The sequence below is a fragment of the Abrus precatorius genome, unplaced genomic scaffold (assembly GCF_003935025.1).
Source record: "Abrus precatorius isolate BTA unplaced genomic scaffold, Abrus_2018 Scaffold7, whole genome shotgun sequence".
Taxonomy (NCBI): Eukaryota; Viridiplantae; Streptophyta; class Magnoliopsida; order Fabales; family Fabaceae; genus Abrus; species Abrus precatorius.
Genome location: NW_020874417.1, coordinates 28858054 through 28923536, shown reverse-complemented (window position 1 = coordinate 28923536; position 65483 = coordinate 28858054). Strand labels below are relative to the sequence as shown.

Here is a 65483-nt window from a genome sequence, read left to right as displayed (position 1 = left end):
CCTATTCAATTATTAATTCAATCGAATAACTAATTGAAGTAGATCACGAATTAAATCAAATTATCATTTAACCTAACCTGAATTAATTATCAAATTAGAATAGTAATTGAATCCTAATTTGAATTCTAACTATAGAAAAGTTAATCATGATCGCAATACACAAATATGAAATTAGAGAAAAAGAGAATAAACTCAAAGCAATTTGGCTTAGAACTCAAATCAAATTTACAGCGTTTGAATTTTGTAACGTTCCAAATTTTGTAACAATAAGATTTTGATATATTAATGTAAGTGTATGTGAATTGTTATATGTTTGTGTGTTTGAGATATATGATGATGTGGATATATACATTTGACTGTGTGATGATGATAATACGTGTGTAGGAGTATATGTGAGTTGATTGGGAATGTTTGACTGATAGCTAAGTTGGAGTGATTGAGAGAATAGTTTATGTATGGGTTGCAGGGAGATTCTCGCTATAGCAAGAAGGCCGTGGGTGAGAAGCATGATTCTGTTGCATTCTCGCTGCAGCGAGAAGGCAACAAAGGAAGGTGTATTTCTGGATGCAATCTCGTTGTAGCGAGATTCTGCAGAAATACACTGTAGTGAGAGAGGGTGTCGCTGCAGCGAGGGATGTCTCACTGTAGTGAAAATATTGTGATTAGAAGGGTATTTGAGGGGTTTAGGGTTTGAAAAATTTATTTTCCATTCCTCTTTGAAATCTCTTCGATTCTCTCAACTATCAATCTTTTTCCACCTATTAAATTGCCTTGAAAGCCGTTTGGGGAGTAAGATTGAAGGTTCGAATTGTGTTTGGAACGCTTGGAGGTAAGTTCTAAGAGTTAGGGTTTTGGTTTTCATTCCTCTTTTGTGTTCTTTCAATTCCTCATGGAGTTTTTCATATGTTTAGGACGAAATTCGTGTGGGGAGCACATTTTTGTTGATTGGTGTTATGGGTCTTCGATTTGAGGTAAGGGAGGACTCTATCCTATCTTATTTTGCTTGGAAATCCATTTATTTGCTATATATTTTATTGTAGTTGAAATAGGACATAGGAACATGTGTGTTTTGATAGATTTTCGCGCTGGACATAACTTATTAAACGTCGGTTGATATTATGTGTGAGGAAATGATTTGATTGTGATTGGGTTGTAATAGGAACCTTGTGTGGAATGTAAATATGATTGATGTTTTGTATAATGCATGATGAATTGACTTGATTGTGGTAAAATTAGGATAGAAATGGTGTGGTTGGATATAATGTGGTTGAACATGGGTCGACATGCCCTTGATTGAGAATGTGAGTGTTAACATGACATCGATTGATGGCGAATAATTTAAATGGTTGAAAATATATGTGAATAGCATGTTAGATATGTTTGTGATGATGTTTGGAATGACTGGACACTTGAATGGTTTAGCGATACACTGAGAGTGTGGAAGATAGGGGTGGTAGAGATACCTTAGGGAAGAGAGGGTGGTGGTGACACCAACAGTGAGCGTGGGTGCACCTTTGCTTAGGGGCTCAATACCGCACATGTTGTATCCGTGGAGCGGGAGCTATCCGACAACCATCCATCATGTGAACTGAATAAGTCTCTGAGGTTGAGGGCATCAGAAAAACTGTAATCACAGTGCCACAGTGAGCTTGACTATGTGTAGTAAGTGCACGTGTGTGTGGATTGTTTGATGGTGCAGTAAGCACACCTGTATGTGAGTTAGAATGGAATGTTGGTAGTGTTATTTTACATTTGGTTGATGCATATTTTGGAATTAGGTTAGTAAATGGGTGAAATATGTGAGATGAGTTTTTGTGCTTGTGTATGATAGTGTAGAGTACTCATCCTTACATTTATTTTTCAGGTAAGCAAGATAATTAGCTCCAGGCTCAGTGAAAGGATGGATGAAACTGCTATAGGACTTAGAAAGTTATTTTTGAAAACTTAGATGTATTTGAAATTAGTCCTGTAACAATCATTTGATATAAATTTGTAATTCATCTTTATTTTGAAATGCTTTATTGAAATTATGCATTGAGAACTATCTGAATGTAAATTTTTATTATTCTCATTTTATTGTGAAATTTATTTATTTTAGAAATTAAATTAAGGTGTTACAGATTGAGCAGATTGAACGGGAAGTTTAGCCTTCCATCGAAGCACTTAACCCACGCGAGAATAAAAAAAGAACAAGAGAATTCGAAAAAGAGTAAAAACAATGATTTTTATTTTGGTTAAATCTAAAAAACTCAAAGTGTCTAATCGCACCTAAGTCAAAACCTTATTAATCTATTTATAGGGTCTGATTAGGGCAAACTAAATGGTCAATATTTTGGCCTTAATTATAACTATAAGTCCAAATACAACTATCTAATAATAAAGGATCTAAATGTAATCTCATAATAATATTCAGTAAATCTGTCTCAACTTCAAAAAATCATAAAAAATTAAATACAAATCTAGCGATCCATATATGCATTTTTAAGCCCTAGATGTGTAGAATCCAATGTAACTAAAATCAGTCAAAAAAGATATCTGTAAAAAAAGTATTGGTTGAAAGAGTAGTAAGAGGTTAAAATAACCAAAAATATAAAATTAAAACATTTATTTGTAATAAACTCAATTTATTCGAAAAAGTAGAAAATGATAAAACTATAAAAAAAATATATTAAAAGTATTTATAAATCAAAATAAAACCATAAATATAAATCTAAAATATGTTTCATCAAAGTCCTATTCCATAGCGCATTATATAAATTGTGATAATTTTTCTTTAATGCATTGGAGGTTCTTTGCCACAATGACTACTGAGAGAGAACCAACAAGCTTTCCAGAAGCAGCAAAAGATGGTAGATGACATTTAGCCATGAAACAAGATATACAAGCACTCGAAGACAATCAAACTTGGGTCGTGTGTCATTTACCAAATGGCAAGCAGGCATTGGGATGCAAGTGAATCTATAAGATTAAGTACCATTCAGATGGAACCATAGAGTGTTTTAAAGCTCAATTAGTCATACTTGGAAATCATCAAGTTAGGAGTTGATTATATAGAGACATTTGCCCTAATAGCAAAGATGGTTACCATTTGAATTATCTCGGCAATAGCTGCAACAAAAGGGTGGGAACTGCATCAAATGAATGTACATAATGCATTTCTTCATGGAAAGCTGCAAGAAGAAATTTTTATAAGACTATCCCCTGGTTTTCGAACTTCTCAACCAAAAATGGTATGTAAGCTTCAAACTTCTCAACCAAAAATAGTATGTAAGCTTCACAAGTCCTTGTATGGATTGAAGCAAGCTCCAAGATGTTGGTCTGCCAAACTCTCTTCTGCTCTCAAAGGGTATGATTTTCATCAATCATACTCTGATTATTCATTGTTTACATTTTATGAGAAAGAGGTGCAATTCATAGTTTTGGTCTATATTGATGATTTAATCATATGTGGAAACAATCATGAAGTTGTCCAACGGTTTAAAAACTACTTGAGAAAATAATTTCATATGAAAGACTTCAAAAAATTAAAGTATTTCTTGAGGGTAGAAGTCACCATATCACCTACTGCATCTTTCTCTATCAAAGGAAGTATGCTTTGGACATAATTAGTGAAGTTGGTCTACCAGGAGCAATGCCCATGTCTACACTTATGGAACAGAACCATCATCTTGGTCTTGCCAAAGGCGAATTTCTTTCTAATCTTGATCGATATAGATGTTTGATTGGTTGTTTGATTTATTAGTGCTTTACACAACCTGATTTGGCGTATTGTATGCATGTTCTTTCATAATTTATGTAGTGCCTACGAATAGAACATTAGGAAGCTGCTATTAAGTTGATTGATATTTGAAAGGAAATCCTAGGCAAGGGATTCTCTTGAATAGTTCTAGTTATATGCAACTTCATGGATAGTGTGATGCTGATTAGGCAGCATGTCCACTCACTCGTAGATCTTAACAGGTTGGGTTGTTTTCTTGGGAAATTTTCCTATTTCTTTGAAGACAAAGAAACAACAAACAATGTCCCGTTCCTCGACTAAAGCAAAATATTATTCCATGGCTACTACCACGTGTGAACTAAAGTGGGTGAGGAGCATTCTCTCGAGTCTTGGTATTCCCCATTCTATGCCTATGCACCTCTATTGTGCAGTCAAGCTGCTTTACACATCACCAAGAACCTCATGTTTCATGAACACACCAAACATATCAAAGTGGATTACCACTTGTTCGTAATGAGATACTTTGTGGACACTTACAGACTTCTTATGTTCCCACTCGTACACAACTCGCAGAAAAAAATTAGAGATTAATTCTAATTATTAGAGGTTCTCATTTTTATTTGTAATTATCTTTAAATGTTTTTTTAATTATTCTGTTATTCTTTCCTTATTTTTGTAATAAGTTAGGAGGATTTGTAAGAGATCTGTTAGCTCTATTTTAAGAAAGATCTTATGCTATTTTGTAGGTATTAGGCGTTTAGCCTCCAAGGAATAGATAGAAAAAATATTTATCATAGTTTTGTTATGGATTTTGACATTTTGCACCAAGATCTATGAGACTATTTGCAACATAAATGGAACTTCATTCATGACATGCAGAAGGTAATTATGCAAGGACTAATCTGCTTATTTTTTAAACATTTAAAGGACCTTTATGATTAATTTCAAAATTATTAAGAACTAATTTGCTTGATTATACTCACAAGCGTTGATACCTACTTTGCAAGAGATTATGCCTTGAGCCAACCACAGATTTTGTGTTTGGCATTTGTAAATATAACATAACATTTTAGTTGGAAACTAATATATACATTCTCATATGTTATAGGTATGTCATGCAACTATGCACTAACATATACATTCTCATATTTCAATATCCATGACATCATATAGAACTACATATAACTACTTTGTGCAACTTGTGCATGGCATGGAATTTTGGTCAAAGAAAAATCAAATTCCACTAATACCTCATCCTCTTAAGAAAGTTGTTGGCAGACAAAAAAAAAAATAGAGAAAAAAGAATACATATAAAAAGAAAAAAGAGGAACAAGTCAATTTAAAGGCTCATAAGTTGAAAAAACAAGTAGTAGGGTATAAATGCTCAGCATGTGAAGAAAATTGCCATAATAACAAAGACTGCCTTCATTACAAAAAAAAAATGCTCATTTGTGGCGGTTAATTTTTATGATTAACTATGGTTTTAATCGCCTCTAAATTTTATTTCTGGTAGTTATGAAACTGACATTAAAATTAGTGACATAATCAAATTTGTAACAATTTTGAACTGCCACTAAATTTTTAATTTTGTGGTAGTTTTGAATCGTCGCTAAAATTTAAAATTCAAATTTCAGACCTCACAACAAGAAATAGTGCTCTATTTTATAGTTTGACTTCCACACTTTTCTCACATTCTTATCTCTTACGTATTCTTTCTTTTGCTATTTGGGTTCATATTCTATTTATTTTTTAGCATCATAACATATATATTATATAATTTATAGTGTAAAGTTATTGAAGGAGAGCTATTTTTGGAGGAAGTGAAAAGTATAGTAGAGGATTACCAAAATTGTCACAATTGGAGAAGACACTTTGATGGTGGTAGCGGTGGTGGTAATGACAGAGAAGAGGGTGATGATGAAACTCAATGAGGCCAAGGTGGAGGTGAATGATAGCTTTGAGTGGATGATGGAGAATGGGTGGGGATGAAGTGGTATTTCTTATATTATGTTTTCTTAAAATAAAGCTAAATCCCATTTTTTTTTTTTTGCAGCGGTGACGCAAAATTGTTATTAAATCTCACTTTTTTTTTTGCGGCGGTTACGCAAAACTGCCATTAAATCTCACATTTGTGGCAGTTAGTCAAAATCGCCACCAAATTTAGTATTTTTGTAGCATTTACTAAAACTTACGTTTAATGTTTTGCTGGCAATTATTCTTAGCCGCCACTAATAAGCTGACGCTAAGTGACACATTTCTTGTAGTATTTGTTTACAAAAAAAACAAAGATTAGAAGACTTTATGGCAACCAACATAGCAAAAGGGTGTAATGTAGCAGGTAGCAGTAGTGCAGTGGGTGCTAAACCTGTGGATAAACCTATGACAGAACATGTGGCTAAACATGCACCAAGGCCTAAGTTATAAATTAGGCAAAAACAACATGAATATGTTCATCCTTCTATCATAATTGCAGCCACTACACAATTGTCACCAAGTCCACATGTCAATGATCTTCACATGCTTGAAACACAGACTTCAATTTATGTCCACTCTAATCATTAGGAAACATCAAGATTAGCTTGATAGTTAATATTGTCTTTTTGTAAGAATCATGTAACTGGATGTTATTTTGTAAGTAATTATGAATGGTATCTTTTGGTGATGCTTTTCGGCAAGTATATGGATATATAACATTTGTTATCCCTTTTGAATATTGAAATTTATATGGCTATGAAAATTGTCTCAATTTGTAGCAACATATTACTATTTTATCATGAATGCGAAAATAAACTTACAAATCAAGTAAATTTTATCTTATTCATTTTTCAAAATAGTACATAAATCACTTATGGTACGTTACATAATTGATACATGAACTAATGCACATGCTACAACTTGAACGTACTTTCTACTTTAATAAGTTAACCATTATCACAATGAAAATAAAGACACATTACACTATTGCACAAAATTTTAATCCTTAACTTCAACTTCTAAACTTGCAATCTTTATTGTAACTTGCATTTTTCTATCTACATTTCACAATGTGTAGTTGTTACATGAGAACTTCCGTCAACATTATTGATATTGTCTACTTCAGTTACATCATCAACCCAACAAAAGTATTCATAATGATCAATAACTTGAAAAAACATTATACATGTTTCATTATCTTGCAATTCTATTCTCAATAAACTAATTCATCAAAAGTCATTAACCTCACCCTGTCCATTTCCTTATCATTGTTCCTTGAAGTTTTTGGAAGAAGGAATTTATTCGTGAAAGAAGTTGTAAAACAACATCATTTCAATTCTACGTGGATGTCTACATGTCACTTAACATGATAAATTAATAATCTGTTATTTATTTTTAATGTTTCATAACTTCAAGGACTAAAGTGATCAACATTTATTATTTTTGGAGACTATATTTTTAATTTTGAAATTTGGAGGACTAGCTTTAGTCACATTGCATATTTAAAGGACTAAAGCAAGAGTTTATCCCTTTTAAAAAAAATTGGCACTTTCTTGTTCATGACGTGCTTTGCAAAAATTTACATGTGACAACTTCTTAGGCTTTATTTAAATTTCATATTTAGGAGGGGAAAGTAAGGGAAGGAAAGAGTTAATGATCACTAACTCTTATTTGGAAGTTAATTAAATATGACGAAAATAGTTATGGAGTTTTCTAAACCTCTTAAACCCCTCATAACCTTGTTTTTATTTTAATTCTTCTATTTTGAGAGTTTTAGTGACTCATGCAGTAGGATTTATCATTTATACTTATATTGTTAGATTAAATATGATTTAGAGTAGAATAACAAGAAAATTATATATATATATATATATATATATATATATATTTAAAATATCTCGTGTGAATTTTTAAAAAAAAATTATAAAAAAAAAATTTTAAAATATTATTTTAGAGAGAGAAAATACTTAATTTTTTTGTACTTTTTAAAAAAATAAAAAGAGACAAATATATATATATATATATATGAATAAAAAAATATAAATAGATAATAATATCATTTATATGTTAAACCTTCAATTACCTTTCACTCTCAATATTAAACATCAAATAAAGAAAGGTTTAACCTTCTTTCTCCTCTCCTCCTAAGCCCTTTATACTTTTTCATTCACTCTCCTTCCAAACTTTTAAATAAAGTCTTAATTAATTATATAATTATTAAGGACTAAAAGCTTTAAGTTCGAAAAAATAAAAAAATTTAAAATTTAACAAAATCTAAAAGCTAAAATTAAAATCACAAAAAATATAAATAGAAAAAATATATTTAAGTCTTAAAATTGTAAGTTTATGCATTAAGTCATGAATATCCTCTTAAACTAAATTGTTCTATGTTAAAAATTAAAAGTAAAAACATAAGGACAATGCTAATGAAAACAAAAATCTCTTTAAAGTACTCTATGAATTATGAAAATAAAAGTAAAATAATTTTATAGTAAAACATTAGTAATCCATAATATATTTATTAAAAAATTACATTACTAAAGAGCAAATAGAAATCACTTGTTCTTAAATTTTTACTCATTAAATCATTATAAACTTTAGATTAAAGATACATTCAGAATAAGGTTTTAAAGTGGATACAAGGTTTAATAAATGTTTTGTATATAACACAAGCTCCATTCAAACTATGGTTTTTGTTAATGTTTGAAAATTGTATATTACATGCAAAACAATTGTCAACTATCATTTTGCCGACCAATTAAGTGTGAGGAAGCTTTTTGTTTGTCCTAGAAATAGCTGGCAGTGTATGAAAGGAGGAGAACTTTAAGGATACTTAGTGATATATTTTTATATTAATTTTTTACCTTTTTTTTAATTATTGAATAAAATTTCGCATGAATCTTATTATACAAATAGTCTATAAGCACACTCAACATTAGTTGAGCCAAAACAAGATTTTATCCATTATTTTAAAAAATCCTTAAAAAATATTACTAGTGGATGATTAACATTTATCTTTAAGGATTGTGAGAAAAATGCTTAACGAAATTATCATTCTTATAATGAAGGGTGTAATAATAAACTCTTTGCAACGCCCTCGTTTATTAACTTAAATTTATTAAAAATTACAAAATCATAAATAAAATTAATTAGATAAAAAGTGAAATCTGCATAATTTCATGATTTCTACTAAATTTTAACAGTAATAAAAAATGTAAATACCTGACACTGGAAGCATAATTTGCATAATTACCTTAACACTCAATAGAATGAAAAACAGCTATGAAATTGGATTGCTAATCTATTGATTCATAGAGGGGGGGCAAGAACTAACATGGCCATTTTCACAAGAGGAAATTGGAGCATAAGCTACAGAATGATGAGTTTAAAATGATTAACATTGACAAGTTTAGCCAAGGAAAGGAGCGAACTACAAATCTTACTCAGAAAGCTAAGAAAATATCCGGTACACCCTGAGCACCATTACTCAGCTGTAACTAACTGTAACTGATACAAGGGCAGAGCACTGCCAGTTCCTAAGGTTTTTCGATCATCCTCTTCAACTCTTCATTTTCTTTGCTGAGAATGTCGACGCGAGACTGGAGAATGTTAATCATTGCTTGAGCACTCATCATCTCAAACCTCATTGTCTCTTTCTCAACTGCAAGCTTCTGCATCTCACTCTGCAAGTGTTTGATGAACTTTGCACAGCTTGGAGGCACAGATGACTCGAGATCTGCAGCATCAAAGTCTGGTGGTGGCTGAATTGAAGCAAGGCTTTCCTTTGATTCGAGGGATTCTAGCAGGGAAAACTCCACCAGTGCAGAGAGAAAATGTTTTTTTGGTGCAGTAGTGGTGGTAGCAGCAGCAGTGGTGGTAGTTGGAAGAGTGGTTGCAGCAGTGGTTATTGTAGATGAGCACGGATCCTGGCTGGTTCGAATTGAATCTCCAGAAACGATTGAGTGGTTTGATAAGTTATGCCGCCGTCTTTTGTATATTTGAGGGATAGGCTTTGGATTATCTGCTTGAGGTGAAGGGTACTCATCCATTTGCTTACAATTATTGTCATCCTTTTCAGGTGATGGATACTCGGCCATACTTTCCCTCTTGCACACAGCCAGAAGATTTTGAGTTTCTATTGGAAGCTTGTTCACATCAAAAGGAACTTTATTGTTAGACTGAGTGTCCTGAAACAATCAAAATGAAGCTAATGAATAATGCATGAAAGAGTCAATAACTCAAGGTCATCAAAATTCAAATCCTTGTTGAAGATTTTGAAGAGTGAAGGGTTGCTTGTTACCCCTTCCCTCCTTTGTTCAATTACCATATAATCAAGACTTCATAAAACAAAGAAATTGTATAGCAATGCTCAGAGTTTAGAAGCATTTCTTTATAAAACACAGCATGTATGTGCCGGTAGATATCTTACAACAAACTTAGGAAGAATTCACCATCCACAATGGAGTCACTCATCTTTTAATATTTTGTTAAAACTTGAAATATTAAGGAACAGGAGGGACTACTAAGACACAAAATACACAATTTGATTAAATTAGTGAATCAATGTCGGCAGATAGAAACACAACAATATAGAAGCTAATTCTTCAACTCATTAAATCAACCATTGCATCAACAGTTTCCTAAGCCAGATATTCTCAAATTACCCAACAGAAATAGTTTCACCAAATAACCGTGACTTCCTGAGTGAGGAGAAAAAACAAATAAATTTGAACGCATTGGTATGCACCATACCCCAAGAGAAAGGGGAGGAAAAAGGATCTACCATAAATGCAAACAAAGGCATGAAGTACAATGCCAAGAAAGAATGTGAATCATAGAATTCAAGGTGAGTGAACAACCATAAGACTGGACATGCTTCACTTCACTAAATGTTGGGCGCTTTTGAAATAATAGCAATACTGGTAGAAAAGGAGCAAAAGAGTAAAGTTATTGTAATATAAATACATGGTTTGTAACGAGGTGACAATGATACAAGAAGACAAAGCACTAACCCATATTAGTTAGTAGCAGACTCCTAATTGTAATCTAATCAAATAATGAAATCTAGAAACCACTTAAACGATCATCTAAGATCTTCTAAAATGTTTTAAGATACAATAAAGATATTCTGAGATGTTTTCTAGAGATTTTGACATTCTCCCATAAAAGATAAAGTTCACTAATCTATAAGCATGTTAAAAATGAACAACTGAATAATCAACAGTGTGTGCACAGGGAGTGACCCCAGCATTGTTATGTTCACCCGAAACTAGTCATAGGAGGCTATTGCACAAATTGCTCAGTTGGTGATGCCAGCATTGTTGTGTTAACCTGAAATTAGTCAAAGAAACTATTGCAAAGCCAGCCCATGTGGGAACTAAGGCTGTGAAGTGTGTTGAAATGTTGTGATCCAATTACAATATGAGAAACTTGAGTAATAAATTGTAACTAATTGCAAGTGTAGGATTCTAATGTGTGGTGCTAACCATAGTAGTCAATTCCAGACAGTGGCGCAAAGCAATCGACCCCAAAAATGGTATAACAGGATAGCGGATAATGGGATGACTGCTATTTTAGGTATTTTAAATATACTTAATATAAATTAAGCTACACACATACGCTAAGAAGGAAATAAAAAAAAACAGAGAAGGAAAATAGAGCAGGTTTGCTGTAGCAAGAGAATCAAAACAGAGAAGGAAATAAAAAAATAAAGAAGGAAAATAGAAAAAAAAGAAAGTTCAATCACCAAAAAATGAGCAAGCTTGCTAGAAAGTTTGTTGGAGATGTAGAAGATGATTAGAAAATGTCTAGGTGATGTTGGAAGGATGGACTTGAAGAAGACGATCAGAAATGAAGACGACAATTGAAAAAAAATGGGTCACATCAGAGGTTTCATTGGAAATGAAAAAGATGATCAGAGAATGTCTTTGTCTCATCAGAAGCCTTGTCGAAGAGGAAGGACACCAGAAGGAGTAGAATTGCAGTGAACAGAGATGAAAAAAACAGAATGAAGGATAAATGAAAGACGAGAATGAGGGCTTAGGGCTTACAAGGGAGGGAGGGAGAAGATATAAAAAGATAAGAGGAAGCGAAATCCCAATATTGCCCCCCCTTAAAAGTCGTCAACATTCAGAAACAGAGGCAAATCTGGACTTTCAGCACGAATGGAATAGCGACCGCGACAACTACGATTTCCCCTATTTTTTTGCCACGATTCACGACGGCCACTCCTCTACAACGTGACGTGACTAAGTCTCCATAATGGCACCTTGCCGCTCCGCCATGATAATAGCCTCTATTAACTATTATGGTGCTAACTACAATGGCTAGCTTTTTTAATATAATTCTTAGATTATCATCATCATTATTGTGTGTGTGTTGGGGGAGAGGAGGGAGGATTGATTACTATAGTACCTAGACTAACACCATACTCACAAAATAGTGCAATTATCTAAGTTCAAACTTGGACCCAATTGATGAGTAAAAACCCTTCCCCTTGTGGGTAACTTTTGGAGGTAGTAGGTCCAATTGTTATCCTTACCATGGTAGTTAAAATCCAGAGTTGACATCTTCCTTGGACTCTTAATATCAATTAAGAGAGTCATCCACAAAAAATATGCAAATAAGGACATTAAAGACTCCTTAAATAAATAAGGACTCAAAACTAAGCTTCTATGTAAATTTATCCTTATAAGAAAGTCCTTAGTTACACCTCTCGAAATCCTCACACTTGTAATTATCTCATCATTATATTGATAAATGAAAGAATACTAATAACCCTCTTGGTTCAAGTTGATGATCAATATGTCGTACATATCATCCAATAAACCATTGGTTGTGTACTTCATATTTATACAAATAATTTCTACAAATAAATTACTTCACTAACTTATTACCTGGTGCCAACAAACTAGCAATTACAATTCAGCTGATTTTATTAACTTTGCCAAAGTAAGGCATCAAGTTATTATTAGAAGGAACAACATTATTCTTTGTTAACTCTCCAATTAAGCCTTCTACTTTCATATCATCCTCATTTCTGTTTTGCTAGCCATTCATGGTCAACCTTGCTCATGATTTGTACATGTAAATTTATAAAGCTGAGATTAAAGAGAATCTATTTTCTTTATAGTTAAATGGAAGAGAACTCAATTAAAAGCAAAACAATGCATAAGGTACACTCATTAATAGTCAAGAAGATCCAATTATCACTTGTGAGCCAAACTTTCCAAAGCCTCAACATGTTGAAAGAATGATGTGACCCAGCTAAGAATCAACTCAACAATTCCTTGTGATTTGCCAAAAACAATCATGGAAACATGCCATATAACCAATGAAGCATTGACACTCCTCTTACTTGAGACGCCATAGTTTGAGCACACATCTAACACTTGTTTGACATGTGATTATTTTTCAAAAGAAGTTACATCAAACTTGCACTTAGTTTGCTAGCAAGGCCACACATCATGGCCCTAGATGGTCTAGCCAGAAAGGTCAACATTCCATGTTTGCAAGAGCCCTCCAAAGAAAAGATGTACACAAGGTAAGAAAAAAGCAATCACCCATTAAGAAAGCTAAATAAACTAGCAAAGATGAAATATGCATCACTCAAAATTGATTTTGCCAAGACAAACAAAAGTATAAACTAAAACTTTGTTTGTTAGAGCATGGATTGATCTTCCATGCTCAAAATCTTGGTCTTCTGGAAATGTATGCAATATCCATGACATCAATTTTATGACTTAAGGGAACATAAAGGATTGTTTGATTTTATAAAATGTTTTGCATTCATTTTGTTTTAACTTTTAATTATAAAATTGTCACGTAGTTTTCATTCTATTTTTTGTTTTCAAAGATCTGTACAGAAAACATTGAAAACAAAAAAAGTTATATTCTGTAATTCTTGTACTTGTATAAATCTTTGAAAATAGAAAACAAAATGAAAATAAGATAGTAGTCTTGTAATTAAAATGAAAACAGAAAATGTTTCTAAAACCAAATAGCCCCTATTTATTCATTTTGGAAAAAACAAATAAAAATTCATCAAGACAATGATAAGAAAAAGTAGGGCAATATGAAGGATCAAGGATTCACCATCAGGGAAAAGAGAAAATAGTAATGTAGCCAAGAAAAGTTGTTATTGCACACCTACAATCCGGCACGTGGTTGATTGATCGATAAAGAGTTCTTAACTAGGAAAGCATTAAATAAATAGATTGAAACAAATGTAGCAAAGTTATTATCATTTTTACTACTGAAGTCCAACATTTTCATCTATTTTTTAAGTTTCCAATTTTTTTATCATGAATATTCAATGATCATGCACGAAATAAATGTAAAGCATCAATAAATATATTCCACCGCAAATCGACAAAATTAATTATTAATAACAATGATTAAATATACACCTAAAAAATCTTGGAAGGAACAAACCTGTACAGCATCATTTCTGCCCTCAATGCATAAAACTCCACCATTGCCTTCAACACGTGTAGGGTAGGCAACACAACCATTATTCACAGGTTCTGCCCCTGGAACCATTCCTGATTCATCATCCCACTCTTCTTCAATGAAGGGTGCATACCGTTGCCCATTCGGAGGTCCTATGTTATTTTTGTGAAATACTCTACACAAGACATATGCATCCTTCTCCATCCAGCAGAGAAATGCACAAAAATCATTAACAAAATGTAACATAATAACAATGTCCATATTGCAGTACATAGCAAACTATTGATTGAACTTTTACTAAAGAACAAAGTTCAAACTCCTACATCCAAGTGATACACAATTCCAGTTTCGGAACTCAAACACAAACTAAACTCCTTATTTTTTTATCAACATGAAAACAAGGAGAGCCCTTAGCTGCTGCAGGAAACAGCACAAAATCATACAATTTAGGCTCATGCCTCACGCTTCAATTGCTAAAATTATTCTATAATCTCACCTGAGGCTGAGAGGATCCAGTCCCAGCCCTCTCTGGCAAATCAACAAGCCTGTACTCATGCATGACCCAATTTGTCCTAACACCATCTGGAGCTCTCCCACTATGAAAGACCAATGTCTTCTTCAACCCTACCTCCTTTTGTTCATGCTTAACTGGACGGTCATTTCCAGTAGCTTTCCAGTATCCTTTGACTGTGGCCCTGTTCATTCTGCCACCGTTACCATATTTCTTGTCCAATGCACTGAAAAAATACCATTCTTGGTCCCTAGTCTTCAACCTTGACTTATCTAAACAAGCAAGAACAAAAACCCAAAGAAAAAAACAACAGAAAACACTAGAATTAAAAAAAAATGAGATTATAACCATGAAAATGAAAACCCACCCTCAAGAATAACACCCCCTCCCCCATTAAGTCAAAAACTTAAGAAACCAAAAATAAGACAGCAAAATTTCAATCTTCACCACACAAAAGTGCAAAAAGGTGGAAATTTTGGGGAAAGGGAAGTGACCTGCTAGTTCCCAGGGCTCGCTTCTGTATATGTCAACCTCAGATATGGCATCAAATCGGAAGCTTTTGCCACAAACCTTGCGCTTGAGGTAGTAAATAACAAGCTCCTCATCAGTTGGGTGGAACCTGAAGCCAGGAGCAAGAGAGGTAGGGGGCGCAGTTGTTGCTGATGCTGATGCTGATGCCACTGGAGCAGGTACAGGCAGGTTCACAGTGGTGGTGGATGACGGGGTTGGTGGGGTTTGAAGGAAGAGAGTTTCGCTACCCATGTAGGAGTTTGAGAGTTGAAAAGCAAAAGGGTTGGTGGATATGGTGATTAGGGCTTCAGTGCTGAAGTTGCCTGAGCCAAACGGAAAAGATGGGTCTTTGATTGAGGGTCAAGCAACAAAAGAGGGGTACCTTCAATGACAAGAAATTCTAACACTTCGTGGCTTCCAGGGATTGTGATTTATTTTTTTCTTTCTTTCTTTTTTTTAATTTCTTCGAAAAAGAAAATTAAGGTTGTGTTGTTTGTATTGAAAATCAACAACCCAAAAATAATCAGGCCAATTTCTTTTATTTGGTTTTTTTTTTTAATAATGAGATTCTTTTGGTTGGATTGCATTACTGTAAATGAATAAATAAATGATGTAGATGAGGATTCAATGGGGCTTATATGGAAACCACATGATTGGGTTTTCTCTCTTTTTTACCATTTTACTGTCATCAAATTTGGAAGTGAATAAATGAGATTATTGTTTTCTCTCTCTTTTTTTGTCAATTCTTTTTCTTATTCATTTTTGTGAGGAAATAACTTGGGACCATTCTGGGGCACATTTCCCATCTATGGCCCATTGTTGTTATCATCTTGATCGAGGACCAAATAAGTATTGTGTTTCCTAGTCACGCCAATAATTTTATTTTGCTGATTGAAGAGCTGTTAAAATAGAAAAATGTCATTTTTAAGACAATTGGCTCAGATAATATTGATTATGACTTTCATTGTAATTTTTTTAATGCAAATAATTCCATTTTTTATTTCACCATTTTTCCTCTCCTTTTTCACTTCTATAGAAATCACTTTTTCACTCGGGTGTTATTCATATTTCAACGCATTTTGTTTGTATGTCTGTTTTCTATACTTTCTTATTTTTCAAAGCCTGTTAATGTCAATCACGAGGGCTACAATTCTATGCAAACAAATATATAAACAAAATTTTGTTGATTTACTAATTTTGCTTATATCCAGTGAAAAAGAAGAAAAAAAATGGTTGAATAACGCTTTGATGTGGGAAAAACAGTTATGAAATAAGAGAAGAGAAGACATTGGTGGTTAAGTGGAAGGTGTGTTCTGTAATACAACAACAGCGTTTTCTTTGTCCTTCTGATTTTACCGTTCAGTGATTGAGTTGTTCGAGGATCTCTCACTTTAATCCATTGTCCAACCATACACGTTCCAATCAGTATTCTGTACTGCTACATTTTTTTTATTTTTATATCAATTTTTTCTCCCGCCAATTTTATCCTTCCGCGCTTCTCCTCCTATTTAGTTCATGTCTACCTTTGAAAAAGAGTTATAATTTTATAAAAATGTTTTTTATTTAATTTATAAAAACAATGTCATTTTTTTAGTTTTTATTTAAATATGAGAGAAAAAATAATTATACTAATATAAATTATATCAATAATTAATAATTATTGAAGCATACTAATTTGATTAGGTAAAAAATTTTAGAAATACTAGTATTTTTTGTGGTAGTAATTATGGTTGTGTGAAAGGTCCCTGTTGTAGTTCTTTATAAGAAACACTTCAACACCTTAGTTAAGAATATTTTGGGTGGTAGAAATATACGATAAGTAGTAAAATTTGCATTCTTGAATTATGAGAGTTCTTTGTATGAATGTTGATTCATTTGGACATTTTTACACTTGACTAAGTGATTGTTTTGTACGAGTTGTGCACCTTGTTTGTACAAAAATTCATAACACATTTGAAAAAATTTATTATTTGTTAAAAATATCATAATTTAATGCATATACATAATAATTAGGTTATTTTGATTCAAGTAAAGATATAGTTAATATTGATTACCAACATGATAAGTTGTTATTCTTTTATGAGCGATTTCCAACAAGCATAGGTGGTTGTGTTACCTTGATGTTAATCATATATTTGACTTTGGATCAATTATATTGATGATATTTTTATATAAAATATCATTTTTGTTGATTCAATCATAAATATTTTTTTAAAACACGCACACATTTTCTTCTTCCTCTTACCTCTTATTCACACTATCATGACTTATTTCTCTCTACATTTGAACTCTAATAAAAATATTTTTTTTTATTCCTTTACCCCTCCTCATCCCTCATTTTTCTTGAACTTCAATTCTTTTTTTCTTTTTTCAAGTTTTTCAGTTGGAACTTTGAGTTCATTAACTATATCATACATGGAGACGTTTCAAAGAATGTTTGCAGGTGCATAAGGAGCACTTGGTCAACCATTACAAGATTTCTACACCTTTGATTCTTTAAAACATATTTATATTTCCTCTTTTCTCAATTTTTTTGTTCATTACATTAACATACTTGCCTATTTTTTAATAAATCAATGCCCTAATTTATAAAATTTGAAACCATAATTTTGTGTAAGAAGGGTTGGTATACCCATGGAAGTGATGAATTTGATGTTGGGAAGTTTGTGGATAAGTACATTGTACATGTTGTAGATGTCTTTGTCATGCTTCAAATTGATACTAATGTTAGGGTTAAAGTTATTGGAATTATTAGTTTTCAAAAGAAAGTGAAGACTTAAATGAGAAGTAAAAGGAGAAGGAAAAAAAAATGAAGCAACAATATATTGCATTTTTTATGGAATTCACAATAAGGAAGACGATACTAGATTAGTAGACTTGTCTCATAACTCTTGGTTTTGTTTTGGTTTCATCTTCAAACTTTTTTTCTTCTCATTTTGGTCCCTTAATTTGCAAAAGTGTTTTAAATAAATCAATTTTTTGTCAAAAATGTTAATTTTATTATAAAAAAAAAATCATTGTTCATCCTTTTACTTTTTATGAACTTCAACAAAAACACAATATATTTTAGTAAAATTTTTTATTTACTTTTTTTTTCTTTATTTTCTACATCCTCCTACCTCTCATAAATGCTTCCATGACTCATTTTTCTATCCTTTTAAACTTCAAAAAAAATGTTATATTTGCTTTTTCTATTCTTATCCCTCATCCATACTCTTTTCCTCTTTGAACTTCAAAATATTTCTTTTCTTTTCTTTTTTTAAGTTTTTAGATTGAGTCTTGAATTCATTGATTCTGTCATGTATGGAGAGGCTCCAAAGAATGTCTACAAGCAATGAAGGAGTATCAGACAATTCACCACTCGATTCTCACACCTTTAATTTCTTGAAGCAAGTTTGCATACCCTCTCTTATACTTCTCAAAATGCTCAAACATTATATGTTTTTCTTCTCAATTCTTTTATTCATTACATTTATCTAAATAATGTTTGCTAGTGTTAAGGCAGTACTCGACCATCTATCACCTAATTCTCACATCTTCGATTTCTCGGAGTAGGTTTGTATATTCTCTCATGTACTTTTCAAAATGCTCAAACATGGTATGTAAATATTCCTAATTCTTTTATTCATTACATTGATCACTTTTTTTAACAAATTATTATCCTAATTAATAAATATTAAAATCTCATTTATTGAAATGGTTGGTGTACCCATGAAAATAATGCCCTTGGTGTTAAGGAAGTTTGTAGATGAGTATATTATATATGTTGAAGTTGTTAAGGTAATTAGTTTTTGAGAGGTAGTAAAGGCATAAATAAGAGGCAAGAAGAGAAAGAAAAAAGAAAAATAAAAAAAAAGGTAATAAAAAAATTTATAACTATGCTTTTGTTTGAATTCACAAGAAAGAAGAAAATAAATAATAACTTTTTCATAAAGTTAATATTTTTAATGTATACATTTTTTTCAATAAAAAATTATAGAGATTAAATTTGTGTAATTAAAATTTAAGAGATTAAAATTGAACAACCTTACAGATATGGGAACAAAAAATGTTTGCATGGCTCAAATATAATGTAGTTAAAAAATGAAATAGAAATGAAAAGATAATTTTAATAATATTAAAAAATGATCTTAATTTAGAATTCAATCTTTTAAAATATCACAAATTTTTATTCTGTTTTCTAAAATAACTCAAAACATATTTTATTTAATTGATATAATATATTTGTTAATAATTTATTGTTTAAGGTGAATGATAACATAATATTAACATTTTCACTATTTTTATAGTTTTAAATTTTAATTTTATAAATGTTAACTTTATAATCCAATTTTTTTGAATGAAAAATATCAAGTTATTAATGGTATACCTCACTTATACCATGTCTTGATTAAATTGCATGTATTCATAAACTTAAACGTTATACAAGTAAATGTAAATAATTAAATGAGTTTATTAAATACTAATAAATTAATTAAATAATTTATTTAAAGAAATTAAGAGACTATATTAAAAAATAGAGATTAAATAAAAATAAAAATACTTAAATCTAAAGTTTTTATTAAAATTAGACACTTATTGGATTCAAAATATAAAATAATAAATTCAAATGTATTACTCGGATAAATTGAACCCTAGCAAAGCGTTTAAAAAGCAGAGGCTAATTAATATGAGGGAGCGCGTGACTCGGGAGGAGTGAGAAGTAAGAAACGTAGTGCGCGTGGGTCTTTGTTGTGTAGATATGATAATCACTGGTGAAAGGGGCATGTGTTGCACGTGTACACATTGAAGTACATGCATCTGCTACGTGTCTTCATCTTTTTCGCCTTCAAACTCTTAAAAATAAAAACTGCGGTGAAGATCCTCTGATGACGACTCTGATGGGTCCCACAGAGCTTACATGTCCCATTCAGGTAATTTAGTACATCACAAAACCCATTGAACAATGTTATTTAAACAACCCGTTTAGGTGTCTACACCTATATCAACCATAATTATTTCTAAAAAAATTTAAATTAAAATTTCACTCTCTCGCAGCATATGGTAGTGGGGATAAATACTTCAACGAAGTGTTTAGATAGCATTATTTTAAAATCATTTATCTCATTTAATGAAAGAGTATTTTAATTATTAAAATATTAAATATATTTAAGATATATTAATTATTATTTTTTTACATTTATTATTATTAAATATATTAATAAAACAGTAATTACACTAATTATATTATTTAATATCACTGATATATTTAAAATAAAATTTATATTTATAAAAAATGTAACACCTTAAATTTAATTTTTCAATAAATAAGAAACTTTACAAATTTTTGAAATAATAAAATTTTTATTTTAATTTAAGTTTCATCAACCATTTCAAATAAAGAAAAAAATTACAAATTATATCAAACAGTTGCTACAAGACTTATTTTAATATAACAGTTTCTCAAAATAATATTATAAGTCCTATAACAGTTCCATTCACTTCTTCACTGAGCCTGGTGCTAATCGTCTTAATTACCTAAAAAATAAATGTAAGAGTGAGTACTCTATACTACCAAAACACAATCAAATTTAGAGTTTCACCTCCAGCACATTTCCAATATCTTAAACAAACACAATTATAGGCAACATTTCACATTTATAAGTATAAAACATAAATACATGCATACACACACCAGCCACACTCATTATAACACTGTAATCACAGATTTACACCATGAATGGTTGCCGATTATCCCTGCCTTACGGATACCACGTGGGCGGTCACGGGTCGCTCAACAAAGGTAATGGTCATAAGTCTAACTAGGAAGAGAGTGTGTGGCCCGTGGTGCACCCGTTCTGTAGTCGGTGTCACCACCACTCCCTCTTCCTCAAGGTATTTCTATCGTTCTCATCTCCCACACCCCCAGTGTATCGTTGAACCATTCACAGCACATTATTACAGCGCTAACACGCCCATTCACACATATTCCATTCACGCATGAAATAATCATGCTTACACATGACACACAGCCCACATTGCATTTAAATACACGGCATTAGACCCACATTCATTTCATATTACACGGGACATAGCCAACATTCATCTATATTACACGGCCCTCAGGCCGACATTTGTTCACACATCGTAATATATAGCAAAATTCCATCAACCACATATTCTCTCATCCATACACATAATATTCATATATCACGACACATGACCTACATAATATTTCATAGTAATTTCCTATCCTCTAGTCAGCCACATCATAATATTCAACTAAATAATGGTAAATCGCATACAAAGAGTAGGGTAAAGTCCCCCCTTACCTCGGATTGACGTCCCACGCGCTAAATCCACCAAGAAGTACTCTCCTTCACGAATTTCGTCCTAAACACATAGAGAAACTCCATGAGAACCCAGGGAAACCATGAAAATAGAGAAAAGAGATGTAAAACCGAAACCCTAACCATTAAAACTCACCTCCAAGCGTTCTCCACACGGATTCAACCTTCAATCAAGCTCCCGAACGGCTTTATAGGCAATTTAATTAGTGGAAAGTGCTTTAGGCATGAGAGGATCGAAGGGAGAGGGAGAAATAACTCTCCCCGAACCCTAACCCCCTTTAAATCATTTTCTGATCGCGACACTCTCGCTACAGTGAGGTCCCCTCGCTGCAGCAACACGCCCTCTCGTTACAGCGAAAAAACAAGAGAAAATTGCACTTTGGTTTCTGTAGAATCTCACTACAGCGAGACTGCACCCAGAAATGCACCTCAAACTGTCACTCTTTCTTTCGCTACAGCAAAAAAGTGACAGTTTCAGTCCTTCCTCTCAGGGCTCTCTTGCTACAGCGAGAATCCTCTCGCTGCAGCGAGAACAACCCAGTATTTCGCCCTATATTTAGGCACTTAGCCCATTTCAGCCCAACTAATCATGCACACACACACACACACACACACACATATATATATACATACACACACATACATATTCACAACATATATCTAAAATATACACACATGAATATACATTTAGATTTATATAATACAATAAATAATATTATAAAATTGAGAGCGTTACAAAAAACATAATCAATTTAATTGCTTTCTTTACTTTTAATAATTTAGTCTTTTGTTTTTTTAAAAAAAATTAGAAAAAACATTTAAGTTATACTTATTAAAATTTTAATTTAAAATCATAAATGAAGTTTAAATAATTTTCACCAATAATTAATATATGTATTTAATGATTTAACATTCTTATTAAATAAGAAAATTAAATTAAAAATTAATCATAATTACTTTAAACTAAATTAAATATATTTATAAATATTAAAATATATTCAGATCAAATTACTTTTATCTAAAAATGAATTCAAAATTAAAACATAACCATCCTTGTGTGAGACTAATTAACTTAATTAAAATTATATAAGATTAACATCTAATAAGAACAAAAATAAAGTAAGCATGGTGAATTATATACACTCCCATCTATGGTTAGTATGAATAATTAAATTAAAAAATATAGCTGTTATTTTAGTCCTACATGAAAATGACGTGGACTTCATAAGACATTTGACTCACCTTCCCATTTCAAATTTTGCATTTCTTCACGTTTTGAATAAAAATTGTTTGCTACAAACTTGTGTTTGAATTGGGAGAGTTGCTAATCTTTGGGAGTTTGTGGTGTTGGTGTAACATTATTTGTACACATTATTTGTTCATGTGAATATTGTTTGCTTTTAATTGATATTTTTTATTTTACCAAAATTAATAGTTAATTTAAATTATAAACAAATTATTAATGCATGTTTATTTTTTACCTTATCATCCATAAACAATCTTATTTAAATAAAATAAAATATATTTTTTTTACATTGATTACTGACTTAAACAAATTATAATACTACAGTAGATGGAGAGAGCATTTTCTTGGATAGTTAATTTTCTAAATAATTTTAATATATTTCTGTGGATTTTTTTTAAATTTTTGTCTTTAATTTTTTAACGACCTTTCTAATGCACGCTTAGTAACACATGATTAAAAATAAAAAATATTAATTAAAATATAATATTTAATATTATCAATGTATTGAATCTAATACTATTTTATGATTTTAAATGAAAATTTATTATACTTAATTTTTTATTTTATACTTAGACATACTTAATTTTAAGAGTGTTATTAACACAAAATTTAATATATTATCAACTAAAATTTATTAATTTTTAATGTGTCTTTAATGACATATAATAAATAATTTTTTATTAAAAATAATAATATACAATGTTATTCATGCATTGAGTTTTATAATATTTTTAATAAAAATTCACAATAGATTTTTATTCTGTGTCATTGAATAAATATTAGAAAACTAAAAATTTATTAAAATACATAAAAGTATAAATAAAAATTATTAAATTGAAAGTATATTCAGATTATTTTATAACTTTTAATATATTTCATTTAATAATAAAAAATATTGCCAACATTTTGTCTTAATTGTTAATAATGGGATAATTAATTGAGAAGTTGTTGAGCGTGAAACTTTTGTTGTGTCCTTAAGAATTACAAATGTTGAATCTTAAAAAATTAAAATTTTATAAAATATAGAAATAAAATATATTGAAATCAAATTTTTATTATTAAATAATTAACTATTAAGCTTTGAACGATGATATAATAAATATAATAATTTATTTCCCCAGTAGAAATGACAAATGTGGAAACTTCCATAAGCACGGAACTGATATTGCTTTGCTTATGTGCGTTTTGTATCTGATAACTGATTTGTTGCTTTCTTTGGAGTTTTCTCAGACGAAGGAAATTTCTGTGGAAAATGTCATTCCATACGCCATTCCAGAAAATGACATTTACGTCTTCCAAAGAAACACAAAAAATATGGTGCAGTGGAATCATCTTAATTAGATTCATAAAGGGTACTAAGCTTTCTTAGTACATTATCATTTCCCTTCTTAGGAGCTTAAACATCACTCTACCTTAAATTTACCAACTAATCAAGTCACCTGCATTAGGGTCAAAGGCCATTTTTAGGAACAAGGCAAGAAATGGTTTTGATCAATGTTTTTATGTTAATTGCAACTGTTTTTTTAATCATTTTAAATATTGAATTAATTCTTTCAAATACAGTCCAAACTTTGAACCCAAAAAGCTGATATGGTGAGTACACTTGTTTACGCATGAAGTCATCCCTTTTATCAGCAAATCAAGTTTACACGTAACATAATTTAGACAGACTTGTCAGCATAGAACATTTTTGGTGAAAGGGGGATGAGTAAATTTTTTTAATAAAGTTTATTAATTTTTTAATTCATTTTAATAAATTTAATCATAAAACTTATAATATATGTACATTCTCACAGATTAATAAATAGGTAACTAATTATACCTTCATGTTGCTTGGTCAGTGCACTTCAAAATAGTAGTCAACATGACTCTAGTAAATACCATAACAATTATACCATTCATAAATACATTTTAACTATACTCTCTAGTAATTTATTTATTTTTCACAATATCAATTATTTTATCTAACATACTATACAAGAAATATAATTTGGGGCATCATAAGTGTGGCGGGTTAGGTAAGTTAATTGAGTGGGAGTGTTTTAGTTTCAGAGGGTGGAATTGAGTGAGAAGGAGACAAAAGCATAAATATGGCCGGCACACATCAAAAGACAACATAGTAGGAGTCCCATGTTGTGTGCACAACAAGAAACAGCGCGTGGGCTCAATCTACTGCTCCTACAGTGCTACTATATAACATTACATAACACAACACATGAAAAAATAAAAGCGCTGAAGGAAAGAGGACATTTGTCCTAACCTTTCTGATCTTCTTGGACCAAACTCTCAAGTCTCAACCGCTTGGACTACCTGCCATCTTCATCTCTTTGTCTCATTCTCTTTCAAAATCTTCTTTTTTTGTTGTTGAATAATTCTTCACCCTTTTTCTGAAAGGGAGTGATGATCATGGTGGAATGATCCAGTCACAGTTTGGAAGCTGAAAAAAGAAGACATGGGTTCTGCTTCAAAAGTTGGAAATAGCAGCTACGATTACTCCTTCAAGGTTTTGTTGATCGGTGATTCTGGTGTTGGGAAGAGTAGTCTTCTCCTCAGCTTCATCTCAAACTCGAACTCCATTCATCAACTCTCCCCCACAATTGGTTCTTTCTTTCTCTCTTTCTTTTGTTTCTGGGATCAGTTTGAGATTTGTGAATTTGGGTACCTTCTATTTTCTTGTTTAGAAAAATGGAACAGGGTGGTGTATATAGTTTCCATGCCATTGGCGTAGGATCATGCATATGTTTACTTGGTTTGATCTTTGATGTCAGACTTTCTGGCCAGGTTCTTGTTTTCTAGCAAATTCAGCACCTTTATGAAGACTTCCGTCAAATGATAAGGGTCTCTTTGTTGAAAAGTTTTTATTTGACGTTTGAAGTGGACATGTGAAATGTTTCATGGAGTCATGCATTCTTGTTGGAAAGACTTACCTACCTTATATGCCAATCTTGAGTCTATGGATTTGCTTTGAACTTGCACTGGAGGAATACCATGTTAAACCCATTTTGCAAACAAACGCTCCAATACTATTTGAAAAAAAAAAAAAACAGAGAATATTTAAGTTGATTTGCTTGGAATTGTAAAAAAAGTGTTTTCATTTTTAGTTGACATCTTTTTACTGATAATTACAGAAGTACCATATTGTTTTCATTAAGCTTTCAAGATTTTGTGTTCATTATAATTCAAGATTTTTTTATGGAAATTCCCTTTCCAAAATCTTGAGAACATGAAACGAAATGACAAACATGATACTTTTGTAATTATTAGTGGGAAGATATCAATTGAATGTGAAAACAGGGAACACACCAAAAACTTGCTCAATATTTTTGTGTGTTCAATGTTATGATCATTAAAATTTGCTAAATCATCTCATACATTTTTTGAGGAAATTTTGTTGTTTTCAATGTCCGAATCTTATTTGCAATATTGATCCATTGGCCCATTATATAATGTGAAATGGTGTTGTACGTATCTGTCTAATGAGGTGATATCAAGGTCTCTGACCTTTGATCATAGTTTTTATTTGTGTGTTATATTAGGCTGGTTTCATAATTTTGTGGCATTTGACTCTGAAGTTTATGCTTCCTTTGTGATTGAGCGCTTCATAGCCTAAGAATTTTTTGCATTATAATTTTCTGTGTTATTTGTTTTTATTACATGCTGAGCTCTTGGTGTTCTAAATCATTTATAGGTGTGGATTTCAAGATCAAGCTTTTTACAATTGGTGGAAAAAGATTGAAGCTTACTATATGGGACACAGGTAACTGTTTTTCTAGTAATATGATCACATTTCATGTAGTTTTTTTGTGAAGAAGTTTGTAGTTAAGAAATTTCTTTTTCTAACTAAATCTTCTGTTCATCTGGGAAATTTTTGTAATATTATATTGTTTTCTTGTCTTTGTCACTTACAGATAAATATTTCTATTTAGAAATGCTGCTTTGAAAAGCTATTTTGTCCTTTACCAAAATAAATATTAAAAAAGATGGCAAAAAAATAAAAATAACTTAAATTTGAGGATACAGTAAGTGGGAATGTTTTACAAGAAGGATCTGTAAATCCTACTTTTATCTGCACACACTAGTAGTGTTAGAAGGAATAAAATATTATACCAATGGAGTCCTACTTACTTTCCAGTCTTAGCCGGTTAGGATTAGATTCTGTGTCTTAATTGCATTTATTTGAAACCTTGCAGTGGTGACTTGTTGCAGTTAGATTATAGTGTTTATTTATCTTTTTTGGCAGCTGGACAAGAGAGGTTTGGAACTGTTATAAGCTCATACTACAGAGGCGCACATGGAATCATCCTCGGTATATTATATATTGCCCCCCCACACACATGAAAATTGAAATTTTCTGCATATACATATATTTATGACACTGAAAAATGTATTTTTGTGAAGGTTGTTTTTCTGCTGCTTTACTGTTTAAGCCTCTACTGAAATTTGTAGAGAGTTTTTGGTAAAAAAATGGGTTCTTCCCAAAGTGAGGAGGGCCTTTTACTATTTGAAAAGAATGAGAGAGAGAGAGAGAGAGAGAGAGAAGGGTTCTATAAAAGAGTTATAAAGAGGGATGGAGACAATATATTGTTTGAAACACTATGCATTGCCTCTAGTCTATACTTGTAGGCTTGTAGCTATTGTAGAGGAATGCCATATAATTGTATAGTTGTCAATCAATCATCCCTAAATCAATTCCAATCAATGCCTAAAGCCAATACTCTGTCAATTACCTTTGATTTTTGGTCAACACTTTCTGAATTTGTAAGACTTTCCTACACTTTTCTATACTCTTTAACAAATGTTAATTTCTTAAAAGGAAAGCATGTTCTTGCATAAATGTGGTGGTCACTCTTGGTGCTTAGTATTGCCTTCAGTGTTCGCATCTAATTGCTTTTTCTTCATTCAAATTTTCTATTTAGTCTATGACGTGACACGACGTGAGACGTTTACAAACCTGGTGGATATATGGGCAAAAGAAGTTGAGCTTTACTCCACTAACCATGATTGCATCAAAATTCTTGTTGGCAATAAGGTGGATAAGGTAAAATTTTACAGTGAATCTAGCTGTCTTTTGCTTACTCAGGAAAAGACAAAAAACCATACAAATTATGCTATTCCCCCCATCCTAACTAATTTTAAAGTAATAATTTGTTTTGGAATCAGACTAGAACTTCCAATTTATTCCTTAATATTATTTTCTTGCATTTTATTTTGGTTTGGATTCTGAAGAGAGTCAGTTGTATTACTTTTCAGGAGAGTGAAAGAGCTGTAACCAAAGAAGAAGGTATGGCTCTTGCCCAGGAACATAAATGCTTGTTCCTAGAGTGTAGTGCCAAAACTAAAGAAAATGTTCAGCAATGCTTTAACGATCTCACTTTAAAGGTACGTATGATCTTAATAATACACAAGTGTTGGTCAAGTTACTTTGTACTCTGCCATATTATTATTCCATTTGTGATATTGTGGAAATAATAAAAGCTAGTTTGTTTCTCTTTTAAATTAAATTAAAGTAATTTACATTCAGCTGCTTCTTGTTCCATTTTTAGAGCATGTAACCATGGCATGCCTAATTGAGTTGAAGATACACTTCTAAATCATATTTTGCATGCACAAAGAATGATGACTGAATTTATATTAATTTTTTAATCTTACTGAAATTTCAAGAATTTAAAGTTTAAATAATTGTTAAAAGCGGTTCTCTCAATGGGTTTGCCTTATTTGTATTTGATTATGCTGTTTTGCAAAGAGATGCTCCATTCTCAAAATTGGAGCTTAAAACTTCCACACTTCTATGGTAAGAACCTGGACTTGGATCTCAAAAAATTGAAATTTCATCCTAATTCCTAAGTGGCACTGCAGTGGAGGTCATAGTTCTGTCGTGACCACTCTTGATTCCATCCATATGTATACATTTAAAATGTTTTGAGATGGCTGATTCAACAAAGAAGCTAGAGTTCTCTGCATGAAACTTGTAGGAGGAAGAAGTGATAGTTTGAATTCCCTCTTATTCCTTTCTTCTGTTTTTTGGTTGGGAATCTTGGGATTAAAGTATTAAACATTTTGTAAAGTGCCATTGGAAGCTGATCACCACAACAACTTGGACAAAATCCACTCACTTGCACTGTTCTATTTCAACGACTTCTTTTCTTTAAAATAAAAAGAAATAATCTTTCCTTTTTTAAGAATTATAATTTCTAAGAATTGATGTTGAAATTTATATAACAAATTTATCCAAATTGATAATTATATCCGTCATAGGCCACCAAGGAAGAGCTGAAATTCAAAGTAACAATCTCCCTTTAACCCAACCCCAAAAGTCATTAATCTGTTGAAATAATAATCTTCTTATTATCTTTTATCAATTTTAATTGAAATTAAAAACTATGTATTATTAAAAAATGGAATTTGGATCCTCTCATGTTGTAATTAACATGATATAGTATGTTAGAGAGAAAAGTTTAAGTCATAATTACTCAACAATATGCAGATCCTTTAAAAAATTCTCTGTCTCCGAACTGATTATATACTCTCAGCCCTGATTGTTCCAAATATGGTGGAGAAAGCGGGGTGCTGAGAAATATAATTGTGCCTTGTTGGTTAAGTTAACAATTACTTCTACTTGCACTGCACACAAAATGTGTCTTTTTTATAGTTATAGTTTTTGTAGAAATGAAGTTCTAAGTCAGTGTTTTGCTACACAATCATTGAATTTTACAGTGAAATATATCACATTTTGTTGCCTCTCTATATCTCTTTCTCTTCTGCATCTAATCTTAAAAAATTTAACAGAATTTAACAGCTTGTCACTAGCTAAATTTTTTGTTCATCCAATCAACATTGATTTACAGATATTAGAGATGCCAAATTTACGGGAAAAGGGGTCTGTGGTAGTAAAGAGACAAAAGCAGAAGCGCATATATGAGACACCTCAAAATGGCAGTTGCTGTTCTCAGTAAATATGCAATTGATTTTACAACAGGGATAATACATGTACTAGCTGGTTTTTGTATCATATCAAGTGACAAGTGTCACATTCAGATAGTTTGGATGACCATATGCTCCAATATTTTTTCCAGCCTATTTTCATTACTTCCAAGAAGGAGTTGCTTTTGAGATGGTTGTTTCCCTCTGAATATCTTTTGGAGCCACACTATAACAAATTTTATAGTTGTCAAGATGATCACAAAGCTTTTCAATATATTGTGCCTTTTCTTCTGTTATAGTTTTGGAAACACAGCGGTCTTGTACATCATATGTAAATATGTCTCCAGTTTGAAAATATTAGGGGTGGTTTAAATTTGGTTAGTTTAGGATATGTAGCAACATTACATATACTATTTTGGGTTTGGTTCTCCCCTCCTCCCTCTTTATATAACATTGGATGAGAAAATATTTTGTTTATATCTGTATTTTATCTATCTTTTTTTTTCCAATTCCCCAGAGCACTGAAAATTACTATTTATAGCTTGGTCTATTTACAATTTCTTCACAATTATGATCAAACTTTTTTCTTCTTGTCAAGTTAAAAATATGTTGGCATGGAAAGAAAGCGCTTCATATAATTCATTAATTATTATTTTGTTGTAAATATAGTGGATAGAGAGATCAGCTACATTTAGATTTTCATCAATTGCGCTTTGAAGCATTTAGCTTGAGGGGTTTTCTGTTTTTTTCTTACGGGATAACAAACTGAGGTTTTTATTTATTTATTTATATGATATGCAATGTTTATGACTTGATCAAGAGTTTGAGGCTCTGGGCTATTTTGTGCTAACTCATTTATGTGCCCTTTATATTTCAATTATAATTTGGTTTTTATGGAAGGAGCATTTTTAGATGTTGCGTTAATAGTTTCTGACTAACAAGTTTAAGTTTTTTCCAATGACCTTTATTTTTCAGTTGTTGTTTTTGGATTTAATTTGAACGTGCTGTGAAATTTCGGTTTTAATAAGAATTAATTTTGCAAGGGTAAAGTGGCATTTCAGGTATCTTTTTCTTAAGGTTTTGTTGTTCAGATAAATTACAATCTTTTTAACTTTATTTTAAATGTATCTTTCGCTACCTGTATTCTTAAGGAAATGTATTTGTCGCCAAAGATACAAACTGTGATTGGTGAAGCTAATCAGATAGATCTAACTCATTGTTCAAATGTTATTTTTTGACGTATAACATGGCAAAATTGAAATAAACTTTATCATGAAGTATTGACAACCTTGGGCTTTACTAAATTTTTGGAAGATATATATTTTTATTTCTTTCCTACTTTAAATATGGAGAAATTTGACTATGAAGAGAGGAACTTTCTGAGTTTTGTAGTTGTGTCTAGGAAATGCTATTGTACCGTTACCTCTAAAAAGTTTGCAAAAATAAATTACCCAGAAACTCTAATAAAGTTTTATTAAGATACTCTTTACATTTCCCTCTTTTGCAATACATTTTTACGTAATTTCTGAAAAAAAAATCTTGAAGTACAGTAGTTAACATTTAAAATTACTGGGAATTTTCATTTGAAAAGCCTACATGTATTTCCATTTTACTCACCCTAACACTTTTCTGTTAGCCTTAAATTTTAAACAACAGCAGCAACAATAATAATATCACATTTTGATTATTTTTGTCTGGTAGTACCAGCAATGTAATTTATAACCTTTGAGAACAAGTAACATGATTGCTGACTACTTCATGAATGGCACTGGTGTATATCAACTTGATGCATTTCCTCATCAATCTGTCAATACCAATCCTTCATATAACAACATGTATTTCTATTGCCTGAGGCCTCAGCATAAAGTCTCATTTGCTTGTGGTCAAATGCTGATATAAAGTTGGTTTGAAAACAAGTGATTTGGCCAAACATCTTCCAGTGTTAATCAATTATTTGGCCAAATGTTTGAGAATGTTAATCTCATCTCATTCAGCAGATGATTTTATTAATCCCTTGTTTATATAAGACAAGTGGTTTGGTCAAAGCTCTACAAGTATGATAAGACTCATTCATGACAAATTAATTCTTGATATGCTGGATCACAAATACATTTCTTACGGTTGGCTCAAATTTTGCATTCCTTGACAATACTGGAATAAGTTCACAAAATTTAAAATACTGCTACTTAGGCCAATAACTATATATCTATAAGTTATTGATAATTATCCTAAACCTGCCAAGGAGAGACCACCACCTGAAAAACTCTTGTGTGGTTAGTTTTATTTATTCAGCTAAGAAAATAATAAACGATTCTGCTTTTCCCTCCATGATTCTGGCTTGTGAAAACTTATTTCTTGTTTGCAAACTGCTGGGATTTTTGTCATTCCAGAGCTCCAGCTACATGTAACGAAAGGATTTAGAATTGAGTTACAACTTGGTTAAAAAATAACAAAATACTGCTTCAGAGGATTCTATAATCAATATACTGTGATAGTAAAGTCAAAGGGATTATATGCTTAATTCTACATGATTAGGAGTTCTGCAAAATTTTTCACAGTGAAGGGAAATATACAACTGGCTGGATTCTAAATTTTTTTCCAATTTGATTTTACTATGATTCAAATCTATAAGTATTGATAAATTTAAATTATACCATAGTGATATTAGGAGGTTTGAAGAATAGATGCTAAAAGCATATTACTTATTTAGGGTGTTAAAAATAAGCAAATGAAAGTTAGAGTCGCAAGGTGCAGAACAGACCCAATCACCCGAGTATTACTTAGAAATTACTCAACAACTAAATTACTATGCTGTGTCAAACTAATTAATTATGCGAGCATAAATTAAATTTTTTGACAAGACCTGATCACATCATAATCAGCAAGAGAATTTGTTGTTGTTGATTAGCATGAATTTTTTTATGTTCCATGTTAGATCAATCGATCTTTGGAACGATAAAGCAAACTACGGAATAAAACAAATGATAGAAAGACAAGGATTCAAAGAAAACTTCAGAGACCAAATGGGGGAAGCTAAAGCTTAATTGGATCTTGATAAGCTTTAGGCCCGATGAAGCTGTCAATGGAATTAATGGAAAAAAGGATTGTATGGAATTGATTGCACAATTATTTGTAACAGTTATTCTCTTATTTAAGATAGTTAACTTTAAATGCATTATATGGTAGTTTAACTGATTTATTGGGCTGAAATCAATGTGACGGCTTGTAATTTAAGTGTATTTATATAAGCAATCTGAATGGAGAGAGGACCGAGTTTTTGGCCAAACCTTTTCTTAGTTTAACATAATATCAGCCTTGGTTATGATCCAAGAACCTAGTTTGCATTTTTTTTCTTTTGTTTTTGACCTAGCTCAAGTTTCATGATCCTGTGTCACCTCTATTGCCGTTCTCCGTTTCTTTTTCGCTTCTATTTCTCAGTTATTTGTTTTTCAGTCTAGATTATCTTCTCATTTTTTTTCAATTCATAATTCCCTAGTTCCATGTCTAACGAAAAGCATGACATCATGTTAGGTCGCCTTAATGGTAAAATCTACTTAGCTTGGTCATTCTATTTCGAGATATTTGCTACGGGACAAAATTTGTGGGGTTATGTTGATGGCCGCACCCCAATCTTGACAAAGACAAAGATAAGATTGAACATGTCAAATGGGTAGTCAAAGACACTAAGGTCATGGCTTGAGTCCTCGGTTCTGTTGACCCCAACATTGTTCTGAATCTTCAACCTTACAAGACAACAACCAAAATATGGAATTACTTAAAAAAAGTTTACAGTCAGAATAATGCCGCTCGAAGATTCCAGCTTGAGCACGACATAGCTTCCTTTCAATAGGATAGTCTCTCCGTCTCTGATTTTTATTCTCAATTCATGAATCTTTGGACTGAATACACTTATATAGTTTATGTAGACTTGACTTTTGAAGGTCTAAGTTAAGTACAGATTGTTTATGGAACTACTAAACGAGATCAATTTCTTATGAGATTGAGATCTGACTTTGAAGGTATTCGGTCCAATCTCATACATCGCGACCCCGTACCATCATTGGATGCATGTTTCAATGATCTGTTATGTGAGGAACAATGCCTTCATACTGAGTCTATCATTGAAGATCAAAAATCATCTACTGTTCCAGTGGCATATGTGGCACGCAGACTGTCAAGAAGTCATGACATGAGTGCTGTTCAATGTTTCTGTTGCAAGCAATTGGGACATTATGCTTCAAATTGTCAACTACTGCGAAAAGCATGGACATATTCTTAAGGAATGCCCAATAAAGCCACCAAAGCGAAATGTCATAGCTTTTACCGCTGCAGTTGGTTCATCTGTTCCTAACAATGCAGCCAATGCAGCATCGGTTCAACAAAATGCTCCTACTACTATTTCAACGGTGACTCCTTAAATGGTTCAACAGATGATCATTTCAGCATTCTCTGCTTTTGGATTCTTAGGTACTTTGATTCTGGTACTTTGATTCTTCATCTTGGTACTTTGATTCTGGTGCTTCTAACCACATGACCAACAATGCTTAATTTCTCACTAATGTGAAAAAATACCTTGGAAATCTCAAGATACATATTGCTGATAGAAATCAATTGCCTATCATAGCCGCAGGTGATATTTCTTCATCTCTCACAAATGTTTTTGTCTCTCTTGGTCTCACTAGTAATCTAATTTCAATTGGTCAATTAGTTAAGAATGATTGTCAAGTATGTTGGAAGATTAAACTTGCCTTTGAAAAAGTCAAATATTGCAACTTAGTTTCTATTAGATGAATGTTATAGTTGTCAATTTGTTTTAAATAACTACCATATTTAGGTAGGCGTCGAAAGTGGAAAACAAATGGTTTAGCAAATTAATAGTTGGCACACGATTTTAGGAAAGCAAATTGGAAGCTATTAGACAACCACTTGATTAGCTAACACACAGTTTGTAATATTATAAATAGGAAAGCTTAGTGGCAACCGTAAGGAGAATTGTGAGAAAGAGTGAACTTAAGAAAAATAAGAGTAATTAGAGAGAAAGCTCTAACAAGTTTAGTACTTTGTTGTAGTATTATTTTGAGTGTGTAAATTGGCTATTAACAAAGCCAAAGTATTGAGTGTTGTATTATAAAAAAATATTTTGTGTGTTCAAAATTGTTCCTTGAGTGTTCATAAAATTTATTTGCATCTTCATTCAAACAAGGCAATTTATTTTAATTGCCAACATTTGGTATCAGATCTTGTTGTATCAAAATGGTAGCAAGTTCAAGCATGGGAGCAAGCCAATTTCAACAAGTGCAAACAACTGTCTTCAAGTTTGATGGCAAATCAAACTTTGCGATGTGGAAACAATTGATGGAGCTGTGTTTAAAAAGCATCGGTTATGGTGAAATCATCAAGGATGGTTTTACTAAACCAACCGAAGGAGATAAAGGAAAAGCTGATATTCAACAAGTAGATAAAAATCGTTTACTTAATAAAAAAACTTTATTCTTAATCTTTCAATCTGTTGAGCTGTCTGTTCTTGAGAAAATTTTTCATGCTAAAATAGCAAAAGAGACTTGAAAAATTTTGCTCAAAATATATGAAGGTGCTAATCCAGTCAAACGAACAAGGTTGCAAGGCTTAAAATGCCAGTTCGAGCTGATGGAGCAAGAAAGAGAAGAAAACATTCGTGACTATTTTTCACGAATGGACAAACTTGTCAACAAAATGAAAAACAACAGAAATGATATAAAAGAGAAAGAAATTGTAGAGAAAATTATACGCACCCTTTCATCTCGTTTGGTAGCAGCTATTGAAGAAGCAAAAGATATCAACACAATAACTCTAAATGATTTGCAAGCATCTTTAGAGTCACATGAGATGCGGATGAACGAGAGGTCAAGTGAGACAATTGAGCAATCATTAAAAGCTCAAACAAATGTAAGAAATGAGAGACCTATGCAAAGAAGGGTGAACCATCATTAAAGAGATCAGAATTTTAAAGGAAGAGGGAGGAATCCTCAATTTGACATGAGGTAATGGCTCATTTCAAAATAGATCTAATATTCAATGTCACAAATGCCAAAAGTACGAACATTTTCAATCTAAATGCAAATCTCATATTCAGTGCCATAACTGTAATAAATATGGTCACTATAGTTGAGAATGTCGTACTAAAGCATTGAATATTAGAGAGAGTCATGCTCGAGTTGCAAAAAGTGAAGATGATATGAAGATAGTGCTTACAACAAGTCATGCAGTAGTTAGTAGCTGATAAAAATGACAACCAATGGTTGTTAGATACAGGATGCAGTAATCATCTAAGCAAAAAAAAAAAAAAGAACTATTTTTTGATTTATATGAAAGTTATCACACTTCAGTCAAGCATTGTGACAACTCAAAGCTTGAAGTCCTAGGAAAGGGAAAATTGCCATCAGATTGAAGGATGGATCTCTAAATTATATTTCTGATGTATTCTATGCACCAGGGATATGTCAGAATCTTCTAAGTGTGGGACAACTTGTTGAGAAAGGCTATGATTTAAAATTCAACAAGAAAGATTGCACCATAAATGATGTAGAGATGGGCCTAATAGCAAAGACAAACATGTCAAAGAATCATTTATTTCCAATGAACATCAAGTATGATACTGGTTTATGTTGTAAAGCTACAACTGTTGATAATAATTGGCTTTGGCACATGCGATTTGGACATTTCAACTTTGAAAGCATCAAATTTCTAGCAAATAAAAAATGGGTTACCGACTTGCCTGTTGTCTAAGCTCTTGATCAACTATGTGAAGCTTGTGTAGTGCGTAAAAAGCATTAAGACCTTTTTCCAAAAGGATGTGCATAGAGATCTACAAAATCACTTGAGTTGGTGAACTCTGATTTGTGCTATACGGATATTCCATCCAATGGAGGTAAAAAGTATTTTATTACTTTCATTGATGATTTTAGCAGGAAGACATAGGTTTATTTTCTGAAAAATAAATCTGAAACTTGTGATACGCTCAAAACCTTTATGGAAAATGTTGAAAGATGGAGTGCTCATACTCTAAAAACCTTGAGAATTGATAGAGGTATAGAGTATATTGTTTGTGATGATTTCTTAAGAAAGCATAATGTTAAGTACCAAATGACTACTAGATACACTCCTTAACAAAATAGGGTGGCAGAAAGAAAGAACAAAACAATCATGGATATGGTGAGAAACATGTTGAATGGTAAGAAATTACCTAAGAGTTTTTGGGCAGAAGTAATGGCTTGTGCTGTTTACATCCTGAGTAGATGTTCTATCACAAGCGTTTGTGATAAAACTTCACAAGAAGCTTGGAGTCGGGAAAAGCCAAATCTCAGTCACTTAAAAGTTTTTGGCTGTATTGCTTATGCATATGTTCCTGATCAACTAAGGAAGAAGCTCGATGACAACGCAGAAAAGTGCATCTTTATAGAATAGTGAAGAAACAAAAGCCTACAAATTCTAAAATCCAGAGACTCAAAAAATATTTATCAGCCGAGATGTTACCTTTGATGAAGATGGAGCATGGGACTGGTCAGAAAAAGAAAAGAAGTCGTTACCTGTACCGGTTACTATCAATGAAGAACTCAATGATAAAACTGACGAATCATCAGATGAATCAACATCAGATTCACCACCACATAGATATCCACAAAGGGAGCAATGTCCACCTCTTCACCTGCAAGATTATGAAGTTGGAAGAGATGATGATCCAAAAGATAGGGAGAAAGAAGTTACCTGTTATGCCTTATTTACAAACTGTGATCCAGTAACATATGAGGAAGCAGCCAATGATGATTGTTGGATTAAAGAAATAGATGAAGAAATTCATGTAATTGAAGAGAATAACACATGAGAGTTAACAACACTTCCAAAAGGAAAGAAGCCAATAGGTGTAAAGTTGGTGTACAAAACAAAGCATAATTCAAATGGAGAGATAAATTGTTTCAAAGCACGATTGGTGGCAAAAGGGTACAAACAAAAACTCGGCATTGATTATTTTGAAGTATTTGCTCCAGTTACTAGATTGGACACAGTACGTATGATCCTTTCTCTTATTGCCCAGAATAAATGGAATATTTTTCAAATGTATGTCAAGTCTACTTTTTGAAGAAGAAGTTTATGTAGAGCAACCACCTGGGTATCTACAAGGAAAAGGAAGACAAGGTCTACAAGTTAAAGAAAACTTTATATGGATTGAAGCAAGCGCCTAGAGTATGGTACACACGTATTGACACATACTTCATGAACAATGGATTTCACAGAAGTCTATTATATGAGCATGCTTTATATGTTAAAATAAACAAAGCTGGAGATATAGTCATTTTTTGTCTGTACGTGGATGATTTAATCTTCATTGGCAATAATCCAAAATTGCTGGCTAAATTTAAAGAAAATATGTCCACCCAATTTGAGATGATAGATATGGGCTTAATGTCTTATTTTCTAGGCATTGAACTGAAGCAAACAAATGAAGGAACCTTTATTTCTCAGAAGAAATATGCAACAAATATTTTAAAGAAATTCAAGATGCAGACTTGGAAACCAATGCTGACACCAATCAAAGAAAGATTAAAGCTTAAAAAAGAAAATGGTGGTGATGTTGTCAATTCAACAAATTTCAGAATGTTAGTAGGAAGTCTCAGGTACTTGATAGCTACAAGACCTGACATAGTCTATGGAATTGGGCTCATAAGCAGGTTCATGGAAACACCAAGACAATCCTATTGACAAGCTGCAAATTGAATTTTGAGATATGTTAAAGGTACAATTGATGAAGGTATCTTTTATTCAAATTCTAGCAAACCAAAGTTGATTAGATACACAGATAGTGATTGGGCTGGTGAAACTGAAACTCGAAAAAGCACTTCGGGTCATGCATTTCATCTAGGTACGAGTGTATTTTCTTGGTCATCCAAGAAACAACAAGTAGTTGCCTTGTCAACAGTAGAGGCGGAGTACATTGCAGCAACAAATTGTGCTACTCAAGCAGTTTGGTTGCAGAGATTATTGAATGAGTTGCAACACCAACAAGATGATCCAACAAAGATATTTTGTGACAACAAATCAACAATTGCTTTAACAAAGAATCTAGTCTTTCATGGATGAAGCAAGCATATTGATATCAAGCATCACTACAGTCGTGACTTGATAAAAAATAAAGAAATTGTCGTGGAATATTGCACTTTAGAAAATCAAGTAGCAAATATTTTCACAAAGCCACTCAAAGCAAATTCGTTCTTGAAGCTAAAAAAATATGCTTAGGATGATGAAGTCAAGTTTAAGGGAGGAAGTTGGAAGATTAAACTTGCCTTTGAAAAATTCAAATATTGCAACTTAGTTTTTATTGGATGAATGTTATAGTTGTCAATTTGTTTTAAACAACTAGCATGTTTAGGTAGGCGCAGAAAGTGGAAAATAAATGATTTAGCAAATTAATAGCTGGCACACAGTTTGTAACATCATAAATAAAAAAGCTTAGTGCAACCGTAAGGAGAATTGTGAGAGAGTGAGTTTAAGAAAAATAAGAGTAATTAGAGAGAAAGCATTAACAAGCTTAGTACTTTGTTGTAGTATTATTTTGAGTGTGTAAATTGACTATTAACAAAGCCAAGTATTGAGTATTGTATTATAAAAAAATATTTTGTGTTCAAAATTGTTCCTTGAGTGTTCATAAAATTTATTTGCATCTTCATTCAAACAAGGCCATTTATTTTAATTGCCAACAAAATACAATTCTCACAGTCTGGTTGTCTTGTGCAGGACCAACAATCAAGGAAGATCATAGCGAAGGAGCATTCATTTCTCGTTGCCTCTAAGTCTTTCTTTGCCTTTAGTTTATTGTAATTCTGCCCTTATTGATTACCAGGTGGCATAAGCGTTTTGGACATCCAAACGCAAATGTATTTCATAACTTGCTAAAATCTAGTTTTCTTGGAAATAAACACACTCCATTTCGTAATGTTATTCATTTTGATTGTATTCCTTGTAAGCTTGGTAAAAGTAAAATTCTGCCTTTTCCAACCCATCAGTCTAATACAACATAACCTTTTGATATCATCCACAGTGATGATTGGAGGGTGACACTGGTTATATCTCATGCTAATTACAAATATTTTGTCATTTTTATTGCTGACTATAGTCATTTCACCTGGGCTATTTTTTGCGATCAAAAGATGAAGTCTTTTTCACTTTTAAAATTTTTCATGCTTATGTTCAGATTCAATTTTCATCAAAAATAAAAGTATTTCGCTTTGATAATGGGGGAATATATGTCACACTCATTTCAAGAAATTTTGCAATCTAATGGCATTTTATCTCAAAGGTCATGCCCCTCAACTCCATAACAAAATGGGGTAGTGGAAAGGAAAAATTGTCATTTGTTCAATGTTGTTCGCACACTTTTGTTGGAGTCATGTGCGTTCACGTTTTTTGTGTGAAGCTCTTTTCACCATAGTCCATCTTGTAAACAGAATGTCATCTCTATCATTAGGTAAGGAATCCTCTTTCACTCAGTTATATGGTCACCCACCAAATTGCTCCACTCTTCATATCTTCAGTTGTGTGTTTTATGTCCATCTTCCTCTACAAGAACACACCAAGCTTATTGCGCACTCTGTTGAATGTGCTTTTCTTGGATATTCTCCTTATCAAAAGGGCTTTCTATGTTATGATCCTAACCTTCGTAGAATTCAGGTATTTAGAAATGTTATCTTCTAAGAAAATATATATTTTTTCGCATCACATCATGATCCTTTCTCTTCTCCAATTTCTGTTTCGCCATTGTTTTTTAACTCTCATGCAGTTCTACAATCTGCTAAACCTTTCTTGACCTACAAAAGACGTAGCACTGCCACCTATAATCAACCAATCCAATCTCATAGGCCCCCTTAAGATGATTCCTTGGCTGCTGGTCTAGTAGAAGAACTAGAACCAGAACCAGAACCAGCTCCTCTACGACGCAGCTCATGCGTTAGTAAGCCCCCAGAAAGGTATATCACTTCCATGACAACATCATTATCTTCTATTCCTATTCCTTCCTCTTATAAACAGGCCATGGAGAATGAATGTTGGCAGAAAGCTATTGAAACTGAACTTCTCACCTTGGAAGAAAATCAAACATGGGACATAGTGCCCTGTCCATCATCTATTAAACCTTTGGGAAGCAAGTTTGTGTTCTCTATAAAGTTGTGTTCGAATGGATCCATAGATCGTTGCAAGGCTCATTTGGTTGTGCTTAGAAACAAGCAAGAGTATAGACTAGACTATAATGAGACATTTGTCCCGCTCGCCAAGATGACAACCGTGCGCACTATTCTTGCTCTTGCTACATCACAATCTTGGCTGCTACATCAAATGGATGTAAAAAATGCATTCCTTCACGGTGATCTTCAGGAGGAAGTTTACATTAAACTTCCTAATAGTATGCCTACACCTTCACCTAATATAGTTTGCAAACTAAAACGATCTTTATATGGATTGAAAGCACCAAGAGTATGGTTTGAAAAGTTTCGATCAACATTACTTGGTTTTGAATTCACTCAAAGTCAGTATGATTCATCTCTTTTCCTACAAAGGACTCCTCAAGGCATCGTGGTGCTTCTTGTTTATGTAGATGACATTGTGGTGACTGGTTTCGATTAAGATGTTATTTCTAGAATCAAATACCTATTGCATTCAACTTTTCATATGAAAGAGTTAAGCCAACTCACTTAGTTCTTTGCTTTAGAGGTGCACTATCATCATAATGGCATTTTTCTAAATTAGCAAAAGTATATTCAAGACTTGGTCTAGCTAGTTGGACTTACAAATGCAACCCTTGTTGACACTCCTATGGAAGTTAATGTTAAATATAGATGAGATGAAGGTGACCTTCTGGATGATCCCACTCAATATCGCAAACTGGTGGGAAGTCTCATCTATGTAACTATCACTCGCCCTAATATTTCTTTTGTTGTTCACACAGTAAACAAGTTTATGCAATTTCCACGACATTTTCATCTTTCAGCACTACAACGAATCATTAGATACCTCCTTGGCACCCAAAGCGTGGTTTATTTTTTTCTACTGATTCATCATTGAAACTCCAAGCATATAGTGATGCTGATTGGGCTGGATGTTTAGACACAAGAAAATCTACTACCGGCTGGTGTATGTTCCTAAGGAATGCTCCTATTTTATGGAAATGTAAGAAACAAGATTCAGTCTCAAAGTCATCCACTGAAGCAAAATATCATGCAATGACTGCCGCTTGTTCTGAAATTATATGGCTGCGTGGTCTTCTTATAGAGCTTGGATTCTCTTAACAACAACCAACTCTATTGCATGCTGACAACACCGTGCCATACAAATTACAGCAAACCCAGTTTATCATAAACAGACGAAACACATTGAGGTTGATTAACACTATATTTGAGAAGCCTATGATCGAAGAGTCATCAATCTACCACATGTCTCAATATCTATTCACATATTTGACATTTTCACTAAATCCTTAACACATCATCGACCCAATTTTCTACTTAGCAAATTGATGCTTGTAGATTTACCGGCATCAATTTGAGGAGGGATGTCAATAGAATTAATGGAAAAGAGGATTGTATGGGATTGATTGCACAAATATTTGTAAGAGTTATTCTCTTATTTAAGATAATTAGTTGTAAATGTATATATAGTAGTTTAGTTGATTTATTGGGCTGAAATCAACATGACAACTTGTAATTTAAGTGTATTTATATGAGTAATCTGAACGGGGAGAGGACAGAATTTTTGGCCAAACATTTTCTTAGTTTAACAGAAGCCTCCAATTTTCGTAGTCACAATAATTCGGAGAATTATTGAACAATGTAATAATCTAGAGTGGTCGAAGTAGATTGAATGATATGAGCTAAATCAAGGGGCATTTTTATGATTAAAATAGTTTAAACCAGTGATAAGTAACTTTTTATGATTAACATTATAATATATTTGTAAACCATGGATTGTGTCATTGACTTCTCCACTATCCAATAAGCTTACTTCAATGTTTCATTTAGCTAATTAAGTTGCTTTTGCATGAAGTGTCTTATTGTTATCGATCTTAGTTTCTGTCTATTTTATATAATTTATATATTTTGAATGACTAATATGGTTGTGGACCAACAATTACAAGCTTTAGTTTAGATATACGTTTATACGCTACATTAATTTAGATTAAGGAGTCTAAATGAAAACCTTATTCTTCATATTCCTTCATCAAAACTATTTTAAACAACTATGAAATCTGTTCTACAGATTCTATACAGAAAATACAAAAATCCCCTAAAAAATCTATGTCATTTAAGTAATTTAGACTTTACATAAACCATAAAATTCTAAACAGAAAGGATAACTATCTCCACAATTTTTTTTTTGCCTTTATGATTAGTTGTTATGCCATTGGATAAGATGACACAACAAGGCAACAAAATGTAAGGTGACAAGGTGAGCACTTATTTACTTGCACGTTGGGATGTTACTTCTGCTCCTTTACGTGCACGTCGGGATGGTAAGATAGTATCTTTTAGTATTTTGTAATCTATCAAGTTTTTTTTTTTCTTTTTGTTTGGACAGATATGGAGATTTGAACCAGGATATTGAATTTTCAGCCCTAAAATTACAGGCACTTTGGTCTAATATACCAAAGAAATATATTAATTGACATGAATATATTTTGTATTTCCATAAATTCAATTTCACATATTGGTTCAAGGAATGACTCATTAAGTGTTATAAAGGAGGACAAGAGAATGGTAAAAGAGTGAAACGCATAGTTGGAGATTGAATTGCATGTTCACATTTATGTCTCGTATCTTAACCAGCTTAGTTGATTAGTTAGAACAATTATTACATATTCTTTTAAAATCAATTGCATAGATATTATGTAAGAAAGAACCAAATGAATATTTTGAAAACTAAAATCTTGATTAACTTCTTCATACATGCTATGCTAGAAGGTGGATATTAAGGTCAAGGACACTTAGTGGCACTTGAGATAAAGGCTCTAGTAATATGAAGTTCAAAATTCGCAATTTCTAATGGAAGAATTATAAAAATCAACATTAATCCAATTTAAAATGTTTCACTTTGGCCGGCTATAACATTTGAGTTTAACCGAACCTCTTGTATTTTCCTTCCTTACGTTCAGCAACTGAGACATTCAAGGCTATTTAAACTGTGTTAACGTCTAGCTCTTGAAATGTAACAACTAGGAGGCAATGGTAGTCGCAACCAAATCTACAAGTTATGGTCGTGTCTCAATGGCAGCAGGTTCTTCTGGTCCTCAACTACAACTTGGTACATGTGCAATTGTGTTGCTAGCACACTTTGTCACAATAGCCAACAGTGCTGATATATTCTTTGATTGGCACGTTTCTGTTGACTTCAATTTAAAGCCAGTGTCTACTGATCAACCGGTGTGGATTGTACCCTTTGGTCTATTCATCTTTTTATTTGTCTGGATCATATGCATTGTTGCCTAATTTCATTGCTGATATGATTGGCAGGTTATAACAATCAATGGCATGTTCCCTGGACCCCTTATAAATGCAACAACAGATGATAATATTAATGTCAATGTTTTCAATGGTTTGGATGAACCCCTGTTGTTTACATGGTATATAATATGCCGTGTAGTGCCTTTTTGTTTCTCTTTCAATAATCTCCGAGAACTTTCTGGATGTTAAAGTTGTAAAACAAATGTTCAAGTCCCAATTGAAGCTACAGAAAGCCTTGTAACACTCCTTGAAATTAACAAAGTCAATATTGATGACCTTGGACAAATGGCTTTGCTACTAGGAGAGGCATAAGAAGACAAATCCTAATGGCAACTTCCAAGAATCATATATTTTTTTAATATTATGATATTTTTTTAATATTATGATATTTTTTTAGTTTTAGGAATGGGACCGTGCACTAAATATATAAAATTTTGGTTCTGATGTAGGAATGGCATACACCAAAGGCTAAATTCATGGCAAGATGGAGTGTCTGGTACAAACTGCCCCATCCAACCTGGCAGGAGCTGGACTTATGTTTTCCAAACCAAAGATCAGATTGGCACATTCTTCTACTTCCCTTCCATCAATTTCCTCAAAGCTGGTGGAGGGTATGGTCCAATTCGAGTCAACAATCGCCCTGTGATAAGTGTTCCTTTTCCAAAACCTGAAGCAGAATTTGATCTTTTAATTGGTGACTGGTACAATAGTAGCTACAAGGTAATTGCTTGATTTCTTGTCATTGGACCATTGATTATTACTTTTGAGTTTGATAATGTGGCAAGAGCAAGTCCTAGAATGCCACTCCATTATTGGATCTTTAATTTATTTTTGTAGTTACTTATTTATATATTTTTTGGATTTGATAATTCTGAATAGTGAATATATTTGATACAATCTCAACTAGGATATTAGGTCCAGATTGGATACAGCAGATATTCTTTCCCCTAATTGGATGCTAATAAATGGCAAAGGACGATATATGAACAATTTATCTAAACCATATGAGACCTTTAATGTTACACAAGGTAAGAAATGAACAAGAGAAGTGTTAGTGACTCAAATTTTGTGATCATGCTGTATAGTACTAATTTAATTCTCTTATGATAATGTGTCTAAGGTAAAACATATTTGCTTAGGATATCAAACGTAGGAACAGCTTGGAGCTTCAATTTCAGGATTCAAAATCATCGAATGGTTTTGGTTGAAACTGAAGGATCTTATGTCAATCAAATACAGTTGGAGTCTCTTGATGTTCATGTAGGCCAATCCTACTCAGTTCTTGTCACAGCAAACCAAAATGCTGCTGATTATTACATAGTGGCCTCTCCTAAAATGAGTCATGACACAGATATGAACACTCTTGTCGGCGTTGCTGTGCTTCATTACGATAACTCTACCACACGGGCTAATGGGTCTCTCCCACGTGGTCCAGATCCATTTGATCTGCATTTTTCCATCAACCAAGCAAAGTCCATTAGGTAATTTCATGTCTCAACATGATGCTTTGTATGCTCAAAAAGAGCTTCACCAGTTTCCGGGTTTTGTTTATCTGTCTAATGCCAACCTAATATATTGTTAGAAATAGCAATAATGCCTCTTAAACAGTTTTCAGCAGTTATGAAAACGTAAATATGATTTTAATTTCATATTCAAAACAATACATACATTCTCATTATGGGTCTATTCGAACTGAAGGTGGAACCTGACCACTGCAGCTGCAAGGCCTAATCCTCAGGGAACGTTTAATGTAACAAATGTGACAATATTTGAGACTTTCATTCTACAGACATCAAAAGCAACGATTGATCGGTTATCTCGTTACACTGTCAACAATGTCTCCTACTTGACCCCAGATACACCACTGAAGCTAGCTGATTACTTTTCCAATGGATCTGGAGTATATCAACTTGATGCTTATTCTAAGAACTCTTCAAATATTAACGCCGTTCGTGGAGTTTTTGTAGCAAGTGCATTACATAAAGGGTGGACGGAGATAGTACTTAATAACACTTTAGACTCCATTGATGCTTGGCATTTGGATGGATATAGCTTCTTTGTTGTTGGGTAAGTGTAACATAGGAATATACCTCACTAAGTGTGTTTGGAAGTTCACTAAAAACACATTTTAATGTGAAAACTATAATTTATAGTATTGCAATGGATTCACGTTTGAGTGAATTTAGAGTCAATTCAAAAACACTCTTTAAGTCTAAAATTATCGAGTTGTGTCACTGCACAACTGTAAGCCTTATACATTTAACATCAAGTTTAACGTATGGCAAATATTTCAGTATTCTTCTTAGAGTTGTGTTACTATAAAATCGGGGTCATTTTAAATACCATACATGACAGCATTTAGATAATTCAATAGGAAAAGTCGAAACTATAAGTATTATGAAGTTGTCTATAGATATATTGACATATTATTATGAACTTGAGTTTATTGTAGCATAACTCTTATATAATTGTCAGTATCTCTTTTCTCCATTCTCAATCATTCATGTAATTCAGCAGCCCTTGTAAATTAAAAAAATCAGCACATTTTCTGCATATGAAATTTCCCAGTTGATAAATAGCAAATGTTTTTTACCTGTTTAGATTGGGGGAAGGAGAATGGACACCAGAATCACGGTCAAAATATAACCTTTTTGATCCTGTAGCTCGTTCCACTGTGCAAGTGTACCCGAGAGGGTGGAGTGCAGTGTATGTGTACCCTGACAACCCAGGAATGTGGAACTTGAGATCACAGAACTTGAAAAAGTGGTATTTAGGTGAGGAACTCTATGTGAGGGTTTATGATCCTGATCCCAACCCTGCAAAAGAAAGGCCACCTCCACAGAATCTCCTTCTATGTGGTTAGTTTATGTGAAAAGTTTCTTTGCTTACTTTCATTCTTGAATGATGATGAAAACAATGATTGTGGTATTGATACTTTTGAATGCTCACAGGTAAATTTCAACCTTCGGCTCCAACTCCTGCTCCGTCACCATCACCAAACACTCCATCATCCAAGGCTTATAATCCACATGGTAGAACAAGGTTAGTGTATTTTGACTTATGACATCATTTTTGTGAAATGCTTATATGTTAATACGGTTCTTATTTGTGTGTTTTTTCTTTGTACCAATAATAGGTCTCTGATTGCTATGATCACCTCTGCCATATGTTTCTTCTATATTGGTTTCCATTAATTGAGAGGGTTTTCACCCTTTGCTCAGGAGATTGGAGAGAGAAATGCAGATCAGCATAAAGATAAAATTCCACTTTTTTTTTCTCTTTTTTAAGTTGTTACATCAAGAATGAAAGCAATTCACCATATTTTTTCTTCTTTTGTAACTAGTTAATTACGTCAAGAATGTTGGTTACTTAATACTTCAATCATGTTACTTGTTTAACTTTCAAAATATATACAAGTTAAGATTTGCAGTGTCATTCTTTGGCCACACTTGATGTATGTTTCTTAATCTATAAAACGGTGGAAAATTATACTGGTTTTAGTTTCAACAACATGCGAAGGCGTCTTGATTGGCACATTACTAGCAAATATTTTTCACAACTTACTGTTTCATCTGGTCCCTTTTCGTTCCCATGTAATTCTCTCAATTATATGATAAATCATGATGTTTCCATTTTCTTTGATAGATTCTCTTAATGTCCCCTCTCACTAAACTGACCTATCAACTCACTACAACGTACTGGTGGAAATGTGGTTTATATGCTATCGCTAATGCAACAGTTACACTTTATTTCACCAATTCCTGCAATGAAATCAAAATTACACTTGCTATCCTGTTCATTACCGTTTGATGATTTTTTTCTTGAGCTTCCAAGATAAGACAAAGCTAATTAAGCTGAAAAATAAACCTGGCAGTTCCTACACGGCAATCAGCCACACCTGGATCTGTGATTGAGACTGAAAAAATTAGCAAAAATTAACCTGATGGGGATCAAATTCATGTTCTTGAGACTTAATGTGCAAAAGACTTATGCAAACAACTGAAAAGTTTTAGCAATGTTACATACACAAAGCTAAGATCTACAAATAAACATTATTATAGAATGTCTATAACTAGCAAAATTGTGATAAAATACGTAAATCTATACAATACTTTATTGAGTTGTTGAAGTTTTAATGCTTGATTTCAACTGTTATCATTTTCCACTACATCATGTAAAGTGCGCCTCAAAGGAGTCAAATCCAACTCAAACACTACCATTGTGTTCACTTGTGAAGCTAACTATTCTGTAAATAACATTAGTAACATTTTTGCAACTAATGGTCAATTTAATTTTTAATTATAATTAGATACAAATGGTGTTTATGTAATTTTAATCAATTCAAAATCCACAAAATATGAGTTACATAACTCATAACTTCAATAACTTTTCTGCAAAAAAATTAAAATCAATAAATTAAATAATATTTTATTTTTACTGTAGTTACAGATATGTTTTGAAAAGGAAAATATTTACACATTTGTAAGATGCCTATTTAAAAAATATATACAAATAACATGTCTCTTTCAAAGAGTTACTATATAGTTATTAAAAACTGTATGATGAATAGCAAAACGTGATTGTCTAGTTTGGATTTGAAGTGTCATGTTACCCACAAACTTAGAAGTAACAGATGAAAGAGGTAGGTAAAGTGTGTGGTAGAGGCAAAGTATATTGAAGAGTGATGTATTGCGTAATGCGTATACTATGCGTATAGCGTAAACTTTGCCTTTAGAAATAGTTGTGAGTATACTCTTTTGTCTAGTATAATAGGTGCACCCTAAAGATAAAGTAGACATACAAGAGACTTCAAAACTCTAGTTGTATTTTATATTTTTTTACATAAAAGCAAATTACAGTAATAAAATAAATTATAATGCCACATGACTTATATTTTTTTAAAACTATTTTTTCTTGTAAATTAAGATTTATATTATATTATGCTCGCTTTGTATTGTGTTCTGATTTTACAATTTTTCTGTATCTTCCATGTTCCTATTGTATTATATTTGTATCCCATATTATTACTAGACCAAAATCATCAAACTTTGGAACAAGAGTGATTGTTGCACCCCTATCTGAGATGGATTCTTGATAATTTGGAACCCATAAAATCATTTGGGCCGAAATCAATTGGTGTATGTCTTAGTTCGGATCTCAATTGTAAATTTGTCAGAATGACACTGTTTAATGTCAGGTACTGAGTATTCTAGGTAGATGAGCTTGGCGAATCAAGGGGACCACATGACACCAATTAGACCTGCCACATAAAATTTACAGATCTGTTATTTGAATGTCTAAAACTTGACATGGTATATAATAATAATTATTTTTAATATTCACATATTTTTAAAATATTTTCCAAAATTAAATGAGATACTAAGATAGAATATTTTTTTTATTTTATTTAAACCACTTGTGTCTTTCACTATATTCTCTTCTTAATATATAATACAATTGTGTTACAACTGTGTTGAAGTTAAATTTAATTGAAACAATTCTTATGTTTTGATTCACATATTTAATAGAGATAATCGTGACTTTAATTATTTGAATTCTAATTATATATTGGGAGAAAAAAAGACATCCAATTGGTCTTCTTATGTTAAGAGCTTATCGATTCATTTCCAATTTAAAAACTGGCCTAAATTAAATAAATGTTAATCCATTTGTTTGCATTTGATTCCATCTGTTTATGACCAAACACTTTTTTTCCTTAAAAAAAGCTATCCAAATTTATATGTTCTTTGCATGATCATTTAACAATAAGTTGGCAAGTGAACCCTTAAATTAACTTTGGCAAGTGAATCTCCTAATACTAATTAGTAACCTACTCAACTTGGTAAACTTTCGCTGCCTCTTCTGCAATCTCTCACTTGCTTTTCATCGTACTTATGATAAACTCATTCTTAGTAATTAAACACATCTTCAACTTGTATTGACGTGATCTCATGCCAAGTTTTGACTTCTTAACAAAAATAAAAAAGAAAAGAAAAGAAAAACTTAGTTATAAAATGTTTGTATATTAATCTTATAAATGCAATAGCCTTAATAATATTAGGTTGAGTGTAAATCGACACTTCTGGAGTAACTCATTTTTCTTCAACGCCTCTATCTTTTACTTCATCACAAAGAAAATAAAGTGATGTGACTCAAAATCCATTCAGTTTATTAATAAATAGCATAATTCAATAGAACTGTGATCTTTACTTTCGTTTGTGGATTTGATCTGCTCTAATTTTGGTATTTATGAGCTGTATCTAAGACAATTTTGCAGGATGGTTTCATGGGGTTGCTTAGGTGTAATGAGTAGGCAATTAACTACGGCACAGAGAAGGATAAGCAATGCAAAGAACAAAATTGGCTGAACAGTAACATTTTTTTAATGAAAACAAATTGGTAAAGGCGAAAAAGGACACCTTGAGGATTCATGTGGGAATAGCAGTTACTTACTGGCTTTGCTTGCTTTTATTCTATTTCCATGACCAATACGAGGGAACACACATTGAGAGAGAGAGAGAGAGAGAACAATGAAACTTAAACAAAGACTTTTGGGATAGTACAAACACCCTCACTGCCTCTCTTTCTCTCTACAGTCATAATACATCACATTCTCTGGCACGGAAAAAGAGCCAAAAACCAATGAAAAAGAAGTGAAAAAAGATACCCAACATGCGCTATCCATGAGTTGTTGAGGTCTTTTCAGAGAACAAATTAAAAACTTTCTCCATTCAACAACTGAACACACCCCATAATCACTAGGTGCTTGATCATGTTGACAAAGAATCAAAAGAATCATATAATGTAAATTTTGATAAAATGTATAGAAAGGAAAACAAAAAGAATCAGATCAGACAACAAATGTTTTGCCAAAATTGCACATAAACCCAGTTTCCTGATCATGTGAAACGCAAAACTGAAACCTTGTCAGTAATGACAATCCACCAAAGCTGGGGCGGGGAAGACAAGACTTGTTTGTTGTTGTTGTTGTTTATTTCCATGCTGTTGTTGTTGTTGTTGTTGTTGTTGCTTGGATGCAAAGGCAAACTTGGATTCTCTTTGATCATCTTCAGGGGCAGGAAGGTTGAGATCCAAATCCAAATTCAACACATTCCTTTTCTTTCTGGGATGATCTTCTTCTGGTTCCAAAGCCATTGGGGTCAAAGAAAGTGCGGTGTTGGTTCCCACGGGTGCTCGGTGGCGTCTCATATGGCCACCAAGTGCTTGTCCTGATGTGAATTCAGCACCACAGATAGAGCACTCATGAACCTTTGACTTGTTGTTATTGCTGTACAAATTTCCCCTGCCATTCAATTGAAAGGAAAGTGATGATTTATTGGTCTTCAATTGAAACTCTTCTTCATCTGAAGACAAAAAGACTTGTTTTTTGTCTTGCCCAATTGCCATTGCCATTGCCTTAGGCTTCTTGTGACTAGCCCTGTGGCCTCCAAGTGCTTGAAATGAAGGGAAAGTTCTGTTACATGTCTTGCATTCATAAACATAATACCCTGCCCTGCTAGACCCCAAGGTAGCAGCTTCCAAGAATTTTTTACTGCTATACCTGGCATAGTTCATGCCACCGTCTTCCTCGGCGAGTTTTGGGGATTCCCGGGATTGTCCTTGTGCCAGGAGGATGAGGCAATTCGCCATGTCCTCCTCTTCATCTGTGCTGTCTTGTAAGCCTGCAGAAGAAGTGGCGGGGGAGCTGTTCCTGTTGTTATTGTTGTTGTTGTTGTTGTTGTGATCATCATGATCAACACCATTGTAACAATCTTCTCTTTCTCCTTCTCCAGTGGAAGAATTAGCAGTGATGGAGAAGGGAATAGGGGATTGTGGCCTTACCCTTTTGGTTCTTTTCCCTTTGACAATGTTGGTGTGGTCTTTGGAACCCAAAGAGAGTTCATCTGGTGCTTCCATGTTGGGTCTGACACCACCCAAGAGAGCCTTAACCTTAAAAAGACAGAGAGGGAGGGAGAGAGAGAGAGAAAAGGAGGGTTGTAAGGAAGCAGAGAAGTGTGGTTGGTTATTATATATAGATAAGGAGTGAAGGGTATTATAAGCTGGGGGAGTCAAAAGCCACCCAATGCAACAGTAACTGTGAATCAGCCCCTCAATCCAACTTTTGGAAGTGTTTATTAATAGGGTAGTGGGGTTTGGAAATTTAGAAATTTAAAGAGAGAATATAGCACTTAGGAAAAGGATAAACCAAAAATAATGCAATTTAACAGAAAGTGACCAAATTTGGGGAGTGTGGTGCAGGGTAAACAGATTGGAAGAGATGGGTAAGGAGTGGTTTATTCTACACATAGTCCGTCCCACACTCTCTTTCTCACACTTTGCCAACGCACTTCACGAAATGAAAACTACCCCAACCAAAGCTTGGTGGCACCATATTAGCATGCCCAGTAATTACTATTTCCCACCCCCACTCTCACATTCATGGGGTGGATTCCCTTTTCTATATATAACTTCCATGTGACTCCAACCTCTCAATCTTCCTTCACTACATTCGACATCTAAACCACACAAAGCTTTTCTGTCTTGTTATTTGCACCAATTTTGCTCAATTGTAAACCATTAGAAAAGTAAATCTAAATTTTTGTAGCACAAAACTTAAGCTTTCTTAAACTCCTCACTCACTTTGTCATCTAAACTAAACCGCACAAAAGGTTCAATTGTAAACCACTAGAAAATGGAACCTAGAACTTATGCCCCCAATCAATTAATTCTGTTACTTACTAGCAATACTAAATTGAAGTCCCATTAATCAACCCTATGATTGTTTCACTTTTATATGATATTTTAATGAATGTGAGATATGAGTTATCACCCAAAAAATTTTGTGGTCCTTGATGGGCGTTGAGGAGCAATAACTTGGGTTTAGTTACTAACACGTTTTGCTGAAGAAAGACATATAGAGTGCAAGATATGCATGTCATGTGTAAACTATTTTGAGAGAGAGAGAGAGAAAGAGAGAGAGAGAGAGAGAGAAAGAGAATCAGGGAAGCAAGCAATAGGCCATTACTTTGCCTCAACGATTTGTGCACGAGATGATTGGAGTGCAAGCCTGGAACCACGGAATCTGCGGTGCACCCTTCACTTAACTTTTATATTTAAGAGTTTCTACTATTATGCTTTTGTATTATGTCATGCTTGCATGACCACACATTCCATGGACTTCTTGTGCTTCCCACACTCTGTTTTTATTTGTAGTAAAAGAACATCTAAGAGGAACTGTTTCTGTAACTCACACATTTCAGGTTTCTTTTCCTCGTTTTCATATTTACTTTACACAATTTCTCCTGTAAAAGTATTGCTAAGTGCCTGTTTTGTTTTTTAACTTGAAGGTTATTCAATGTGGTGCAATTTTCAATGCAAATTCAACCGTTTAAATTAATCTATACACATTTTTTAGCATGGTTGAAAGGAAGGATTTTTTATTTTTATTGTTAGTTTCAACTGTTTAAGCATTTAAATTATATTTTTGTTGAAAAAAAAGAATCTTCATTACCTTAAAGTATAAAAGTGTGATAAATATTTTTAATAAAATATTATTATTATTATTATTAGTTGCTTAAATTTAATTTTAAAAATTAAAGATTTTTAATGACAAAATTTATTTTCTAACCAAGACAAAGAGCCTAAATAAGCCTAAGCACAAGTAACGTGTAGCATGCTCTAATCTTAGTATTGGACTAGATCTTCTTTCATAAAATTAGAGGAAATTTTTGAAGGAAAATGAATAAAAAGCTTATTTTTATTTTTATGTTCTAAATAAATTTTTAAAATAAAAATTTCATTTAGTATAATTTTAAAATTAATAACCTGAGTTAACTGATGTCTTTCCTAATGTGACAGAAGTTTAGAGTAATGTTTAGATGCGAGAGATGATTCAGATCTCAATGTTTTCAAGACTTCAGAAAAGCATAGAGTTGCTTGATGTAAACATGCTTTATCAGTCTATTACTCCTTTATACATACCAAAAGGCTAATTATGATTAATCCAAACGAAGAGAGAAAAAAAAGGGACTAATGATTAGCTTTCCTTCTCTCCCTTTTCCTCACGACTATATGAAACATTTTTATACAAACATTTTGTTCCCAATCATTGAGTTCATGTGAAGTTTCCTCACATGTAGATCTAATTTTATAAACTATAACCTGACATCCAATCTCGTATTATATGATTAATGACTAAAATCTACTCAATTTCATATGAAATTATCCAAACCATGATTAATCTATAGACATCAATTTGATGTGTGATGAAAAGTTTGTGACTCATAGTTGTCCTGCCATTTTCATTTGAGTGACGTTACTTGCTCAGTTCTTAGATCCCTACAAACCCAAATACTAACTATAGAGAGGGAATCCAATCATGCAAGTTGTATTCACCAAAACCCAATTTGCTTTTCAGTTTTAACTAACAGGGAACACTTTTCTATAATTAATGAACATTTCATATCTTTCTAGCATGAGCCTTGTATTAATGGCAATTTTTTTTTGTCAAAAATGTGATGATATTGACTTCATACACAGTGACCTTAAAGTATAAGGTAGTATGAGAAGCAAGTTGATTATGAAATCAAGTGGGAAATAACACCTATGGATTTGAAAGAAAGTGACTAGTATTGTTCATTGATTAGTCCAAAATTATTGTAACTAAGAAACATAACACTCTTTTAAAGAATTTTCACAAAAAGCATATTCTAATTAGAAGAGGGATTTTTCTGTATATTGGAAAATTAATCAGGCGATGTTCCAATAATAAGAATAAAAAAAAGGAAAAGAAGGAATATTATAAAAAAAAAATTGAGTATTATTCTCCCTTAATTCTTTCAAAATAAAATTGATGTGGAAGAAGAACAAGGGCATGCTGATAAGAGTAGAATAAATGATGAAATTGAATGGAGAGTGGTGCATCTTAGGCCCTATAGCAATTAATCAATGAGCCACTTTCGGCTGTAAATTAAGTGTTTGGCAGTGATGAAAGAGAAGGTGATAGTTTGCTTGCAAATATTGGAAGAAGACAGATAGTGTGGCAGGTTAAATTAATCTAACTTTAAAACTAATTTCTTCACTTTTAATATTTATATGCATATTTTTTTTAAAATTATTTTTAATTAGTTCCCTGACAGAAATGTCAATGGGGTGGAATATAATGGACATAAATAGTGGAAGCTTGCAAGTGGATATATTTAAAAGGGGATATGATAAACAAATTTTAAACAGGTTTGCTGTTATTCATGGATATTCTCAAATATTTATTAAAAAATTACTAATAAATATTAAAAATAAATTAATTATAAAATTAGGAAAAAAAAGATCACTTGCATTATTTTTATAGTACAATAGCTTTTAATAATGTAGTAGTATAATATTAATTTCAAGCATATATCAAAACCATCATAAAATAACAAAGTTATAATTATGTTTATTGTTATATATAAAAATATTTTAATAATTTTATGTATACAGATTGAGATAAACTACACTTGTTTTGTTAAGAAATAGATATAAATAAACTTATTTTATCAAACACATAGATACAAGTATTTTTATCGATATCAAATTTTTACCTACAAATAGGTCATTAAATTTAACAGGTCAGTCTAAATATATTTGCAAAATTTAAGTCTTTGGGCCATTAAATTTAAGGTTTGAATAAATTTAATTTCTTTTAACCTGATTTAGTTAATCTCACATCATAAGCAAGTTGGGGTGGGGCTAGAGTCTCCTACATTAATATCCCCAATTGTAAAATGACATCATTTTCTGTTAAAAGAAAAGAAAAGAAAAGAAAAGAAAAGAAAACCTAAGTATTTTTACTTTCTATACACACATAGTTAGTCACATAATGTTGTAACTAAGTTTTACTTTTTAAAAAACTTGTTATTTGTAAAATTAAGAATTAATCGCTTACTTTATATAAAAAAATATTAGCATAAGTAATATTTGATCTTACATTATTATCATAATCAAAATTTATTTTAAATTTGTAAAACTGGATTAATGATGTTTTGGGTTTTAATATAATTAAGTTTATTTTAAACGTGTTGGATTAGAATTAGATATGATAATTTTTTTTTGTAAAATATTATAAAAATTAAAATATAATCTCTTTTTTTTTTGCTATTATTAAAATATAATCTTTATAAATAGAACACATTACCAAAAAAATTAGAACAAAATATAAAATAAGTTAAAAAGTTAGTCTGCCTCTGTTGGCTTGATAATCTCATAAGGTCCAATTCAAGCTGTTATTTTAAACACATGAATAATTATGTAATTTTTTTTAATATGTCAGATAATTTTTTTTCTAGATATTTTTCTATGATAATTATGTTTATGGTTTTGATTTAATAAAACAATTATTATTATCATTATTTTGAATTACTAAAAGTATTTTTCAGTTGACATCTAAGAATTATTTCCTTTAAAATATGAAGATCTTATGAAATAAATTTATTTCCTTTAATAAAATATTTTTTATATAAAAAATAGTAATTTAGACATCATTTTTCACTTAATTCTAACTTTAAAATGTACCTATAGTAAATTGTGAAAGAGAACGATTTAATTAAATAATTAACTACTAAAATATTATGTTCTCTTTTGTAATGCATAAGCTGATTAATACTATACACTTAAACACTCTAAGCTAAAAGGCCATCATGCTACCCTGTATTTACTTGAGAATTCCAACAACTTGCCGTTTTTATAATTTTTTGTGAAGTTATTTTTTTATTTTTTTTTTGTCCCTAAACTATCGCTACTTTTCTTAATTCTCTTATTTATAGCAATAATTTTCTCCCTTCCCTTCCATCGTTATTTTCTAACATGAATTTAGTCTGAATTGTATCCTTAGTGTCTTGACATTATTCTTCAAATGGATAACTTGTTATCTAGTTGACCATTAAATTCTGTCATGCATCATAATCCAAAAGTATACTTACAACTAGCTCATCTTATTTAAATTGGAAAATTCAGTAACCTTTCAACTTGGAATTTTCTTAGCTCAAATTGATCTTTTTTTAGTTATAAAAAGGAATTGAATTGAGATTTATCTGTTTACAAGCTGTGAGGTTATATATTTTCAACATGATACCAAGATGATGCAGTGCCATGAAGAGAAAATTATGCCTACCAAAATTATGGATTTAACTCTATTAAAGTAAGAGATATATAAAGTGAGAAAGTAATGATTTATTTATAATTAAATTAAAATAATTAAAATGAAATAACTGGCAACTGTAACCTTGTTTATGCATAGTAAAATAGAAATCTTTCAAACCGCAAAAAGGATTTATTAAGGACAAGAATTCTCAACAAGATAAATGCAGAAAATCTTTCAATATTTTAAACTATAAAATGCCATTTATTTTCATTGCTTCTTATACAACACTTTAAAAATAATAAACAAAAAATTATAATATTTTATAATAAAAATAAAAAAACAGAAAATATTTACTTAAACTAAAAACGCTTTAATTTTAGTACTGAGCTAATAATTAAAATTACTCAGGGAAGGAGGCCCAATTATTAACATGAATTATTTTTGGCAGATGATTGTGTGTAGCACGCAAACAAAATCAAAACCAAAGAAATCATATTTAGAAGGAAGAAATTATTCCCCCTTGATAATGGATTCCCTTACTACAGCTTAGATCTTCTACTTCTGTACCCCACTACCCCCACTATACTCTTTTCTTCACCAACGGTGAAGCATATCATTGAGACGTGGAATCTTAAAAGAGAAATAGTTTCATATTAAATAATAAATAACTATAAGAAAACTAAGAAATAAATTCAAAGCTTTTGCTTCCGAAACATTGTGGAGTCTACTACTCCAGTTAATGTAGCTGACTTCCAAATATTTTATGCTCCATAGCAGTATCATTATGCTGTCTGTGCTTCATGAACTCATCCACGAGAGAGATTCTCTAGTAGCTTCTCAGACACTCAAAAAGACATCATCTAAACTAAGAAAACCAAATACAAATCACGAAAAAACTGAATTTCAGAATAGATTACAAAAGGGAACCAACCAAATAATCCCCTATTGGGTATAAAATACTTGTTCATTTAATGGATACTGGACTCAGACTTTTGTTTTACTTCTAAGTTAGATAAATACGTTAAAATAACTATGAACATGGAAACCACAAAAAACAAAGGGGATCATTTAGATTCCTTAGAGAGTATGTTTCGGTGGTGGATATGTCCAGCACTACAAGCTTCTTATACGTCGGAAGCTTGAAGCATAATGTAATCAGGTCCTTAACATCAAAATAGGAAGCTTTAATACACACTTCATTTAAGGGCTTAGATCAAAGTGAAGCCAGTTATAACTTGCAAGTTTAGAAATGTGGACACAAGCTTTAATTAAGCATCATAGATAAAATATGATTTAAAATGAAATGGAATTTAAATCATATAATTTCAATTTAAAATGAACCATCCTATAACAAAATTTCAATTTTTAGTAGAAGGGAACAAAAAGAAAATGGTCAGGATCCCCACCCCCATAAGGGACATACTAGAGTGGCAAGGAAAATGAGAGTTTTAAGTTTTAACACAATATTAAATGCCTAAGATAAAATATCTCAACAAAGTAAGGCGAACTCTAAAAGATACAAATCAATCATACTGAAGCAAGAAATTATTGTTGTTTCAAGGCCAAGACTTGATTATCCATAATGCTCAGTTCAAGGATTCCAACATTGAAATTGTTTGAAGGCTAGACTCTAGACTGAATCATTCTGCAGAAAAGGTCTGGCCAATGTACATGAGTTCCAGATTTGATGAAATCAACTAAAGATTATATGATTATTTAGACTTCTTTCCTTGTTTTTTCTTGATAACTTCATCAGCATACATTATGCCCTTGCCTTTGTAAACTTCAGGTGGTTTACAAGTCCGAACGGTAGCCGCAAACTGGTGCACCCTTTGCTTGTCAATGCCAGTACAACAAATTACATTGTTTTTGAAGCAGAAAACACGGACAGCAGGAGGAACAGCTAATTCCACCTCATGACTGTACCCCAATTTGAGATACAAAAGACGACCCGCAGCTTCGGCTCTGGCTTTGTATCCAACACCCACAATCTTGAGAAAGCGAAAAAATTTGGCCTCCATCAATTACAAAGCAAAACAGTCGCCTGAAATTGTCAGAAAACAAAATTATAAAAAACTAAAAAAAATTGATAAATGAATCAAACTAGAGAGGAAAAAAAAAAAAAGAATACAAAGATCAAATTTTGTATAGAGAATGTTAGACCCATTATAACAGAAACAAATTGATTATAATTTTAGAGTAACACATTGCAGACAAGAGATCAGACACAAATAACGAAATCAAAGTATGCACTAGAACAGTGGGTATAAATTACCATACGAAATGTATTATCGAAATCTCATAACAAAAAATGTGTGTATAATATAATATAGCTCCACAAAAATGCTAATTTTAACCAATCGATTCACACGATAGAAATAATATGCACAAATGCTTTCTCTACTATGTTCTTCTTTTCTTAAATGGTAAAGAATAATACCTAATTCCTTGAAATGTTAATACTTGCATATGAACACAGACCTAAATTAAGGAGTGAGAATTGAAACGAAAGAAATGGTGTAGCAACGCTCACCGTACAGTCAATCACGCACTGAGAAATAGCACTTGCACTATTGCTACCTCTGATTCGGGATTGTCGAGAGAGAAAAGAGGTGCAGGTGCAGGTGCAGCTCACGAATCACAAACAACTCTTGTTGCAGCATTCTCATCTCAGATGAAACATAAACTAATATGGGCTGGGCCATGTTTCTGGGCCTTCTTTAGTCTTTGCTTTCATTCACTACCTGGCTCAACAAGTTGTTTGTTACCACTTATTGGACATAGACTTCGAACCTTCAAATCTATTAATATGGACCAAAGTTTTTTGACAAAAAAATAAAACATTTTCTAGTTGACAAAAAAGAGTTCTCAGACAATTCTTGAAAATAAAATATATATTTTAAATATTATTAATGAGAATATATAAAAGAAAAATAAAACCAAAAAAGTATAAAAAACCTTTAGAAAAGAAAAGTAGAGAATGCGCCATAAAAATAAAGAGAATTAAATGGAAAGTAGATAGATAAATTCAATATTTTGTTATTAACAGTTTTTTAAAAATAAAAAATGTTAAAAATTTATGTGTTATTCTTATATTTTTATTTCAACTTGTGAAAATAAAAAATATTTTAAGATATTCCTATTCAAAATAGTTAAAAAATGAATGTAACAATAATACAGTGTGATATATACTCTATGTTCAAAATTACTTTACTTTAAACATTATGGGGCTTAACTTAGTTTGGAAATTTGGTTTAAATATGTGAAACGACAACTATATTCCTCAAGACTTTGTCTAAGAGTTTTTAAGCAAGAGAGGGATGTATCATAGACATTTCAAAACTCTTTCTAATATCATATTTTTAAGTTCTCCATAGTTTGAAATTTTTTTTTATTAACATTCCTTTTTCATCCCTTATGCTTTTCTTTATCATTCAAATCAATTTTTTTCTTCTTTTAAACTCCTAAACAAAGTTTAACTGGTGTCAAATGTGTGGTTAGTGCTTCTTAATCTTAAAAATTTATCATATGTTAAGGCCTTATTTAGGAGTTGGTTTTTAGAGGAAGGGGAGAAAATGAAAAGACTTATGTAATAATTATCCTTATTTAAGGATTTTTAAATAAAAGGAAAAAAGTTTATAAATTCTTCAAAACTCTTTAATCTCATATTTTTTCAATTTAGAAAATTTTGTAATAATCCTCCTTTCTCTTTCCTTCCTTATCCTTCAAACTGTTTTTTCCCCCTCTTCTTTTAAACTTTCAAAAAATGCAGAATAAAATATTAGAGTCTTTTATATATAAATGTGCTAACAAGCTTGCTATGAATAGCTTGCTCAATAGTTTTTTTTTTTATTGTTATATCATATAATGAGAATTTTTGCTGTTAGAATTACTCTTTTTTTTTTTTTTTTCAGAAAAATCTCAACTCCTTCGATCACAAAAAGTAAAAACTATTTTACTTAAATATTTATGTAAGATGCATATCTTAGTGCACAATATTTTCTCCATCAAACATTTAGCAAAAATCAAGAACATTAAGTAATAGAAACAATTTAGGTAAAGATAATTTGAATAAAATAGCAGAAATAATATAAGGTGAGGGAAATATAATGTGTTCCAACCCTTGTACTTGTTGTCAATGTTGAAGATATTCTATAGGGATGTATATACGTAGATTACTAGACTTATTCGATTTTGGAAGAGAAAATTTTTAAACCAATCAAAATTAATTGATTTAATTTGGTTCAGCTTTAAAAATCAATAAATCTGAATTGAATCAACTTAATGAAAAAAAGGTTAGGTTTGATACAGGTCATCACATTGATAACTTAATATGCACTTTAAAAAAATCATTTCAAAAAATGAAAAAAATTCATAAATATACTATAAAAATATATAAATTCATCATAAAAGACCAATGATAACGTCAAAATTTAGAATATTAATTAGAACATATATTTATTTAAAGAAAAAAAATATCTCAAATCTTAAAATATGATCCTGAAAACTAAACTAATGAAGATAAAATCAATTATTTAATTAATTTGATACAATTTATTGAGTTCATTGAGTTGATCGTTTGGAAAAAATATTTTAGAAAAAAGAAAAGACAATTTTTTATTTTAAATAAAAATCAGTTTAAAATTAAAAAAAATATATCTCACGCCTCCTTTCCCTTTCATGTTTTTAAAATCAGACCAATAATTGAGTAAATAGAGACACTAATTAGAAGTTCAATAATCAACAATGGAAGACTCATACATACCGATGATAATTAAATAATAATATAATAAACATGTTCAGTGTCTGAAGATCACAAAAGACCCATCCTCATGCACCAAAACTAGTATCTCATCAGTAGTATCAAGGAAATTTTAACATTCATGACAAACCCATATTTGACAGAAGCAGTGACTCAAATATTCCTTGGCTCAACGAACACAGCTGTTGTTCTTTGAGGCACAAGAAAACGGCCAGAAGATGCCTCGTATGTTGAGCTCTTAACAAGTTGATCAGAAGACAATACCTACAACCCAATACAGAAAATGGAATAGATCACCACTTTTGAAATTATAAATGAATAAATGTACCACAGCAAACCAGAGAATCATGTTGAAAACTAACTAATGTGTTCTGTTGATTGTTGAATCCACAGGAAAAATAACATTACAATTATAACAATGCTATCTCACAATTCATACAACCTTATGCAGCAACACAGTCACTCAAGGTAAAACTGAACGTTATCATATTAATCTAAATAGATTACGAACTTAAAGAAAGGCAACTTGAAATTTCTACCAAAACTGAAAGTCTATTCAAGAATTTCTCTAACAGTGAAGTTGACTCATTCACCAAACTGGAATAGTACATCAAAATATAATCTTTCCGAAACATAGCCTGAAAATATTACAATTTTCATCATTTAAATTCTTAAGAGTTATTAGCACCTGTATGGGATGTAATTGAAGAGTTCTTGATTGCAGGGCAGGGCTAACAAATGATACTTCTTTTGGACTCGCGTTGACAACAACAACAATGAACGAATATCTGCCAACACCATTGTCAACATAACTTAAGGATGTTCAAAGTCATCAACAAAAAAATTGCTATGTGCTTTATCATACATGGGATCCAGCTGAGACAACCCAGGAATGCCTTCATGACCATCTTCAATGCTCATCACTATGACTCCCAAAACCCATGATGGTCCAGTATTGTGAAAGCGTACTCGTTGCTGAAGATATAACATATAATCTTAGGTCTTGTATATCAAAAATCTCAGGTCTTGAAACATTAATGTTTTATGCACGTTTGCTCAAGCTGTTTAATCACGTACCTGTAGGATCCCAGAACATTGAGACTAAAAACATGATTTCGTAATCTTTAGGAATTAAAAACTAATAATTTTTTTATAGGGACTACAGTAAAAAAGGGATATTTTCAGGAATTAAAAATATATTTAAACTAATAAATAATTAGAAACAAAAATGAAAATAATGATGTTTTAGCCGAATGAGAAGATTTATTATCAATCTATGATGAAAAAATTAGTTGCTAATAAAGAATATTTCTTTGCCGGTTAAGCACTTAAGAATCCAGCACCAATTGATGAAATAATTTTACATGACTGCGAAATTCAAAATATCTTACCTGGATATCATTTGCTGTCTTCAAGCGGAAAAGTGGTGAAGAGTACCTTATACGCAACAGGTTTAAGAAATTGTCCACTGCAGTAAGGATGTCAATTTTTTGAGGCTTGAAGGATGGGTCTGCCAGTCTTGGTTTGATTCTGAGAAATCAAAGGAGATTCGAGATCATTGAATATAAGGTCTAAACTAACAATAGGTTAGCTGCACATCACAATTTCAATAACCCAATGACATTAATAACATATTTTACAAATGATGATGATGATGAAATATTTAAATGCTTACAGTGGCCAGTTCTTTTCATTTTTTTCCTGAGGAGGAAGTCCAACACCCCAATTATTATGATTGTACGTAAAGTCTAGCCTGAAAATGGGAGAGTAAAAGCAAAGTTATTTGCAGAAGGAAACACATTATAAGTGGCACTAAATCCATGGAAAATAAACCAGACTGTTTTAACAACTATGAATATTAGAACATTATAATGGAGTATATGATATACTAATTTTGGCAAAGTCAATTATTATTATAGCAGAGGTTGAATGTGGAAAAATACCTGTTGAACCAATCACCAGAATTGTATGAATCTCGATCCAGTGATTTTGAGCGGAGTAACTCATCTCCAGAGTGGAAAAATGGAATACCCTAAGAATAAAAGCTCTAATTACCAGAATAGACTTCACAATTTTCATGCTTACTTCAGGAATGAAATTTTAGTTTCAGTTGTAGAAATAAAAGATGCCTCCAATAATTGTGGACTCTTTTGTAAGTCAAGAGACTTGTCCACAAAAGTTCAAATTGCCATGACATCACAGAGGCACTTATTTAGAGAGATAACATCATGCTCTAATCAGTGGAGGAAGAGGATTGAAGTAGTTAATTTATGTTACCTCTGCCTCTCATACAAAGTTAGCACCAAAAATCTTCTCCTTTTAACCTCAGCATCTTCATTTTTTGGATAAAATAAGTAAAATTTATTAGAGAGAAAAGAAGCATGCACACTGAGAAGGGGTTAGATATCCTCCAGGACAACAACCGAAAAAAAGAAAGAGATGAAAAAAAAAAACAAAAAAACACAAGGCTGAAAAATGTACTAAAGATTTATAATATCTCTGCACATGAATAACAGCTATTCTCTTAAAACAATGATGAGTAAAGCATCAGGAGTTATCAGCAACACTGCTAATGATATCACCCCAGCCACTACTTCCTCAGGTTTAATTATATAAAGAATAGCATTTTTGCCAGAGTAAATTGCTCATATCTGTCCAAGTTTACTAACTTCATATCATATATTTTTTTATGCTACCCTACCTATTTATGTACTTAATGAAGCCTCCAAGACAAGAATATAAATAATCAACAAAAATAATAGAGATATAAAATCTCAAGTTTTTAATTTTAATGTTGAATAAAACCATTTAACTTCTTTAACCTGTGATAATGCTATAATACTGGTAGCCAAATGGTTTATCCTACATCTCTCAGCTACAGAGATATCCATTGGAGTCTGTAAGGAATAGAATTGTATCAGATACCATTCAAAAAATTGCATGACCAAAACAGGATGTTGAGAATATTTACAATACCTTTAAGCTAACTATGTCAAATAGGGTTTCATTGTCATGAGCAGAAACATAATTGATCTACAAAACAACTAAAGATGTCAATTAGATCTCTGGCTCAAAGTACTTTTATCCTCTGTCTCCTTCACATTGTTGAAAATGATTACAGAGTACATTCATAGGAAGCAGAACAGTCAAGGAATATATAAGTGAAAAAGCTTACAGTCTCTGTGGGGCATGAGGCATATGCAACAGGTGTGCCATCGTGGGTCAATATTTCTGACCCTTTCACCTGAGACCATCAAAATCAAGTTATTAGACAATATTTCTCATACAAAGAATTCTCATTCTAACTTGTATAAATCTTTTGAAGTTTGACAACGGCATCCAATTGAAAAAAGATTCATCCATTTTCATTTTTGCGCATGTCACAAATCACAAATGTGTTACATATAGCCAGAACAAAAACCAGT

At 32.0% G+C, this 65483-nt stretch overlaps 6 protein-coding genes across 8 annotated transcripts in view; 2 read left to right on the top strand and 4 right to left on the bottom strand.

Annotated features, from left to right (window-relative positions):
* Window positions 1-8961: 8961 nt before the first annotated feature.
* On the bottom strand, window positions 8962-15598 carry LOC113872041 (NAC domain containing protein 50). 2 transcript variants are annotated; one of them, XM_027509232.1, is made up of 4 exons: window positions 15149-15598; window positions 14640-14926; window positions 14126-14338; window positions 8962-9879 (listed from the first exon to the last, which is right to left on the bottom strand). In XM_027509232.1, the coding sequence occupies exons 1-4, from the start codon at window positions 15414-15416 to the stop codon at window positions 9229-9231; spliced, it is 1419 nt and encodes a 472-aa protein (XP_027365033.1). In that variant the 5' UTR covers window positions 15417-15598; the 3' UTR covers window positions 8962-9228. The 2 variants fall into 2 exon arrangements, with proteins under 2 accessions (XP_027365033.1, XP_027365032.1); XM_027509231.1 differs by having other exon boundaries at window positions 8965-9879; window positions 14126-14341.
* A 9383-nt stretch (window positions 15599-24981) lies between these two features.
* LOC113872301 (ras-related protein RABC2a-like) lies at window positions 24982-30097 on the top strand. Its single transcript, XM_027509749.1, has 6 exons — window positions 24982-25339; window positions 26428-26496; window positions 26980-27045; window positions 27656-27777; window positions 27990-28118; window positions 29585-30097. The coding sequence occupies exons 1-6, from the start codon at window positions 25192-25194 to the stop codon at window positions 29690-29692; spliced, it is 642 nt and encodes a 213-aa protein (XP_027365550.1). The 5' UTR covers window positions 24982-25191; the 3' UTR covers window positions 29693-30097.
* A 13803-nt stretch (window positions 30098-43900) lies between these two features.
* LOC113871740 (monocopper oxidase-like protein SKU5) lies at window positions 43901-47042 on the top strand. Its single transcript, XM_027508840.1, has 7 exons — window positions 43901-44098; window positions 44189-44298; window positions 44629-44899; window positions 45087-45207; window positions 45300-45660; window positions 45878-46246; window positions 46781-47042. The coding sequence occupies exons 1-7, from the start codon at window positions 43901-43903 to the stop codon at window positions 47040-47042; spliced, it is 1692 nt and encodes a 563-aa protein (XP_027364641.1).
* Window positions 47043-51106: 4064 nt separating this feature from the next.
* On the bottom strand, window positions 51107-52096 carry LOC113871739 (zinc finger protein ZAT5). Its single transcript, XM_027508839.1, has one exon. It carries the CDS (start codon window positions 52094-52096, stop codon window positions 51107-51109), a length of 990 nt encoding a protein of 329 aa, XP_027364640.1.
* Window positions 52097-58693: 6597 nt separating this feature from the next.
* LOC113873276 (60S ribosomal protein L6, mitochondrial) lies at window positions 58694-59951 on the bottom strand. The gene is made up of 2 exons (XM_027511327.1): window positions 59830-59951; window positions 58694-59340 (listed from the first exon to the last, which is right to left on the bottom strand). The coding sequence occupies exon 2, from the start codon at window positions 59315-59317 to the stop codon at window positions 59009-59011; it is 309 nt and encodes a 102-aa protein (XP_027367128.1). The 5' UTR covers window positions 59318-59340; window positions 59830-59951; the 3' UTR covers window positions 58694-59008.
* Window positions 59952-62035: 2084 nt separating this feature from the next.
* The window catches only part of LOC113871979 (pullulanase 1, chloroplastic), a 12354-nt gene continuing 8906 nt past the window's right edge, over window positions 62036-65483 (bottom strand). Inside the window, exons 20-28 of one of the 2 annotated variants that reach the window (XM_027509092.1) lie at window positions 65234-65302; window positions 65035-65091; window positions 64881-64955; window positions 64002-64090; window positions 63734-63811; window positions 63450-63588; window positions 62924-63033; window positions 62747-62846; window positions 62036-62322 (exon numbers count right to left, since the gene is read on the bottom strand). In XM_027509092.1, the coding sequence (XP_027364893.1) occupies window positions 62212-62322; window positions 62747-62846; window positions 62924-63033; window positions 63450-63588; window positions 63734-63811; window positions 64002-64090; window positions 64881-64955; window positions 65035-65091; window positions 65234-65302 (828 nt within the window). In that variant the 3' untranslated portion in view covers window positions 62036-62211. The remainder of the gene's footprint in view (window positions 62323-62746; window positions 62847-62923; window positions 63034-63449; window positions 63589-63733; window positions 63812-64001; window positions 64091-64880; window positions 64956-65034; window positions 65092-65233; window positions 65303-65483) is intronic. The other variant, XM_027509091.1, reaches the window with a different exon arrangement.

Bases quoted from the DNA above. Each gene is read 5' to 3' on its own strand.
- LOC113872041 (XM_027509231.1), bottom strand. From the start codon at position 15,416: ATGGGTAGCGAAACTCTCTTCCTTCAAACCCCACCAACCCCGTCATCC. The intron at 14,927-15,148 runs GTCACTTCCCTT...TTGCTTGTTTAG, and splicing joins CGAGCCCTGGGAACTAGCAG to ATAAGTCAAGGTTGAAGACT. The intron at 14,342-14,639 runs GTGAGATTATAG...TGCTGGATGGAG, and splicing joins CTGGATCCTCTCAGCCTCAG to AAGGATGCATATGTCTTGTG.
- LOC113871740 (XM_027508840.1), top strand. From the start codon at position 43,901: ATGGTAGTCGCAACCAAATCTACAAGTTATGGTCGTGTCTCAATGGCA. The intron at 44,099-44,188 runs GTGTGGATTGTA...TATGATTGGCAG, and splicing joins CAGTGTCTACTGATCAACCG to GTTATAACAATCAATGGCAT. The intron at 45,208-45,299 runs GTAAGAAATGAA...AATGTGTCTAAG, and splicing joins GACCTTTAATGTTACACAAG to GTAAAACATATTTGCTTAGG.
- LOC113872301 (XM_027509749.1), top strand. From the start codon at position 25,192: ATGGGTTCTGCTTCAAAAGTTGGAAATAGCAGCTACGATTACTCCTTC. The intron at 27,046-27,655 runs GTATATTATATA...TTTTCTATTTAG, and splicing joins CGCACATGGAATCATCCTCG to TCTATGACGTGACACGACGT. The intron at 28,119-29,584 runs GTACGTATGATC...ATTGATTTACAG, and splicing joins TTAACGATCTCACTTTAAAG to ATATTAGAGATGCCAAATTT.
- LOC113873276 (XM_027511327.1), bottom strand. From the start codon at position 59,317: ATGGAGGCCAAATTTTTTCGCTTTCTCAAGATTGTGGGTGTTGGATAC.
- LOC113871739 (XM_027508839.1), bottom strand. From the start codon at position 52,096: ATGGAAGCACCAGATGAACTCTCTTTGGGTTCCAAAGACCACACCAAC.